The sequence below is a fragment of the Haliotis rubra genome, unplaced genomic scaffold, assembly GCF_003918875.1.
Source record: "Haliotis rubra isolate DU_JTF1 unplaced genomic scaffold, ASM391887v1 Scf436, whole genome shotgun sequence".
Taxonomy (NCBI): Eukaryota; Metazoa; Mollusca; class Gastropoda; order Lepetellida; family Haliotidae; genus Haliotis; species Haliotis rubra.
Window position 1 is genome coordinate 878,396 of NW_025767120.1, and position 72,089 is coordinate 950,484.

General features: G+C 41.2%; 5 protein-coding genes across 6 annotated transcripts in view; 4 read left to right on the forward strand and 1 right to left on the reverse strand.

Moving 5' to 3' along the window:
- The window catches only part of LOC124289223 (failed axon connections homolog), a 9,090-nt gene extending 8,391 nt beyond the window's left edge, over window positions 1–699 (reverse strand). Inside the window, exon 1 of the mRNA XM_046725826.1 lies at window positions 548–699. Coding sequence (XP_046581782.1) covers window positions 548–666 — 119 coding nt within the window. The 5' untranslated portion in view covers window positions 667–699. The remainder of the gene's footprint in view (window positions 1–547) is intronic.
- A 1,000-nt stretch (window positions 700–1,699) lies between these two features.
- On the forward strand, window positions 1,700–4,636 carry LOC124289217 (failed axon connections homolog). Its single transcript, XM_046725821.1, has 4 exons — window positions 1,700–1,930; window positions 2,423–2,622; window positions 2,939–3,055; window positions 4,120–4,636. The coding sequence occupies exons 1-4, from the start codon at window positions 1,899–1,901 to the stop codon at window positions 4,224–4,226; spliced, it is 456 nt and encodes a 151-aa protein (XP_046581777.1). The 5' UTR covers window positions 1,700–1,898; the 3' UTR covers window positions 4,227–4,636.
- Window positions 4,637–10,206: 5,570 nt separating this feature from the next.
- Window positions 10,207–15,059, forward strand: LOC124289214 (failed axon connections homolog). Its single transcript, XM_046725817.1, has 6 exons — window positions 10,207–10,391; window positions 11,718–11,856; window positions 12,461–12,657; window positions 13,157–13,356; window positions 13,708–13,824; window positions 14,527–15,059. The coding sequence occupies exons 1-6, from the start codon at window positions 10,273–10,275 to the stop codon at window positions 14,631–14,633; spliced, it is 879 nt and encodes a 292-aa protein (XP_046581773.1). The 5' UTR covers window positions 10,207–10,272; the 3' UTR covers window positions 14,634–15,059.
- A 3,040-nt stretch (window positions 15,060–18,099) lies between these two features.
- LOC124289216 (failed axon connections homolog) lies at window positions 18,100–58,535 on the forward strand. 2 transcript variants are annotated; one of them, XM_046725820.1, is made up of 6 exons: window positions 18,100–18,275; window positions 20,076–20,214; window positions 39,225–39,421; window positions 40,859–41,058; window positions 41,847–41,963; window positions 58,364–58,535. In XM_046725820.1, exons 1-6 carry the CDS (start codon window positions 18,169–18,171, stop codon window positions 58,468–58,470), a joined length of 867 nt encoding a protein of 288 aa, XP_046581776.1. In that variant the 5' UTR covers window positions 18,100–18,168; the 3' UTR covers window positions 58,471–58,535. The 2 variants fall into 2 exon arrangements, with proteins under 2 accessions (XP_046581776.1, XP_046581775.1); XM_046725819.1 differs by lacking the exons at window positions 18,100–18,275; window positions 20,076–20,214 and adding exons at window positions 34,853–35,001; window positions 38,580–38,718.
- On the forward strand, window positions 26,249–32,143 carry LOC124289215 (failed axon connections homolog). The gene is given in 7 exon segments (XM_046725818.1): window positions 26,249–26,463; window positions 27,149–27,287; window positions 27,676–27,872; window positions 29,128–29,242; window positions 29,244–29,328; window positions 30,268–30,384; window positions 31,368–32,143. Coding segments are annotated over 7 exon segments (879 nt in total). The 5' UTR covers window positions 26,249–26,344; the 3' UTR covers window positions 31,475–32,143.
- Window positions 58,536–72,089: the final 13,554 nt, after the last annotated feature.

The window sequence follows — 72,089 nt, forward strand, 5'->3', positions numbered from 1 at the left end:
GCAGTCAGCAGAACTGATGCATTCACCTGGGGTGGGGGGTGGGGGGGGGGTGTAAACAGTTTATGCTCGAGCGGAAATATCACACTCAAGCACATATGGCAAACAAATAAAATGTAGCACGACAGTTATAAAAACTGAAGATGTAATGATCCTGTAACGATGTACATTTGACCACACCTGACCTATGCTGACTCTTAGTCTTTGAATATTAACTTCCTTTGAAATTGTATAGGAGCCCCAGTAAGAAGGGAGATTCAGAACGTGAGGAAATCTAGACTTGCTTCACACAGTGCTTTCCACTGCAGAAAAGGCGAAGCGGAAAAGAAAATAATGCGAATCAGAAACTGTGAGACAGACTATGTTTGACCCTACACAAAGAGCACGCGTATTGTGTTCACATAGAGGGGCGAGCCTGTATTCCAACCCACACTTCAGTGGACATTTTGCACGACGCTCTGCAGAGCGACGTCGACAACTGGGTCACCCGTTTGTTTAGGGAAATATCGAGTGAGTATCTCTTGACTAGTTATTCACACGAGCTACTTACTTGAAACATAGTTTTCTCAGGCCGACGACCGATACGATTGATACGACAATACCTCCGACAGCATACAGTACTTTCTGTGATGTGTCCAGGTCGGTGAAACTATCCACGATACTCTCCATCGTTTTCTGGGTATGTCAGTGAACCCACCTGTGTTAAACTGGCCGACCTAAATAACATCCACCATTATTATCGGTATTTCAAGATCATGTTGAAAAGGGGCATAAGTGGTAAGGGCCTTGGACTGTCAGTTGGATCGGGTAGATAGACAGTCGTTTTCGCCCTTATTTTCGTTGTGTAGGGTCAAACATAGTCTGTCTCACAGTCCTTCTTTGTCTTTTTCTCTATAAAAAATATTGTAATAGATCAAGGAACAGCTGATTATTCTCACTTGTCGCTGACATAAACTTAAAGGTGCTCGACTGTATATTTTTTTCTATTCAGAAGACTCTCGTGTATGATTAACAATATGAGACTGCATTCCGGCTGCTTGTACTAGCCCAGATTTAAGCTGGTTTTATAGTGCTAGCTCAATGAGATACCATGCCGCAGTTAAGCATGAATACACCACTCAGACACATTATAAAGACTCCGAGCCGACCAGTCATTGTTGTACCCATTAATGCCGAGCGCCAGGCAGGGACCAACAAGTACCATATTTTAACGCATGTTGGTATGACGTGGCCGAAGATCGAACCCGCAAGCTCCCGCCCTCCAGGCGGATGCTCTAACCACTACACCACGGAAGCGGCCCATTGTACTATTTTAAAACAGTCACGAGTAGCATATCGGTTTAAAATCATGGAACACTAAATTACACAGTGTATGTCGTACAATGACTGGGTTACAATACTTTAAGTTTATGTCAGCGACAAGTGAGAATAATCAGCTGTTCCTTGATCTATTACAATATTTTATAGAGAGAAAAAGACAAAGAAGGCCTCGTCACGCTGAAGACCCGGGTTCCATTCCCCTCATGGGTGAATCCCACACTCACACTCACCCACTCTGAATCTGGTCCAAGAAAGCAAGTTGGTGACTGCATGAGCAGCGATTCATACCCCTAGCTGTTGCACAAAACACATATTCAGTTGGATCAAGCACTAATACCCTAATCCTTTATGAATCACTCTAATCCTAAGCCATGTAAGTGTCAGTTTTCTACATGAAAATATGATCGTCCACACAGAACGTCCATGGGTTTCAACCTTCATCAAAAGGCAAATTCACTTGGATTGAGTATAATGGACAGGCAGTGGCGGACTCTACACTGTGCATCGAGTTCCTCAACAAGAAGCTGGGAGTGGACCTCAACAGGAACCTGAGTCCTGCTGACAGAGGAGTAGCTCAGGCGATGCAGACCATGGTGGAGGATCATCTATACTGGTGAGAAACTGTCAGTTGGTGCCATTTAATCTCTCTGTCTGTCCATAGTAGCCATTACAGGAAACATTGATTGCTTGAATAATCCTTGTATATGATAGCGGTGTGTACATGTCGGAACTAGACAATGCAGTGATTAACATCATGCTCATTCTATCCTGTGCTTCGATCCCTTAGGCGGGTAACCTAGTGGTGAAAGCGTTTGTTCGAAGACCTGGGTGCGATTCCTTACATGGGTACAATGTGTGAAGCCCATTTTGGTGTCTCCCGTGATATTGCTAACGCCGCTAAAACAAATTCACTCACTCACTCACGTAACGGCGTCAAACGAAAATACGTTAATACACGATGTACGATGTTTTGTAACTTTCGACAGGTGTTATGTTTTAGGGGGACACATTACGTCTTTAAGATAAACTTCTGGCAATTTCCATCATAGTTTGCTTTGGCATGAATGAATAGTGATTGAGTAGTACTGTGGTACTGTGGTTTCAGGTTCCTTGTCCTCTTCCGATGGCAATATGACAACGACAAATCTTTGATGCTGAATGCTTTTAAAATAGGCAAGTTTACGTTTTGGATGTTTCAACGACAAGTAAAAAAGCAAATATGGAGTCAAGGCTTGGGCCGACACACAGAAGAGGAGGGAACAGAAATGTTTAAGAAGGATCTACAATCCCTGTCGGACTTCATAGGTATGCAGAAGTTTTAAGCTGTTGTGAACTGAATTATATACAGAGACGAGGGTAGGTTCCGATGGACCAAAATATAAACTTGACACTTGTTATATCAAAACCGACAATGGCAATACAGACGATGGGATCTCGATTGCATCATAACTGAAGTGGGAAAATATTGCATGACGTTCCATGACCTCCTCCACATGTGTTGAATAGGATGAAACTGCATCCTGAAATTTGGCACTTATATTTCAGGAGCGATGATACTTTCATGTGATTTGTTTTGTTTCAATATAATTATTCATCTGTCCACACATGCTGGTTGTTCCAGGGACCAAGAAGTTCCTGATGGGGGACCAGCCCTGTGAGACGGACTGTGCGGTGTTCGGTATGCTGTCAGAGTTCTACTGGCAGTTCATGGGCACTGGACACAAGGACATCCTCAAGGGCAAGTGACTTTTAAGTTATCATTTCCACTTCACGGTTTTGAACTCCAAAACCACACCCTCCTCTCTATCAAACCATGGCTGATGTATAGTTTCTCTATAATTACCAATAGTTGCGTCAGTTTTCTTTACATAGTCGTTCAGAATGACCAGAGAATTCCTGGCACAGAACCAGTTACAAGAACGATTTGTAATATCATTGGTTTGATTGGAGTTAACTGAAGAAATGAGTCGGAAGTCAAATGAGCCTTCATCCATGCATGAACTAAGTGCGAACCCTACAATTGTTCTCACACTATGACGACCAGAAGAGCGACCAAGGCATCGTACATGCAACACGTGAAATTGTGCCATCTTTGAGATGCAATCTGAGCTATTATTGGTCTAAGAAGTCTTTCTTGAAGCTGGCTGTGTACAAACTTAGCACAAATCGAAGTCTCCAATGGACAGGTGATGAGGCATACTTAAAGTGTAATTTGAACCTGTCCAGCTTTGATAGTGTATTAGATTTATATATGAATATTCACAAGTTGATGTTATGAACATCGTGTTGTCTATAGGTAAGATTCTGTCAATGCATACATTAAAGAACTCTGTACCAGCCTCAAAACATCGCAGGTACTGTTAACATAGTGTACATAATGTACACCTACCTTTTCCTCATCACAATTACAAAAATGTGTTGTATAGGTATGTAAACCGTATCAGTCGATAAACATCAACAGAATCAAGTTTGACAAATATTCCTCCATTATTGTAACCGGCTGTCAACATGTCGTTACATGTATAAAGGGAGTTGTGTGTTGCTTTCCGTTCGATTGGCATTTTCGATTTCAGACTGATTCAAATATACATAAAAACAAAGGCAACACAATTAATCCACAAAACTACATCATAACTTTAAGATTTTAACTTTCCATTCTCAATGTATTTCGACTATATTTCAGTTCTGTATGAATTTGTTTAATTTAGATAAATTGAAATGATCTAGCTGGTTACATATGAATTAAAGTTATCATTTGTTGGTAAATACGTGTTGCTTATGACCTCTCCCTTTTGTTCGTAGACAAATACCCCAACCTGGCCGTCTACTGTGAACGTATGAAGGAAATGTTCTGGCCCGACTGGGACCAGTGCATCACACATGGTGGAACGAGGAAGACAACCAAGTAGTAACTTTTCCAGAGTGCTGTACTGACAGTTTTGGTATAATATGAATCATTTGCTTGTTCTTCCAAAGTCTGTTGATATACTTTGGTTGTGAAAGGAGTTCAGATTCTCTTTCGTGCACCAGTGAGTGAGTGTCTGACCTTGATTGCGTGCGTGCGTGCGTGCGTGCGTGCGTGCGTGCGTGCGTGCGTGTTGAGGGCTAAGAGAAGTCGGTAGTTCTGAGACTGGTCGGGCTTCTAATTGTACTTCAATTATATAGTGTTGCCATTCTTTTGTCCCTCACAGTAAAAATTAAATATTACCTAAAGCAACGCTACACATACTGATTTACTACCTCCATCTTCTTGGCATGTCAGTAATGTATATTGTGTGTCTTTGAAATGAAAATAGCTTTGTTTAAAAAAAAATTGTATTATGCTGTTCTTTGTTCTTAGTTGTGTTGTTCCTGGTTGTCCAAAACCACAGTGAACTACATTGTTATCAAGTTATCATTTATGTTTTGTTTAACGCCGCAAACATCAACTCTCCAACTATATGAGAATAGTATAATCGAGTAAGGTCAAACATATTTATTTTTCAGAATTATTCGGAATTAAAAATGTCCAGTGGACTTTGATAATCAGAACCATTTTTGCGCCTGCCTAACTTACACGACATACGCACAACTGTGAAAGAGCAGAAATGGGCCATTGTCAGTATATCAATATGAATGACTAAAGTCAAGAATATTTCACTTGAAAGTGCCATGTTACGTACTGCAATCACGTGGTTCAGCACCTATACAGTCGGATTGAACATTCAGTGAGTGAGTGAGTGAATTTAGTTTGACGCAGCACTCAGCTGTATTCCAGCTATATGGCGGTGGTCTGTAAATAATCGAGTTTGGACCAGACAATCCAGTGATCAACAGCATGAGCATCGCAAATGGAAACCGATGACATGTGTCAACCAAGCCAGCGAGCCTAACCACCCGATCCCGTTGGTCGCCTCTTACGACAAGTCATGGGTTACTGAAAGCCAGGGCCCCGTTCCCCAAAGCGATCGTAACGCTACGACGGTCGTAAGTCTATGTTAAAGCATGGGTGTCATGATCTAAGCGCTACGAACGCTTTGTGGAACGAGGCTTAGGGCTCCGTTCCCCAAAGCGATCGTAACGCTACGACAGTCGTAAGTCTATGTTAAAGCATGGGGGTTGCAATCTAAGCGCTAAGATCGCTTTGTGGAACGGGGCCCAGATTATCTACAGAACGCCGCCAAAAAGCTGGAATATTGCTGAGTGCGGTGTAAAACTAAACACACTCACTCACTAATGAAGGCCAATTCTAACCCGGACCTTCACGGGTCGAACATGTAGTTCTAAAGGCTAATTACCATTTAACTTTGACATCTGTCTCGAACCCTTAATTTTATAAGTTACAGTACAACCAGAAATTATTGAGAATTTAAAGATTGTAATTTAAAAAAAAAAATCACTCATTACTCACCTATTTAATGTGAATATTAGCGGAACATAACTCCAGATTCAGAGCCTGTGAATGCTTTGAACGATGTTTTGGGTCATTGTCCTGCTGGAAAATCCAAATATTTCCTTAGAACACGTGAGGAGATGGAAGTAAATGTCCCTCGAGAATATCTGTGTACCGCTCACTGTTCATATTCCCTTCAAATACACAGAGGGGCGTTGCCCCTAACACACATATGCCACCCCACACGTTAAATTTCGGACTGTACTTTGGGCGTTGATACAACTAAGGTTCTTCAGTTTTTTGGTCCAGAATTTCAGTGTATTAGGACACAGCCACACAGAACTTTCATCTGAGAAAATCACACTGTCCCAGTTAAAATTTCTATGCTGTAAGCACCAGTTCAACATTCGCTCCTTTTGTTCAGGTTTCATGATCGGTGATGGAATTCCTCGACTTTTCTGCCAACCCATTGCATGCAGCTCAGTTCTGATTGTCTCCTTACAGACAGACACATTTCCTCTATCAATGATATCCAGCCTTAAGTTTTCTAAACTCCTTCGTTTGTTTTTAGAAACAAGAATACCAAGCCGCCTCATGTCACCAACGGTCAATTTTCTGGGCCTACTTGCGCCTCCCTGGTGCTCAATGCCATATCCATTTGCAATATTTTTCAAAACACGATATACAGTGGACAAAGGGATGCCTGTTATACTTGAAATCACTTTAGCTGATCTGATGTCCTTATTATAATACTCTAAAATCAACTTCCTCTTCTCTAAATCATCCATACTGAGGATCACTAAAAATGTCGTCTGCTAGCGAGTAAACAAAGGGGAATAACTCTTCACAAACTAATGTAAAAGAATTAACGGAGTTTTCTCTCTTGAATGAAACCAAGCACTTGATAGCTGGTCAAGGTTGTTTATATTAGAAATCCAATTAAACATATTCCTAAAATTCTCAATAATTTCTGGTCATACTATATAAGATGTAATCCCCATTGTTGATCCTTATCACTGATGTTTTGTACATTTATAGACAGTCATGCTGTCCTGTGCTGTGGTATCATTAATCTGTGTCTTAAACTGGTTAAATGCATGTACATGTAGACATAGTCTATTCTTGCAACCAAAAGATATGTAAACATAACCATTTCGTGCATCATATGTGTATTTAACATACATAAGTTGTACAAAATAATTATTTAGACATGTACCTCGGTGCCGCGATCGGAGTGTGTATAAATTTCAATTCACTCGAGTGACTATATTGGTCCCGGAACAAAGAGCGGGGACTCACCCCTAGCCTAGGTGGGGTAATTCACATTATTCACAGCTCTTACGAAATACATGTTATTACCATATGAGGCTTATATGAGGACATCGTAAACAAACAAACAAATGTGAAGTAGCAAAGTAGTAGTATTAATCCTGAGAGACAGAGACTGAAAACTTTTCTTCCTTAATCATTTCCAATTAGCCTACGGAGGGTAAGGCTTGGTGCTCTAGGGAACCACGGCCACCACAACTATCAGTGTGTGCTGACCTGGCGAATAGTTCTTCTGGTTTATTTATATATTTACAGAAAACTATCGGCTCAATGTTATCAGATCACACCGAGAGTGAGTGAGTTGGGTTTTACGCAGCTTTTAGCAATATTGCAGCAATATCACGGTGGGGGACACCAGAAATGGGCTTCACACATTTTACTCATCCAGGGAATCGAACCCGGATCTTCGGCATGACGATCGAACGCTTTAATCACTATCTACCCCACCGCCCCTCACACCGAGAACAGTACACTGTCATCATGTACATAGGAATCTGCTCGTATTGATATTCAAGGTCAATGTAAGCGTGTTTAGCACACCCACAAACCGCCTGTTGTTATAGTAACCAGAACACCTGGTAACCCAGTGCGATCACCCAGAACTTTTAAATGGAACTAACATATTTGAATAATGACTGTTACAATCTGAAAATATGTCTCTTTCTGTGCACAACCTGGATTTCGGTTTGGGTGCTTGTTCTAACTTTTGACCTTTGACCTTTCGTTCTCAGTCACTGAAAATTATTTATATCGAAAAGGCGATCGAGGTCAGGGCTGTACCAAAAGATTTTATCATTTTAAATAACACAGTACTTTTGTTTACTGTTACATATAGGTACGACTTCATACATACATAGACTAAGACATGCAGCCCTTTCCGTTCGATACAAAAACTGTACTGTGATATACCCGGCGAGTTTTCTCTGGGTATCAAAACAATCGTTCACCGGTGGTTTCCGCAGCTAAGATACATAGTGTTCACTGACATGAACGCTATGGAGCACCTCCATAGGCCGCAATGGTGGAAATCCTTTGTCACACTTTCGCGCACTCGTTACGATTTTTGCGCACGAAAACCTTTTATAAATGACTTCTTTGTACTTATACCTACACGTGCGCCCTATTTTCGTTATCAAAATATCTAAAAATCAATATTTACAAGCCATCAAACATTTCAGATGATCGCTCACATACGAGTGGCGCCATTTTGAATCACGTGACCTGTGACGCGAAAGGGATTCCCTCCCTAAAATAGTAACACACGTGTTCCATACCTCGTTGTTTGTTTACAACAAATTTTCATACATATTTAGGCAATTAAAACGAGTGTATGGAGACTTTCGTTTCCAATCTAGACTGATTGACCATCCCTGCTCTTTCAACAGCTGTTTTCAAAGGATTTGCTGATGAGTTTTCAATGCTTCATATAATATCAGATTATTGCTGTCACCTTAACAGTTCCATGGGTGTCTCTGTACTACTCCTGAATATTTGCCTACAAAACAGAGTTTACTAATAAGACTAATTAGAAATTAGGAATTAAATTATTAATGAGTTCACGAATTAATTATCTATAATTTCATTTGTACCACAAAACCTGAAATATTTCTCTGTTTACATTTGTGGTTAGTAAAATGCACGTTGTCTGTGCACATTCGTCTGTTCCGGAGCAGAACTTCAAAACCGTTCACTATTTCTTCACCAAACTATGCACATAGATAGATCTGGTGGTGTACTGGTGCCTTTGTGGTAGTTTTGGATGTTTGCATAAAATATTTTTGTGTGTGTTTCCATGGCAACAATTTCGACTTCGACTGAAATTGGTAAGTAGTGTTCTTTTTCCGCAGCAGAACTGTAAAACCGTTCACTATTTCTTCGCCAAACTTGGCACATAGATTGGCCTTGTGGTGTATTGGTGCCTTTTGGTAGTTTTGGAATTCTGAATACTATATTTTTCCGTGGCAACAAGTTTGACTTCGACTGAATTTGGTGGTTGTGCTCTTTTCCAAAGCAGAACTTAAAAACCTTTCAATACTCTCCTTCCACTTTGCCATTTGTTCATGTCAGTGAACGCTATGTATCTTAGCTATGGTTTCCGCAGCTGACTTGATAACTAGATGTTACTACATACTTTAACAACAGCTGCCTGAGGACGGCGACCGATGCAACAGCTACTACAACACCTCCGACTGCATATGCAATTTTCTGTGACCCGTCTACGAAAGTGTCTAAAAATCCCTCCATGGTTCGTGAATCGTCGACAAGTATGTACCTGACCTGGATACCGGTTGTACGTGGGTGAACACACCGACCTGAATAACTCCAAACATTCACTCTCTGGTAAGCCACTGTCAACGTACGTCGCTTCGAGAAGGTGCATTTATGTTCATCAAAGTATTTCTTTTACACAGTGAACAGTGTTCAAGTTTTATCAAGTTTCAAGAAAAGAAATAACGGATACATTGGAAACATGAATTTGTTTATATCTTCAAATCGTGTTCTAATGGTAGTATACAAATTTCAAATAACATCAACTATTTTCAATTATATACATCATCATATCCGTACAGTCAGTGAGTGAGTGAGTGAGTTTTGTTTTACGCCGCATTTAGCAATGTTCCAGCACAGCGGGGGACACCAGATATGGGCTTCACACACTGCACCCATGTGGGGAATCGAACCCGGGTCTTCAGCGTGACGAGCAAACGCTTTAACCACTAAGCTACCCCACCACCCCGTGCAGTCAGCAGAACTGATGCATTCACCTGTGTGGGGAAGGTAGAGAGTTTATGCTCGAGCAGAAATATCACACTCAAGCACATATGGCAAACAAATAAAATGTAGCACGACAGTTATAAAAACTGAAGATGTAATGATCCTGTAACGACGTACATTTGACCATACCTGACCTATGCTGAGTCTTAATCTTTGAATATTTACTTCCTTTGAAATTGTATAGGAGCCCCAGTAAGAAGGGAGAGTCAGAACCTGAGGAAATCTAGACTTGCTTTCCGCTGCAGAAAGGGCGAAGCGGAAAAGAAAATAATGCGAATCAGAAACTGTAAGACAGACTATGTTTGACCCTACACAAGGGCGAAAACGACTGTTTATCTACCCGATCCAACTGACAGTCCAAGGCCCTTACCACTTATGCCCCTTTTCAACATGATCTTGAAATACCGATAATCATGGTGGATGTTATTTAGGTCGGCCAGTTTAACACAGCGTAGGTTCAGTGGCATACCCAGAAAACGATGGAGAGTATCGTGGATAGTTTCACCGACCTGGACACATCACAGAAAGTACTGTATGCTGTCGGAGGTATTGTCGTATCAATCGTATCGGTCATCGGCCTGAGGAAACTATGTTTCAAGTAAGTATCTCGTGTGAACAGCTAGTCAAGAGATATACTCACTCGATATTTCGCTAAACAAACGGGTGACCCAGTTGTCGACGTCGCTCTGCAGAGCGTCGTATGGGTTGGAATACAGGCTCGCCCCTCTATGTGAGCACAATACGCGTGCTCGAACGTTTAACCGACATGTCTGGCTTTCCTCAGACTTAAAGCCGCCATTTGACTGTAACACTGTTGAAACTGGCATTAAACCAAATTCACTCACTCACCCTAACAAAACGAGATGCTGGAGAGACCATAAGTATGATAACTCGATATCTCGCGGTTGTCTCGATATAACATCTTGGTCCCGGCAAAATCCTTTATAATTTATCATTATTCAAGCTCTTTTAACTCGATACGTATGTCTCAATAGTTCGGATATCTCGATATAATGTCATGGTCCCAACAAGCAAAATTACCCTTTTAACTCGATATTTGCAAAGAAACTCGATATTCACCTACCTTTCGTGGGCAATTATCCATCTGAAGTGAGATTGTTTCCACACGTTTACACACGGTGCGGCATGAATCAAAGGGATGCGGTAGTGAAAACTAATTAGGGCTAATTGAGTCGACAGTTGTTATTTAATGAGGATTAATTAAGAAGGATTTAATAAGGAAGTACTCACTGTTACAACTAAAACTTTTGATAACGGATTTTAGTTTCGAATCAAAACATACTGAGAAACGTTTTGTTTTCTTTCATAGTGATATGTGATGATATGCCCTGGTCTGACGTCTCGAAGTTCGGATAACTCGATATTTTTCTTGGTCCCATGAATATCGAGACAACGGTGCTCGACTGTATATTTTTTTTCTATTCAGAAGACTCCTCTTGTATGTTTAACAATATGAGACTGCATTCCGGCTGCTTGTAGTAGCCCAGATTTAAGCTGGTTTTATAGTGCTCGCTCACTGACATGCCATGCCGTAGTTAAGCATGAATACACCACTCAAACACATTATACTGACTCCGAGCCGACCAGTCATTGTTGTACCCATTAATGCCGAGCGCCAGGCAGGGACCAACAAGTACCATATTTTAACGCATGTTGGTATGACGTGGCCGGAGATCGAACCCGCAAGCTCCCGCCCTCCAGGCGGATGCTCTAACCACTACACCACGGAAGCGGCCCATTGTACTATTTTAAAACAGTCACGAGTAGCATATCGGTTTAAAATCATGGAACACTAAATTACACAGTGTATGTCGTACAATGACTGGGTTACAATACTTTAAGTTTATGTCAGCGACAAGTGAGAATAATCAGCTGTTCCTTGATCTATTACAATATTTTATAGAGAGAAAAAGACAAAGAAGGACTATCCTCGAGATACGGTGATCCATCATCAGGTCGGTAGAAGTCCCTACGCCCCAAGCATGACGCCATTTGCGGTGAAGCTGGAGACCTATCTCCGGATGGCCAAGATACCCTACCAGGTAGGTGAGAGATGAGTGAATGAGCGTTGTTTCATGCCGCAGTTCGCAATATTCTCATTGTGTCACGACATATCGGAATCTAGTAGCGTCCGCTCGTCACGCCGAATACCCATGAATGTCAGGGTTAGAATATGGATTTTCAGTAACCCATGCTCGTCGTAAGATGCGACTAACGGGATCGGGTGGTCAGGCTCGCTGACTTGGTTGACACATGTCATCGGTTACCTATTGCGCAGATCGCTGCTCATGCTGTTGATCACTGGAATGTCTGGTCCAGACTCGATTATTTACAGACCGCCGCCATATAGCTGGACTACAGCTGAGTGCGGCGTAAAACTAAACTCACTCACTCACTCACTCGTCACGCTCAAGACCCGGGTTCTATTCCCCTCATGGGTGAATCCCACACTCACACTCACCCACTCTGAATCTGGTCGAAGAAAGCAAGATGTTGACTGCATGAGTAGCGATTCATACCCTAGCTGTTTCACAAAACACATATTCAGTTGGATCAAGCACTAATACCCTAATCCTTTATGAATCACTCTAATCCTAAGCCATGTAAGTGTCTGTTTTCTACATGAAAATATGATCGTCCACACAGAACGTCCATGGGTTTCAACCTTCATCAAAAGGCAAATTCACTTGGATTGAGTATAATGGACAGGCAGTGGCGGACTCTACACTGTGCATCGAGTTCCTCAACAAGAAGCTGGGAGTGGACCTCAACAGGAACCTGAGTCCTGCTGACAGAGGAGTAGCTCAGGCGATGCAGGTTATGGCGGAGGAACATCTGTACTGGTGAGAAACAGTCAGTTGGTGCCATTTAATCTGTCTGTCCATGGTAGCCATTACGGCAAACATTGATTGCTTGAATAATCCTTGTATATGATAGCGGTGTGTACATGTCGGAACTAGACAATGCAGTGATTAACATCATGCTCATTCTATCCTGTGCTTCGATCCCTTAGGCGGGTAACCTAGTGGTGAAAGCGTTTGTTCGAAGACCTGGGTGCGATTCCTTACATGGGGCAATGTGTGAAGCTCATTTTGGTGTCTCCCGTGATATTGCTAACGCTAACGCCGCGTAAAACCAAATTCACTCACTCACTCACTCACGTAACGGCGTCAAACGAAATACGTTAATACACGATGTACGATGTGTTGTAACTTTCGACAGGTGTTATGTTTTAGGGGGACACATTACGTCTTTAAGATAAACTTCTGGCAATTTCCATCATAGTTTGCTTGCATGAATATTGAATAGTGAATGAGTAGTACTGTGGTACTGTGGTTTCAGGTTCCTTGTCCTCTTCCGAATGCAATATGACAACGACAAATCTTTGATGCTGAATGCTTTTAAAATAGGCAAGTTTACGTTTTGGATGTTTCAACGACAAGTAAAAAAGCAAATATGGAGTCAAGGCTTGGGCCGACACACAGAAGAGGAGGGAACAGAAATGTTTAAGAAGGATCTACAATCCCTGTCGGACTTCATAGGTATGCAGAAGTTTTAAGCTGTTGTGAACTGAATTATATACTGAGACGTTAAATATGTTTGAGCAGCGAGGGTAGGTTCTGATGGACCAAAATATAAACTTGACACTTGTTATATCGAAATCGACAATGGCAGTACAGACGATGGGAACTGGATTGCATCATACCTGAAGTGGGAAAATATTGCATGACGTTCCATGACCTCCTCCACATGTGTTGAATATGATGAAACTGTATCCTGAAATTTGGCACTTGTGGTGTGGTTTGTTATATTTCAGGAGCGATGATACTTTGTTTCATGTGATTTGTTTTGTTTAAATATATTCATCTGTCCACATATGCTGGTTGTTCCAGGGACCAAGAAGTTCCTGATGGGGGACCAGCCCTGTGAGACGGACTGTGCGGTGTTCGGTCAGCTGTCAGAGTTCTACTGGCAGTTCATGGGCACTGGACACAAGGACATCCTCAAGGGCAAGTGACTTTTAAGTTATCATTTCCACTTAACTTAACACAAATCGAAGTCTCCAATGGACAGGTGATGAGGCATACTTAAAGTGTAATTTGAACCTGTCCAGCTTTGATAGTGTATTAGATTTATATATGAATATTCACACGTTGATGTTATGAACATCGTGTTGTATATAGGTAAGATTCTGTCAATGCATACATTAAAGAACTCTGTACCAGCCTCAAAACATCGCAGGTACTGTTAACATAGTGTACATAATGTACACCTACCTTTTCCTCATCACAATTACAAAAATGTGTTGTATAGGTATGTAAACCGTATCAGTCGATAAACATCAACAGAATCAAGTTTGACAAATATTCCTCCATTATTGTAACCGGCTGTCAACATGTCGTTACATGTATAAAGGGAGTTGTGTGTTGCTTTCCGTTCGATTGGCATTTTCGATTTCAGACTGATTCAAATATACATAAAAACAAAGGCAACACAATTAATCCACAAAACTACATCATTACTTTAAGATTTTAACTTTCCATTCTCAATGTATTTCGACTATGTGATGTGAAATTATGTGAACTGTTTCAGTTCTGTATGAATTTGTTTAATTTAGATAAATTGAAATGATCTAGCTGGTTACATATGAATTAAAATTATCATTTGTTGGTAAATACGTGTTGCTTATGACCTCTCCCTTTTGTTCGTAGACAAATACCCCAACCTGGCCGCCTACTGTGAACGTATGAAGGAAACGTTCTGGCCCGACTGGGACCAGTGCATCACACACGGTGGAACAAGGGAGGCAACCAAGTAGTAACTTTCCCTGAGAGCTGTACTGACAGTTTTGGTATAATATGAATCATTTGCTTGTTCTTCCAAAGTCTGTTGATATACTTTGGTTGTGAAAGGAGTTCAGATTCTCTTTCGTGCACCAGTGAGTGAGTGTCTGATCTTGATTGCGTCGTGCGCGCGTGCCTGCGTGCCTGCGTGCGTGCGTGCGTGTGTGCGTGTTGAGGGCTAAGAGAAGTCGGTAGTTCTGAGACTGGTCGGGCTTCTAAACGTACTTCAGTTATATAATGTGGCCATTCTTTTGTCCCTCACAATAAAAATTAAATGTTACCTAAAGCAACGCTACACATACTGATTCACTACCTCCATCTTCTTGGCATGTCAGTAATGTATATTGTGTGTCTTTGAAATGAAAATAGCTTTGTTTAAAATAAAATTGTATTATGCTGTTCTTTGTTCTTAGTTGTGTTATTCCTGGTTGTCCAAAACCACAGTGAACTACATTGTTATCAAGTTATCATTTATGTTTTGTTTAACGCCACAAACATTAACTCTCGAACTATATAAGTATAGTATAATCGAGTAAGGTCAAACATACACGTGATTGATACGATGAGCAATGTCATTAGCCAAATCACAGCGTCCATCCGATCCATAAAAGGTCAAGGTCGGGTCTTTTTCACATGACTGTTCTCTGTACCGAAGTCGCCTTGACCATTGAAGTCAAGCTTGGACGTGATCATTTCCCTGTAGTTATAATCGCGGATGACACGACCCAGATAGGCTCAAGCAGTTGGTCAAGCAGTGGCAGCACTAATTGCAAGTTAATATGCTTGTCAACTGAGGCTGGCATACAATGGAAGATAAGACTGTGTCGAACCCACACCCTCAGACCTGCCTGACACCTTGGATGGGACTCAACCCAACAAAAGTACTAGAATCTTTACTATACTGAGAAAGTGTAATCCCAAGCTCCTATGTTACATTTGACCACTTTCTAAATGGCATTGAGTATTCATGACAGTAATATAAAATGAATACAATGATCGTGCAACGACATTTAACCATATCTGACCTATACTAACGCTTAGTCCCTGAATATATACTATCCAAACAAAGAAACGCATAGGCGTTTTGTATTTTTAAAAATCTATTAATTACCTATTGTGTTCAAACAATTGTCAAAATATGTAACAAAAGTGTTGATAACATGATTAGGCTCACTTGCAATAAATCAGCAATCTTGCCTTAAGTTCTGCCAAAATATATAATGCTTGTCATAAAAGTGAGTGAGCATTGTTTAACGCCGCTTTGATAAGTATTTCTGTAATTTCGGACAACAGCATGAAATCATACAGGTTTCAGATTTAAGTGAGTGATTGTGTAAATGGTTTTATGCCGCTTTTAGCAATATTCCAGCAATATCACGGCGGGGGATGGGCTTCACACATTTTACCCATGTGGGAATCGACTCCGGGCCTTCGGCGTAACGAGTGAACGCTTTAATCACTAGGCTACCCCAACGCCCTAAGATTTAAGTACTTTGATGAAGTTCAGTAGCATAGGTAGAGCTCTGACAAACCTAGGAACATCATCAGTACGAATCGTCGGTCGTAAATCACGATCATAGGATTGTGGTACGCTCGGGGGACGCAACTCTGCGCATCGAAATCCAAGGTGTCTGGTTACAGCTTGCCCTTTAATCGAAAACAATGACCGGCGTTAAAACAATAGATATACGAAGAAATGGCAGCAATGGGAAGTTATCGACATGTCAATATAATTGACTGAAGTCAAGAATATTTCACTTGAAAATGCCACAAGGTGACATCACATTACATGAAGGACCAGCACAGTCGATTTGTATGTTTATTTCTAAAGTCTAATTTCTATTAAACTTTGACATCTAAAGAACTAAAATTTAGTTTAAGATAACTTATATAACTAATCTTTTATACATATCCAGAAATGCATTTCAGATATCAATACTTCGTTTAAGCTATCATTAATTCAATGAGAGTTATGTTTTATTAAATTCAAGACATCTTCGATTCTCACCGTTACTGATATTTACAATCAAATAAAACATATCATTAGTGATCTTGACAATATCTTTATATCAATTCTGTAATAAAAGTATCATGAAAGAACGGCAAAAAAATTATTCCAGTCCCCGAAAGGCGGGAAATGATTCACAGATATCTTCAAAAAGGAAATGTAGGTAATGCGTTCGATCGGCACACCAAGGGCCCCTGTTCGATTCTGTGGAACATAGTGCAATGGTAGAAGCCCATTTCTGATATCGCTGTCATATAGCTTAAAGAAGCATGGACTCACCTATTAACTACATACATACAGTAGTAATACATGTATGTCAAAACTAATGAATTCATTATGAAGTTGGGGCGGTGGGGTAGCCCAATGGTTAAAGCGTTCGCTCGTCACGCCGAAGGCCCGGGTTCGATTCCCCACATGGGCGCAATGTGTAAAGCCCAATTCTGGTGTCCCCCGTCGTGATATTGCTGTAAAAGCGGCGTAAAAAACCCCTCACTCACTCACTTATTGGGATGTTAACTGTCCGGATGATTAATTACTGATATCTTCAGTTGTCTTAATGATATATGTATTCCATTTAAACATACCAGCAATGTTGATAAAATATAATTAAATATATCATTATCATTATCAATTGTTTCAGTCCTCAAAAGGCGGGAAATGATGTACAGATATCTTCAAATACATTCAATTAAACGTCCGTAAATTCTACGGGTTCCAAAATGGCGGCAATCGGTAACAGGTTAGCTTGGCCCTGTGTTCACATCTCTCAAGGTTTAAAAGGAGAGTTATCGTCCTTTGGAATAAAAGCACCCATTCAAGATAGGAGTAATTAGGTGAACTTATCTGTATTTAATTCCAAGATACCAGACTTTTAATTACTGATACATTAAAAAAAATCTATTTGTTTATATCTACAAATTTCAAATATCACCAATTCTTTTCATTAATATTGCTCATCATAATCGTGCAGGGCGCCAGAACACGGTCAACACAATTGACGCATTCACCTGGGGCGAGAAGTCCGTGCTCGAACGAAAATATCACACTCAAGCAATATGGCAACAAAATAGGAGAATATTTAAAACCGTATTATATTAAATACTCATCCTTTAACGACATTTGACCATATCTGAATTCTACTAAATTACTCTCTGTATGTGTATCCCTTTGATGGAAAGAAATAGTCTTTCAAATTGAAAAGGAGCCAGAGGAAATTTAGACGTGCTTCATATAGCGCTTTCGCACTGCAGAAAGGGCGAGGCGGGAAGGCAAATAATGCGAATCAGAGACCGTGAAATAGACTACGTTTGCCTACACACAACAAGAAGAATGGCAACAGTGAATGACAACCAACCCGATCCAACTGACAGTCCAAGACCCTTAACAGTTATGCCCCTTTTCAACATGATCTTGAATTACGATGGTGGGTGTTATTCAGGTCGGAGTGTTCAATACAGCGAAGCGCACATTGACATACACAGGGGGAAACTTTGGAGAGTATCATGGATGCTTTCACCGACCTGGACAAATCCCAGAAAGTACTGTTTGTTGTGGGAGGTACTGTTGTAGCCATCGTAACGGTCGTCGGCCTGAGGAAACTATGTTTCAGGTAAGTTAAGGCGTGTGAATAGCTAGTCAAGAGATACTCGGTTGATATTTCCCTGAACACAGTTCCACCCATTCGTGACCAACTCTTCTTGGAGTTTACGTACGGAAAGGGGCGAGTGGTGACGAATGAGTTCTGCCTCGATTCGCCCTGCCGAGCGTCGTTCAGAGTTTCGTCTGCTGAATCCGATGAATGTGGTTCGAATACCGGTTCGCCTTTTCTAAGTTTGGGTGCATCATACCCATGCTTGATGGTTTCATATGTCTGTGACCTGCATTTCTTGCTTTCCGGCCACATAAGGCTGGCACTGCGTCATCGATCTGCAACACTGATGAACTTGGGGACCTCTTTTTATCGAAAAATTTAACATGGGAATTTCCATTCAAAAATTTCTCAGCGTGACCAATACCCCACTACTGCTGTCAATAATGTCAGTGTCGGAATGTTTATCAAACAAAGTAATTACAAACTCAGCAAAACGCAGTCTCGGAACTGAATCTATTTTGCCTGCCCCGACGCAAACAGCAGTAGAAAGGACGTATTTGCAATCCGGATCAGCTCCAATCGAATTTCACATTAGCAGACAAAACATGTACAGTCTAGATTACATAGATCGCAGACGCTCATCCTTGTACGTCACATGTCACGTGACCAAGGCCGACGGAACCAGTCTAGCGCCCACGGACGAATGCTCTCCGGTGAATCTTTTTCTGCATTCTCTATTCTCTCAAGTGGACATGTGGCTACAGGGACGCCTCGTCAATTCCACGAACAATTATTATCCGTACAAGGCTATCATTAAGACGTTGCTGACTACAAATGAAGTCGACGCCAAGTCCAAGCTGACATCGCAACTATTCGTCAAGGACATGGCATAACAGATGGAATGTACGAAAGATTCAAGATAATACTGGAGAGTAAGAGCTTCGACATGGAAGGTCCCCTTATGCACGATCTCGTTCAACTTAGACGCTACATCATGAACCAAGTCGACGTGCAAGTGAAACTATACAGATCCTCTCCAACCTTTCTCTTGATGGCCACCATAAAAGATGAAAAATACACGGTACACATAGACGACATCGTCCTTCGCATCATGAGAGTCGAGGTTAACCCCAGTGTCATATACGGACACAACACCGCTCTTTCTACGACAACGGCTAAATATATTTACCCTCACACGGAAGTGAAAATGATGTCCATACCCAGAGGTCAAGTGGCTTTCACATACGATAATATTTTTCAAGGCGTCCGACCAAACAAGGTAGTCGTAGGTTTTGTACCATCCCTCGCCGTGGCTGGAGAGTATAATCGGAATCCCTTCGACTTCGCCAACTACGATCTAACTCAGATAGCTCTCAACTGTAAATAATCGAGTCTGGACCAGACAATCCAGCATGAGCATCGATCTGCGAAATTGGGAACTGATGACATGCGTCAACCAAGTCAGCGAGGCTGACCACCCGATCCCATTAGTCGCCTCTTACGACAAGCGGGCGGTAACTGAAGATCAATTCTAACCCGGATCTTCACGGGGAGGAGCAACATTGAACAAAATTAGTTGGCCCGTAAATCAGAACTTTGGAAGTTTTTAGCCTCGTTTGATGTGGATCAGTTTAGGTGTTGAATTATACTGAAGACAGTTATTAGCAGCACACCGGCCATAAAACATAATATTTTATACAGTGTATGTCATACAACGACTAAATCACTATACTTAAAGTCTACGTCAGAGACATTCAAGGATTTTCAAATCAAAACACAACCATCAGCTGTACAATGATCTTTTATGATATTTCATAGAGACACGAAGGCAAAGAAGGACTATCCTCGAGATACGGTGATCCATCATCAGATTGGTAGAGGTCCCTATGCCCCAAGTATGACGCCATTCGCGGTGAAGGTGGAGACCTATCTCCGGATGGCCAAGATACCCTACCAGGTAGGTGAGAGAGTGAGTACATGAGTGTTGTTTCATGACCCGGTTCGCAATCTTCTCGTTGTGTCACGACGAGTGGTTACTTTAGGAACGATTCATATTACTTTTGAACAAAACACAGATTCAGCTTCATCGTACGCTGTAGCCCAAACCCTTTCTATCACAGAACGTCCATCAAAGGGCAAATTCACTTGGATTGAGTATAATGGGCAGCCGGTAGCGGACTCATCCCTGTGTATGAAATTCCTCAACAAGAAGCTGGGTGTAGATCTCAACAGGAACCTGAGTCCTGCTGACAGAGGAGTAGCTCAGGCAATGCAGACCATGGTGGAGGATCATCTATACTGGTGAGAAACAGTCAGTGGGTGCCATTTAACTTCTGTCTGCCTGTCCATCGTAACCATAGAGCAAACACACATTGATAGCTTGAATTGATAGTTTTTTTTTGTTTACCTCCGACCTCAGCAATATTCCAGCTATATGACGGTGATATGTAAATAATCGTGCCAGAATCAGACAATCTAGTGACTGCCATTGTGTGCAACTGCGTAACCGCCTCATACTAAAAGACGTTAATACATAGCATGTAACTTCTATTCTGCTTTAGTGGACGAACCAGTTCACCTCACATCACCGTCTCTAAGATAAGCTGCTGGCAATCTCCATTGTAATTTACTATCATATATTTGCAGGAATAGTGAATCAATAGTGCTGTGGTTTCAGGTTAGTTGCCATCTTCCGGTGGCAATTTGACAACGATAAATCTTTTGGTCAGTTGGTGCCATTTTACTTTTATCTGCCTGTCCATCGTAACCATAGAGGCAACACACATTGATATCTTGAACAATCCTTTCTCCGGTGTATCCAGATAGTTCAAACCAAACGGCATTAATACAAAGCATGCTTTTGACTGGGGTTATGCTTTAGTGGGGAATAAACAAGAACGCGTTCACCTCAGTTCATATCTTTACGATAAGATGCTGGCCATTTCCATGTCATATTTTGCTTGCATCTACTTGCATGAATGGTTGACTGAATAGTACTGTCGTTTCAGGTTCCTCCTCCTCCTTCGATGGGGGTATGACAACGACAAGTCTTGGATAATAGATATTTTCAAAGTAGGCAAATTTAGTTTTTGGATGATTCGACGACATTTTAGAAAGCAAGCATTGAGTCAAGGCTTAGGCCGACACACAGAAAAGGAGGGAACAGGAATGTTTAAGAAGGATCTACAATCCCTGTCGGACTTCATAGGTATGCAGAAGTCATTGTAAACTGCATAATATACATAAGTGCTAACTATATTTCAGGAGCGATGATACTTTGTTTCATGTAATTTGTTTTGTTTCAATATACTCATCTGTCCACGTATGCTGGATGTTCCAGGGACCAAGAAGTTCCTGATGGGGGACAAGCCCTGTGAGACGGACTGTGCGGTGTTCGGTCAGCTTTCACAGATTTACTGGCATTTCACGGGCACTGGGCACGAGAACATCCTCAAGGGCAAGTACTTTTAGCTGCCTCATCATTTGAAAACGTTCCGTTTCTCTATCTCCCCTGAATAAATCTGGCCTCTTTGGGGTGTGTGATGTGTTTTCATGTAATGGATAAATCAGGAGAATACTTTGTTTATGGAAGTTAATTCTACTTTAGAAATACAGATTGGGACCGTTTCCTGACGGAAACAATAACATGGTTAATTCATAGTTTCAATAGATGCCAATAGTAGCGTCAGTTGTACTTGTTTAAATCTTGAATACATATGAAGGTAAGATTTTGTCAATGCATACATTAAAGAACTTAATTACCATATACCAAAATGAAAACATTGCAGAATACTGTTAACATAGGGTACGTAATGTACATCTACCTTTTTCTCACCACAACTGTATTTTCAAGAGTATTATCTTTTAGCCATACCAGTCTCCAATAACGAAGTATAGCTGTCATGCTATGCATGCCTAAAAGTGAACATGAACAGAATCGAGTTTGACAAATTGAGTTGTGACATTATTTTCAGTTTCAGTTCTAAACTATATTTACTAAATTCAACTCAAATTCACATGATTTAGTAGACACATGAATTAATGTTATCATTTGCTGTGAGATACTTGTTGCTTATGACGTTACTCTTTTTCCGTAGACAAATACCCAAACCTGGCCGCCTACTGTGAACGTATGAAGGAAGCATTCTGGCCTGACTGGGACCAGTGCATCACACATGGTGGAACAAGGGAGGCAGCCAAGTAGTAACTTTCCCTGAGAGCTGTAATGGCCGTTTTGGCATAATATATGTTTCGTAATAAAATAACCTCTGCACAAACTGGGTAATTATCGCTCATTACTATCCCTAAACTGAATTTGTCCCTATACTTGCAATGTCTATTGTTATATACTAACAGGAAAAAGTAACTGTGCATAACAAAAACATTGCATCAAAATAAATAAATAAATAATTAAATAAACATGTAACACAGACCTTTGCATGAAATTTGATGTCACGTATCCCGCGTGACACTTGTGCCTTTTGCATGATGTACTTACTCACTTTTTGCATGTGATTTTACACTTGAAATTCACACACCTGATATTGATAATTGAAGAACGGTTGATTATTCTCTTGCCTCTGAATGTTGTGGAAACACGTTAACTTCAACTTAAACTGAGCGTACGTCATGTCACAGTTTTAAAAAAATCAACGTCTCTGTGCCGGGGGTATGCAGGAGACTGGAATGGCCCAAATGGCCAGACATTATGGTGTCCACCGAAACACGACCGCATCATCTCTGTCAACATAATGGGCACATGATGGATTTGCCTCGGACCGGCCGCCCAGACGTGACGTCACGTTGGCTGACCCATCTAAGGATTCGATTCCAGACTGCCAGCTTGGCTGCTCGGACCATTCCTGGCTTACGTCCAGTCAGTTCCAGGACTGTACGGAACCGAGTGAGGAAGCACAACATCCGGCCCCGGCGGCCTGCAATACGTTCAACGTCACCGACGGCAGGTCTTGCTTGGTGCAGACAGCACCCACGGTACAGGAGACAAGATTGGGATGGGGTTTGTTCACTGACGGGTCGAGATTTAATCTGTACAGCTCAGATAGAAGGACAAGGGTCTACAGACGGCGAGGTGAACGGTATGCTGACGTGTGCGTTGTTCAACGTTGACAGTTTAGTGGCGGAGCGCTATGGTATAGTGAAGCATCACATCTCATGGTCGGACATAACTTGTCATTGTCAACAGAAATCTGACGGGTCTTCGATACAGGAATAAGATCATTGGGCCTATGTGCGGCCGTTTATTCAAGGACAGAGACATAACTTCACGCTTCACCAAGATAATGCCCGTCCATATGTCGCTCGTGTTGTGACAGATTTCCTGAGGCAGCAGACCGTTCCGGTACTCCCCTGGTCAGCTGTTTCTCCGGACCTGTCCCCCATCGAGTATTGGGATGATTGGGGCGACGTTAAGCCTAGACTCAGCCATTGAATTGGGTCAAGAGTTGGTTCAGACATGGAACAACAAGTTTTCTTCAATCGCTGTGTGTCGTCTGAGTCGTCGTTGTCAAGTCTGCATCAGCGCCAATGGTGGACACACACCATACTGTATTTGTGAACTGACTTTTGACACCACATCTCTTCAAGGGCGTGCTACGACGCCTAGTGTCAAGTTAATCAGATTCCGATATTATCCTGTCAACTGTTTTTACACTTATTAAGGAAAACATCACACATCATGTTATTAATATCTATTTGCATTAAAATTGGCATAACATCAAAGGTTATCAAACGAGTTCGCAAGCTAATACCGATGTTCTTTGGGAGTGAGGCAGAAGCAATCACAGATATGATCGGTGTGAAAGCAACAAGGAGTTCAACGTTTGCTTGGTAAAGGTTTTGTCGTTGTTATATTCGTAGCGGAATATAGCAGGAAACATGAAACACTCTTCCAGCTGTTCGTTATCTTTAATATCAATTCATGTTGATCCCGTGGATACGTTTATCCAAATGTGCGTGGCCTGGTCAAAGATTAACGGTGTCACACAAACCAAGCATTAAAGAAAAGCTACACCGTCGTGTGCCTGACAAACAACATGGCCCCTCCAGAAACCTAGGATCGTGGGTTCGAATCCCAGGTCCTAGTTGTTGAGTACACAACCTGTTCTTATAGGTTTCAGCATAGTGGCAAATACCTAGAACCCTCATTTACGATCCTCCTAATATATGTTGATAGTATGTTATTGTTTTTTCTTAAATAATATTCATACAGATATTTTACAATGACTAAAAAGATTGCACAAACCCCACAAGCCTGGGTATGAGAAACCCAGAAATATAATCAGTACGACTCGTCGAACGAAACTCATGATCACAGGATCCGTTTGTAGGTCACGGTGACAAACAACGTTTTTCGGCAATGGCGATAACACTGCTACTGCTACTGCTTTTGTCGCTTTCTTTTCACGACCTGGAATTCGACCTTGGGTACTCGTTCTACCTTTTGAACTGTGAACCTGCAACTGAATAAACCGGCTGTACATGTGTAATCACACCAACCTGAATAACACCAAATATTCACTCTCTGATAAGCCACTGTGAGCTTGTGTGTTATTCAGCTCTGTTAACGCGGCACAAAAAGATATGAATCTGAACTTGCCCGTCGAGTGATTGGTATAATGAGCAACGATCCATGCCGCAGGGACACGTTGACACGTTCTCAAGCAAATACCTGACCTCGACCAACCTTCTCAATTTTGTGGGCTCACGACCAATATAATTTGCTGGAAACCACGATACCTGCGCTGTTCCCGAGCTGTCGAACCTAGAAACAAGCTCGGCAATTGTGGAATTTGGATCTTCGATGACAAGGATTCAACTCTGCACAGCGAATTGTTGCCCATTAAATGTCATGACCACTTGTGCCCTTTTGTTAATACCATAACCTAGTATCACATATGCAAATCAGATTCACTCTGAAAATGTCTATTCATATGAGTGTAAATGGGACGAGGGAAGAAATGTGGGTAATGCGTTGGATCGTCACACCAAGAACGCTGTTCGATTTTGAACATGGTGCAATGGTAGAAGTCCCTTTCTGATATCGCTGTTGTAAAGGTGAAAGAAGCATTGACTCTCTTCCTCACTATATACATACTTCTTTAATGCAGAAATAGGGCCTGTAAGTCTCGCGAGGCGATATGCGAGACGGTGCCAAGCTTACTTCCGGTACCAGATTTCCGGTGACAAACGTATATTCAAGAACCAGTTCTGGTCCTAAATTCCACGACCGCCCAATATGACTTTAATAGTGTCACAGCGGTTGACAGTCGTAATAGTTTTAGCTGATTATGTTGACATATCGTAATAGCTAATTTGGGGATGGTTAGGTCGGAAATTTGTTATTCCTGCAAGGATCATCGGTTCATAGTATACTGTCAACTGACAGTCATGAGACCATTCGAAAAGGCATGAAACGTTGTTTGTCACCAGAAGTACTAAGGTCTCGAGAAGTGCCGTGACTTACTCACGGGCCCTAAATCACTTTTCGCCTTTTGGAATAAAATCACCTATTCCTGATATCAGTAAAATTACTTTTTTGTGTGTTGTATGTATTTAGACGCAAGGTGTCAGAATTTGAATTACTGATATATTAAAAACATTAATTTGTCTGTGTCTTCATATCGTGTTCTAATATAATTAAATACATTTCAGATATCAGCAACTCTTTTCATTGATATTCTTCAACAGATCCCTGCAGATCCGTTCGAATGCAGTCAACACACTGGGACAAGACGTCAGACCTACATTAACGCTTTATCTTTGAATATATATCATTTTGATAATTCAACTAAAAAGGAGCCACAGTTAGATTGGAGATTCTGAACATATGACCCTTTCAAATTGAAGGAAAGGAAAATAAGGTCCACTGAGAAGACTATATCTTACACCAGACAACTAAAAAATGGGCGAGAGCTACTGACAACCAACCCGATCCAGCCGACAGCCCAAGGCCCTCAACATTTATTCCCCTTTTCAACATGACCTTGAATTGCTGATAATCGCAGTGGGTGTGATTGAGGACGGATTGTGCAACACAGCGAAGTGCACAGTGACACACAGAGGAGACTATGGAGAGTATCATGAATACTTTCAACGACATGGACACATCACAGAAAGTTCTGTATGTAGTGGGAGGTGCTGTCGTAGCCATCGTAACGGTCGTTGGCCTGAGGAAACAATGTTTCAAGTGAGTTATCACGTGTGAATATCTTATAAAGAGAGACTCAGTCAGTATTTGGCTAGATCCAGTTGTCTGAGGCGCCTCGATTCGTTCTGTATAGCCTCGTGCAAGGCGCCATCCACTGAAATCGATGAACGTGGGCTCGAATATAGGTGAGCCCTTGCTATGCCTGTGAGCACATTCCCCGTGCTCGAAGGTATCGCCGAAATGTTACATGTCTGAAATCTCCATGTCTCCTTTTTCCCAAACATAAAACTGACACACCTTTATTTACATGCAATGCTGTTGAAATTGGCGTTAAGCCTAAATCACTGCAATCAAACTACAAGCTGGAGAAGTCATGAAAATGGGATGATTTTTGTTTCATGAAATGTTCCTGTCTATTTAGGTATTAACTTAGATGTAATTTAGATGTAAATATGAATGTTTTCACCTTTGCCAAGCACTAGTTTAGATGGAATCTAAACGGAAACTGTTTTGCTGGAATGCATGATCAATTCAAGTGATGTATTGTACTGAAAACATTTAGTAGCTGCACACCGACCATAAGACCATGGAACACTAAATTGTACAGTGTGTGTGTCAAAAAATGACTATAAATATACTTAAAGTTTATGTCAGCGATATTTGAGAACTTTGAAACCAAAACACAACAATTAGCTGTAGATTGATCTTTTATGATATTTTATAGAGAGACAAAGGCAAAGAAGGACTATCCTCGAGATACGGTGATCCATCATCAGATTGGTAGAGGTCCCTATGCCCCAAGCATGACGCCATTTGCTTTGAAGTTGGAGACCTATCTCCGGATGGCTAAGATACCCTACCAGGTAGGTGAGAGAGTGGGTGAATGAGTGTGGTTCATGTCGCAGTTAGCAATATTCTCGTTGTGCCATGACGTATTGGAATGTGGTCAAGGAAAGCAGGCTGTTGACTACCTGAGCAACGATTATCATTTCATCAATAAAACAGTTATTCTAATCCTAAGCCACCCAATTCCCTGTTTTCTTCAATGGAGTGAGTGAGTATGGTTTTACGCCGTTTGTAGCAATATTCCAGCAATATCACGGCGGGGGACACCAGAAATGGGCTTCACACATTGTACCCATGTTGGGAATCGAACCCGGGTCTTTGGCGTAACCACAAGGCTACCCCACCGAACCTTTTTCAAGGGAAATCCTATGTTATAATACAATGTGTCTGTGATTTTCAACACAGAACGTCCATGGCCGTCAACTTTCATCAAAAGGCAAATTCACTTGGATTGAGTATAATGGACAGGCAGTAGCGGACTCATCACTCTGCATCGAATTCCTCAACAAGAAGCTGGGGGTGGACCTCAACAGGAACCTGAGTCCTGCTGACAGAGGAGTAGCTCAGGCAATACAGGCCATGATGGAGGATCATATATACTGGTGAGGAGCAGTCAGTTTAACTTCTATCTGCCTGTCCACCAGGACTGTGCAATATTACCGGTAAACCGGTATAAACCGGTATAAACCGGTATATACTGGTACAGTGCCTCCCGATTCGGATATCGCGATATGGTTCAGATTGTGCAATATATTGGGTCATCCAGGGTTAGCTCCCTTTGAATTATCTGCCTTTGACTTCTACATTTTACATGTGGAAGTATCTTTATAAGTGGCTCCAAATGTGCCAAATGTTCTACCAAGGACTAAGTCTTCTAAATTTTGTAGGACGGTATAATGACATTCTCGTCAAGGATCTTAGGCTGTTGGAGGTCACATGAGATTTTAGCTCAAGCAGTTCATCTAAATCATGTTTCATTTTGCAATAGTTCATGTTAACACATCTTTATATTGGAGCTGAATCTGAATGAATCACTGACAAACAGTAACAATAATTACATACTGCGTTGAAGTGCATTCTGTTGAAGCAAACAACAAATCATGTTATGCTATTACCTTTATCATTGTGTTCGCAAAACTTTGTTGTAACAGTTCAATTCAACAGTCCACATTAAGGCTCCATATCATATTATTTATCCGTGGTAAACCGGTGGCATACAACCATACACACTGGGGACGGGGAGCCTAAAAGTAGCAACTAAGAAGATGATGTCGCACACAGAGAGCTATTATGAATTTATGATGTACGCACTTGGGCAGAAACCTTCCAGTCACAATATGTATTGCTATATCTCTTAAATTATTGCAATAAATCACAATATGAGAATCCGGGAAATATCTAGCCTTACTGTCCATCGTAACCATAACGCCAAACACATTGATATTTTGAATCTCAGGTCTCTTCAAGATTGTTTAGTTTGTTGATTAACGCAATAATCCAGATATGTGATGGCGAACTGTAAATAATCGTACCAGGACCAGTCAATCCAGTGATTGTCATAAATGAGCATCTACGTGGCTTGGATACGATGATCATGACATGCATCCACCTATTCAGCGAGCCTGACAACCTTAGATTTCATTAGAACCACTGAAGTCATGAAGGACGAAGCAGCATCAATCTGGAGAGTGGAAGATCGGTGGCTCAATCCTCTGACCGTGTCATAGGAAAAGACGTTAATACATAGCATTAATTGTAACTTCTATTCTGCTTTAAGGGACAACGAACGAGTTCAATTCTCATCACCGTCTAAGATAAGTTGCTGGCAATTTCCACTGTACTAGCATATATTTTCAGGTTCGTTGCCCTCTTCCGATGGCAATATGACAGCGACAGATCTTTGGTAATGAATGCCTTCAAATTATCGAAGTTTCTGTTTTGGATGTTTCAACGACTTCTTAAAAAAGCAAGCATGGGATCAAGGCTTGGGCCGACACACAGAAGAGGAGGGAACTGAAATGTTAAAGAAGGATCTACAATCCATGTCAGACTTCATAGGTATGCAGAAGTCTTAAGGTATCTGTATACATACATCTTAAATATTTTTTAGGTGAGGTGAGCTGAAATTGGGTTTAACGTCGTGCTTGAGAATATTTCGCTCATATGACGACGTGCATGCCGTGTATGTGTATGTGCGGCTGCTTGTACTAGCCCAGACTTAAGCTGGTTTTATAGTGCTAGCCCACTGAGATATCATGCCGTAGTGAAGCATGAATACCCCACTCAGACACATTATACTGACTCCGAGCCGACCAGTCCTTGCTGTACCCATTAACGCCGAGCACCAGGCAGGGACCAACAAGTACCATATTTTAACGTATTTTGGTATAACGCGGTCGGGGATCGAACCCGCGACCTTCCGCTCTCCAAGCCGACGCTCTAACCACTTCGCCACGGAGGCGGTCAAATATTTTTTTTGGAGCAATGGTAACTTTTGGTGGACAAATTAATAAACCTGACACTTAGTACATCGAATCCCACATTCAATATGCAATGTTGTGGAAATAGATGTGTATCATACAGTTTTATCCAGATGAAAATATAGACAATGAAAAGTGGTGGCTGCATCATAACTATAAAGGAAAACATTGCAGGCTGTTCCATGACACACACCCAACCCACTCCAACCCCACCACCCATCCCACAAATTCTCCCAAACCACTATGATGCAACCTTCACATCGATCACACTCACGGCAACATCACTGACAGTGATGTTACCCCTTCCTGTGCAACATCTGTACGCTTCCAAAGGTACGCTTTCACTTGAGACAATCCTGTTCCACTTCGTCTTGCTTAACCTCGTATATCTGCGAACCCATTGTAAACCATTGAACAGGATGGAATTGCATCGTGAAATTGATTATTGTCTTGTACCTGTCATGTGATTTGATGTGTTTCAATGTACTCATCTGTCCACACATGCTGGTTGTTCCAGGGACCAAGAAGTTCCTGATGGGGGACGAGCCCTGTGAGACGGACTGCACAGTGTTCGGTATGCTGTCACAGGTTTACTGGCAGTTCACGGGCACTGGATACGAGAACATCCTCAAGGGCAAGTACCTTTAGTTATCTCATCCATCTACCTTGAGTGCAAATTACCTACTTTGGGGTGTGGTGATGTATGTTCATGCAATGAAGAAATTAGAAGAATATTTTGATTTCGGAAGTTAATCTTAAAGAATACTGATTTGAACTATTATCTGATGTAAACCATGATATGGTTAATGCATATTTTCTCTGCTATTACAAATAGTTTAGTCAGTTTCACTTGTTTAAAATGTTTGGTCAGAATGACCAGTGAATCCTACCATTGTGCATGCAACATGAATAACAAATGAGCAACCAAGCCATTAAACATGTTGAAATATGCCGTTTTTGCGATATAATCTGAGCTCTCATTAGTCTGAGCATTTGCTTATTTATTTCTTGCTTGGACCAGGTCATGTCCAATATTAGGAACCAAATCAAAGTCTCTGTTGATAGGTGAACATTGTGTTATATATATGTAAGATTCTTTCAATGCATACATTAAAGTAATACCCTGTACCGAGCTCAAAACATCGCAGAAAACTGTTAACATAGGGTACATAATGTACTCCTACGTTTTTCACATAACAACTGCATTTACAAATTTTTGGTCGAAAAGGCCTTTAAACCATACTTTAACCCAGTCTCCTACATTGAAGCATATCTGTCATCTTATGCATGCATAAAAGTGAACATCAACAAAATCGACATAACAAAGATTTATCCTAACTTGTTACAGCTGTCATCATATCATTACCTGGATGAGAGATGATGTGTATGTCTTTCCATTGGATTGAAGTTTTCGATTTCAGGCTGATTCGACTTCACTGATAATAAAAACAATCGCAACAAAATGTATTTACCAACCTACCTTTCATTACATTGAGCGTTTAACATCCCAGTCTCCCAGAATTTAGCTTAAATTCAAATGATCTAGTTTACATATGAATTAATGTTATCATTTGTTGTTAATACGTGTTGCTTATGATCTCTCCCTTTTTTTCGTAGACAAATACCCCAACCTGGCCGCCTACTGTGAACGTATGAAGGAAACATTCTGGCCTGACTGGGACCAGTGCATCACACACGGTGGAACAAGGGAGGCAACAAAGTAATTTATCCAGAAAACTGTGATGGCCGTTTAATGTGTGCTTCGTAATAAAATAAAGCTCTTTGGAAACTGGGTAATAATCATTCATTACTATCCTCGAACGGAATTAGTAGCTCAGCATACTCGCAATGTTTGTTGATATGCTTAGGTTGTTAAATGAATTCATATTCTCTTTTGTGCACCAGTGAGAGTTTGGGTTGCTGTTGCTATTTTTTCTCTTCTTTTTTTTAGTGTGTGTGTATGTTTTGGTCGCTAAAGGAGAGGTTGACTGAAGGGGGGTCGAACAGCTTTGTTTGAAATATAAAATGTAGTGTTATGTTCTTAGTTCTTAGTGGTTCTGTTGCTGCTTGTTGGAATCTACAATGAGTATGTATTTTATGTTTGTTTCTTTGTGTTTTATTATATTTCATGTTTGTTTGTGTTTTGTTTTGTTTCGTTTGCTTGTTAATTTGCCATGGTCGGTGAGAGAGTGACTGAAAGGGTGGGGGGTGGGTGGGGGCGTAGAAGAAGGGGCATGAATATAATTTGGACATTCTTGTGCCCCTCACTATAAAAACTCGATATTGCCATAAGCGGCCATAAACATACTGATTCATTACTTTCATTTTCATGTACATGTTGTGTGTTTGAAATGCGAATAGCTTCTTTTACAATAAATTTTACCATAATGTTATCAGTTCTTCGTTGTGCTACCCTGCTTGTTGAAAACCAGTTATGGAGTTTTTATGTGCTTGCTGTTAAACGACATACGCATTAACCATGAACACTCAAACTAGTGAATCACATACTAGTGATTGATGTTATGAGCAACGTCCTGAACCGCCACTTCACACCACGGAGGCGGTCTTGATCATTAAGGACAAGGTATTTATGATAGACTTGTTTATATATGATAATCTCATGTAAAACCCAGCGGTTAAAGCATTTGTTCGTCAGGTAGAAAACCTGGATGGGATTCCCACATGGGTACAATGCATGAAGCCATTTTCTGGTGTCCCCTACTGTGTTGGAATGTTGATGAAAACAGTGTAAAAGCATAAACACTCACTGCCTCACCGAGATATGTAAATATTCATGTTTAAATAGCTCTTGTATTCACAACATCATCAACATTGTTATCACGAATCTCTTTCTCTTTATTGCATGGTGCTCAAAGACTCAAAGTCAAAATAGTTGGCTAAAAATACAAACTGTTTCTATGTAAATCATTTAACTGGAATGCATGATCAATTATGGTGTTGAATTATGCTTTAGTAGTAGCACACCGACCACGGAACACCAAATTATACCCTGCATGTCGTATAATGACTATAGAAATATGCTTAATGTATATATTTAAGAACTTTGTAACCAAAACACAACTATCAGCTGTACATTGATCTATTACGATATTTACAGAGAGACAAGGGTGAAAATCTATCCTCGAGATATGGTGATCCATCATCCAAGGTTTAATTTTTCAATTAAGCTTTGGATAAGTCCCTAATCCCGTTCCACCATTGTGTATACTACTACTGAGGTGCAAGCAAAATTTGATGAAACTCGGTCAAATAGTTTCTGAAATATTGACTTTTAAGTGAGCATGGGGTCGGTCGGGAAAAAGGCTCGGGTCGCCTAGGGGGTGGTTGCTCCTCCGAGCGCTGTGGGCGGACGAGTCGCAGTGCGTGCGCGTGTGCGTGTGGCCATTTACTAATGTATTTTTAAGAAACGTCTGTTGGTTCCTGTATAATATATGTGTATGCATAAAGCCTCGCTGTCTGGACACCCCTCCTCCCAAACAACAAAAAACCTACTTTTGTATGTTATCTGTATTTAAACGTAAAGTATCAGAAATTGAATAACTGATATATTTAAAACATATTTAAAACATTCAAACATCAGGAATTCCTTTCAATCTGGGCGCGCCAGACTACAGTCAACAAAACTGAAGACAGAAGAGCGAATATATCCCGAATATGGCAACCAAACAGGAGAATAGTAATATAAACTCAGGTGCGTGTGTCTCTCTCGGCTCGGTGTACGGGTGGCTGGCTGGCTACATTAAGCAGAAAATAGGCATGCAAGACTAATAAAACTCATGACGAGAAACTATCATCACACTCTGGCGGCCCGTCTTTCAAGTAGTACAAGTTCGGTTCGCCGTCTTTGATGTTGTCCAGGTCGATGTTGTACGTTTTCAGGGACCATATCGGATCGGTGCAGCGTTTTCTGCTGTCTCCCTCGTATTCGCCCGGCTGGTATAAGTACCAAACGCTGACACGGTCCGGTAATGTTTCATATTGATGGCTTCGACAGGTCTTTTGCCGACGAGTCTGGCGACTTCGTTGTTGATGACATCCACCACTCGTGGCAAGCGTACAACCCATTCTGTACTTCTGTTTCCGAGATCGATTAAATCCTGATAGTATTGGTGCGAGATGAATTTGGTATCGTTTCAGGTATCGTTTTCATTCCTTATAACAAACGTTTACAAACACATATTTGGGGTCCGTTTGCGCGCAGTACACAACAACCACGACATGATGAACGGGATTCAAACATAGGAATTGTCTCAATGACGATTTCTGTCAGAATATATCCAAACAAAAAGCTGAAAACGTCTGTGCGTATCTCTTTTTGAGGAGTGTATGTCCGTAACTTCTTCTGTTTTCCAAACGGCGGCAAACGGTAACGGAATATGTGTTGGCTTTGTTTTTACTTCTGATGTCAGACCGGACTCGATATATCTCAAAATGAGTTATGAGTTTTGGAATAAAATCACCCATTCAAGATATCGGTAAAATTACTTTTGTAATGGGGGAATTGGTATTGACATTTACTAATGTATTTTTAAGAAACATCTGTTGGTTCCTGTATAATATATGTGTATGCATAAAGCCTCGCTGTCTGGACACACACACCCACACCCACCCACCCCCCTCCTCCCAAACAACAAAAACCTACTTTTGCATGTTATCTGTATTTAAACGTAAAGTATCAGAAATTGAATAACTGATATATTTAAAACATATTTAAAACATTCAAACATCAGGAATTCCTTTCAATCTGGGCGCGCCAGACTACAGTCAACAAAACTGAAGACAGAAGAGCGAATATATCCCGAATATGGCAACCAAACAGGAGAATAGTAATATAAACTCAGGTAATAATCCTGTAACGACATTTAACCATATCTGACCTACATTACGCTGTATTTCAGAATATATACCACTTTGACAGAAACAAATAATTCTATTTTAATTGAAAAGGAGCCACAGTGAGATTGGAGATTCAGAACTATATATCTGACCAGAAGCTTAAACAAGCCTCTGACAACCAGCCGACAGTCCAAAGTCCTCAACACTCGTAGTGAATGTTATTGAGGACAGATTGTGCAACACAGCGAAATGCACAGTGACACACAGAGCAAACTATGGAGAGTATCATGGATACCTTCACCCACATGGACACATCACAGAAAGTACTGTATGTAATGGGAGGTGCTGTCGTAGCCATCGTAACGGTCGTTGGCCTGAGAAAACTATGTTTCAAGTGAGTTATCACGTGTGAATATCTAATAAAGAGAGACTCAGTATGTGGCTAGATTCAGTTGTCTGAGGCGCCTCGATTCGTTCTGCAGTGCGTCGTACCGTACAGAGTGTCGTACCGTACAGAGTGTCGTACACTGAAACCGATGAACGTGGGCTCGAATACAGGTGCGCCCTTGCCAGGTTTGTGAGCACTATAGCCGTGCTCGAAGTGTCACAGAAATGTTGCATGTCTGAGATCAACATTTCTGTGTTTCCTCCCACTAAGAGCTGAAACGCCTTTATTTACGTGCAATGTTGTTGAAATCGGCGTTAAGCCTAAATCACTCCTGCAATCAAATTACAAACTAGAGAAGTCATGAAATAGGATGGTGCAAGAATGGGACTGTTTTATTTCATGAAATGTCCTTGTCTTTTTAAGAGATTTCTTTGCTATGGTTAATGGTATCAGACTGCATTCCGTATATCAATCAGTAATTTCAGTCCTTAAAGGTCACATGCAACGTAAAACACAACTTTGCAGATTCTGATAACTTTCGGTTTGGACTTAGCGAAACAAATCATCAAAAAGGCAAATTCAACTTATAAAGTTGAAAAATAACCCGATGAAAAAAAACGCGCGAAATCGGAGTTCGAACGATTCACCAATTCCCCCGAAAATTTCTGGGGAAAACGGGTTTCAAAGGCTGGGCTGCGCTCATAGCACGTGCGCAGTGAAATAGATTCGCGCAACTTGGAAGCGGGCTGTCCGGTGAATACTCGGTGAAGGCTTTGGTGTGAGCTATTTTCCCAAATGTTTTGTTAATATCTCACAGGCGCGAGCGTTTTATATGTTATGACAGTAAATAAACTGTTTATATAATTGCATTTGTCTATTTCACCACACGTTCTTCTTACCGAGTCACTTTCTCAGTTCGATACTTAAAAGTAATGTCATTATTTAGCGTTGACAGAATTTCTAACTGTGATATAGATATGTCGTTGTCACATACAAAACTCAATGACACCTGTGTGTCCGCCTGCCTGTGTGCTAATGACAATATTCAATACACAACTGCGATTCACTGACCGGTTATCTCCCATTTGACAGACACCCATTTGACAGACACCCAATTGACAGACACTGAAGTAGAAGGTTAATTAGGGTAACACCTACGGGTATAATGGAACAGTCCACTGTTTAGTGAGTAGAGCAGGGTGAGCCTGAAACAGGTTCGTTACTGAGAAGTTTGATTGTAGGTACATAGAACTTTGTTGTGTTTAAATGATAAATGATTTCTCCTCTCAAAATTGTTTTTACTATCAATTACTATCGAATATGAAAACAGGTTTGTCACTGAGAGGTTTGATTGTGTTTAGTGATAGAAAAGCCCCCTCCCAATAATAGCATATGTACAACAGAAGTTAACTGAGAAAACGTTTTGTGAGAGAGATATAGATATGTACATATTATAAACATTCTGATTTGCAGTAAATGAGACACCTGCATTGCCATGTAAGATACGATTAATACAAATCAGTGTTCTAATTTTAACAACACTTTCTAAAGATTGTAACAGTTTATGTCTTTGAGTAGTATACGATGGCCATTCAAGGACGTAATGATAAACATTCTCACATCCATGGCCACATTGACATGATGCGTCATATTTTAAATATTTATTCTAAATAAATCGTAATTAAGTTCACTCGTCATAGATCTTAATACTGTGTGCAAAACATATAACTTCTTTATTCCATATGAATAATATTTAGGTTCACATTTACTTTATTTGATTTATATGATACATCAGTGTCGCAATTTCTAATAGCTAAGCTAATGTTTTCAATATAATGATGCCGACTCCCGTTAGACTAGAAGGTTAAACCGAAATGTTTGTGAAAAACTGTTTTCATATTGCAGCAATAAAAATTCAAATTACTGTCTTTTCGTCCATCTTTCAAAATAAATAATATAGCTTCAGTTTTAATACAAGACAAATCTTATGGATAACAACTTCTTGATTTATGTTATCCATAAGATTTGTCTTGTATTACTACACCAACTTCTAAATGCCTTTGAAGAATTTAGCTTCAGTTTGTTCCTGTGCTTTTATTTGGACTATTCCATAATAATGTGTAGGTAACAGGTAGTAGATAATCTGTTCACCGAACCATAAATGTTGTTGTTTTAAGGTGTCTGCGAACTGGCTGTCTGCGTAATGGGAGGACACCTGACCGAGTTCGGTCTCTGTCACATTATGTAATTACACAGACAGACAGGTGTGATACTTGAACACATGACATGTTATGATGTCTGTTGATTGCAAAATGTTATACACAAATAATGAGCAAGTATTTACAAAACCCAACATCTCTATATATACACACACAATGACCCCTGAGGGCATCTGCAAATGTACCAGCCGTTAAACTTGGCTGGGTGCGGTATCCCGGCTGCTTCGTTTCTTGGGAAGTAAACCCAAGTACACAATATTGCACTTTTGATTTGCGATTGTACGCTTATAATTTTGTATATGTTTTTTCATAACCAGCAATGTATATTATATGTCATGAATAAGTGATAATTGTGTTTTAATTATGTTTGACTTTTTGGTTGCATGTGACCTTTAAGCTACTAACGTTCGTTGGCGGAAATATTCCATAATCTGCACACGCAGATGTAAATGTGAATGTTTTCACCTTTGCCAAGCATTAGTTTAGGTGGAATCAAAACAGAAACTGTTTAACTGTAAATTATGTTAGTGGAATGCCTGATCTATTCATGTGATGCATTATAATGAAAACATTTAGCAGCAGCACACCGACCTCAAAATCACACCCTTGGAGATCCGGGTTAGAATTGGTCATCAGTGACCCATGCTTGTCGTAAGAGGCGACTAATAGGATCAAGCTCGCTGACTTGGTTGACACATACCAACTGCGTAGATGACCTTCATGCTGTTTGGTCCAGACTCGATTATTTACAGTTCGCCGTCATATAACTTCAATATTGCGGCGTTAAGCAACAAACAAACAAACCAACCAGCCAACCATAAAAACATGGAACACTAAATTATACAGTGTATGTCCTACAATATAAATATGCTAAATGTTTATGTCAGCGACATTTGAGAACTTTGAAACCAAAACATAACCATCAGCTGTACATTGATCTATTTGGCCAATAAGTAGGTCACGACACTTCGCGTGACCTTAGCCTTTCCGGTAACTAACAACGTTTCATATTTGTCATGGTATAAACAGCTATGACAGTCAAGCATAGCTGTACACTTGGTCCGGTCTCGTAAAGTTATATTTGGAACTAGAACTGGTCCTTCAATATACGCTTGTCACCATTCTCCTACCCAGAGGACCATGCGGCCAGAATAGTATGTTATGCTCACACTCTGGCGCAGTGATGACCTACCTGGTTGCACAAAACTCTTGGTAGGAGAGTGTATTATGTGGTTTGTACCAGGAAATTTGGTACGGGAAGTAAGCTTGACATCCTCTCTCATATCGCAAGTTGTCAAAGGGGAGCCGGGAAACAGCTTAATACCGGTAGTAGCGCCTCGCCTACCCTATTTTGATATTTTACAGAGAGACAAAGGCAAAGAGGGACTATCCTCGAGATACAGTGATCCATCATCAGATCGGTAGAGGTCCCTATGCCCCAAGCATGACGCCATTTGCTTTGAAGTTGGAGACCTATCTCCGGATGGCTAAGATACCTTACCAGGTAGGTGAAAGTGTGAGTAAATGAGTGACAACACTGTTGTTTCATGTCGCAGTTCACAATGTTCTCGATGTGTCACGACATATCTGAATCTGGTCTAGGTTGTTGACCCCCTGAGCAATGATTCATATCCCTATGACACAAAACAGTCATTCTAATCCCAAGCCACCTAAACTCCTGAAGGAAAAGGAAAACCAAGTTCTATGGATAATCAACTTCTTTATTGCAATGGGTGCGACGTTTCGGTGTAGGTACTAACACCTTTATCAAGCAGTAGCTTTCGGTGTAGGTACTAACACCTCTATCAAGCAAGTGAGGCCTCACTTGCTTGATAACGGTGTTAGTACCTACACCGAAACGTCGTACCCATTGCAATAAAGACGTTGACTATCCATAGATCTTGGTTTTCCTTCACCTATCCAACTTCTAAAATGCCTCTCAAAGAAGTCACCTAAATTCCTGTTTTGTATAATAATAATACTACAATGTGTCTGTGATCGTCCACACAGAACGTCCATGGGATGGAAGCTTCATCAAAGGGCAAATTCACTTGGATTGAGTATAATGGGCAGTCGGTAGCGGACTCATCGCTGTGCATCAAATTCCTCAACAAGAAGCTGGGGGTGGACCTCAACAGGAACCTGAGTGCTACTGACAGAGGAGTAGCTCAGGCGATGCATGCCATGGTGGAGGATCATCTATACTGGTGAGGGGCAGTCAATTGGTGCCAACTTCTATCTGTCTGTCCATCGTAACCATAACGCCAAACACATTGATATTTTGTATACTCCTATCTCAGCTGTCTTCAAGCACAGGCAAACTGTAGCTCAAATAGGGTTGCGCAACAAAGAGAAAATGACCAGTCTTCGTATATGCGAGCGAAGCGAGCAAAGGTTGGCAGTGTGCTTCCCTCGCTTTGGTTCGAAAACTATTTTTCATATCAAAATAAAATATCGCCACCATCAAAGGTAGACACTCATTTCCTAACAGGGTTGTGCTCTCAGATTTCACACCTTATAATTAATAATTACTCGTGTATAATATATTTAATTCAACACTTTTAAGTCCACTCGTGGCATATCAAATCTTACTTCGCCTCCATTACCCCCGCCAGCTTCCGGTTTAACGGAGTGAAGGAACGGGGGACTTAAATCTAAATAAACTCGTTGAATCACATATCCACCATATGGTTGGTTGGTTTTATAGTTTTAGGGCGGCGTGGGCCAATCAGAGGCGTATTTGCGCCCACATACTTGCGGAGTTACCTCCCTTGCTTCATTCGCCCACTACGCCAGAAGTGTTTTTTGTAGAATAAATGTTACGAAAATTCTAACAATAACGAAGGCGGGTAAGAAATTTAATCTCCAAAAGTCTAATGGTAAAATAATAAATATTATATTTCTGCGTCTTCTTGTTCCTTCACCCCGGCTGGAGTAATGGAGACGAAGAACGATATGACATGCCACGAGTGGCGCTTAAAATGTTGAATTAAACATATTGTACGTGAGTAATTATTAAAAATGAGGTTGGAAATCTGAGAGCACAACCCTGATAGGAAATGGGTGTCTACCTTTGATGGTGAAGATATTTTTATTTTGATATTAAAAATATTTTTAGAACCAAAGCGAGGGAAGTGCGTTGCCAACCTTTGCTCGCTTCGCTCGCATATAGAAATACTGGTTATTTGTCTCTCTGTTGCGCAGCCCTATTTGCGCTACAGTTTGCCTGTGCTTCAAGATCGATGAGTTTGTTGAACAATAATCCAGATATATGACGGCGATCTGCAAAATAATCGTATCAGGACCAGTCAGTCCACCGATTGTCATTATGAGCATCTACGATGATACGATGATCATGACATGCATCCACCTATTTAGCGGGCCTGACAACCCTAGATTTCATTAGAACCACTGAAGTCATGAATACGAAGCAGCATCTATCTGGAGAGTGGAAGATCGGTGGTTCAATCCTCTGACCGTGTCATTCGAAAAGACATAGCATGGTTTGTAACTTCTATTCTGCTTTAGGGGACGAAAGAGTTCACCTCACATCACCGTCTCTAAGATAAGCTGCTAGCAATCCCCGTTGTATTTTACTCGCATATATGTGTAGGAATAGTGAACGAATAGTGCTGTGGTTTCAGGTTCGTTGGCCTCTTCCGATGGCAATTTGACAACGACAAATCTTTGGTAATGAATGCCTTTAAATTATCGAAGTTTACATTTCTGATGTTTCAACGAGTCCTTAAAAAGCAAGCATGGAATCAAGGCTTGGGTCGACACACAGAAGAGGAGGTTGCTGAAATGTTTAAGAAGGATCTACAATCCCTGTCAGACTTCATAGGTATGCAGAAGTCCTAAGGATTATTTACATAGATGTTAGGAGCAATTTGTCTGGACAAAATAATAAACCTGACACTTAGTACAACGAATCCTCACATTCAATATGTAATATTATGAAAATAGATGTGTATCATACAGTTTTCATCCGGATGAAAATACAAAGAATGCAAAGTGGTAGATTGTGTCATAACTGTAGTGGCAAACATTGCAGGATGTTCCATGACACACATATAAATTATCCAAAGAAGAATTAGGCGTTTAGACTGCAATATTCGAATGAACTAATGCAACGTTGCATTAAACCGACTGTCGCGCCTTCTGCCGGCCGAACATTATTTCAAACGAACCCCATAGAGTTATGTCCCTTGGAGCGCTCTTTATGAATATCCTACGCACAACCTGAGATTAAAACCAGTTCGGCAAACACCAACAACACCGCATGCGACAGTTTTCGATGTACGGAGTAATTCTTTGCATTCCATATATGGCAAGTGTTCTCTGTGTTGTTCGCCTCGAAGTTTCAATTATTTTCCTCAGGCAAGTGGTAAGGGATAATAAGTCTTTTGTTGCCTCAATAGGAAGCTAAAGTGAGTGCATATGCCCCAATATGTAATATAGGCCAAAATATTGTAGAGACTTTTTCACAGTGTGCCTTTAAGACAATCACGTATCTGCGGGCCCTTATAAGCATAGAACAGGAAGAAACTGCATCCCGAAATTAATGAAATCGTGTACCTGTCACGTGATTTGTTTTGTTTCAATGTACTCATGTGTCCACACATGCTCCAGGGACCAAGAGGTTCCTGATGGGGGACGAGCCCTGCGAGACGGACTGCGTGGTGTTCGGTCAGCTGTCACAGGTTTACTGGCACTTCATAGGCACTGGACACCACAACATCCTCAAGGGCAAGTATCTTTAGTTACCTCATCCATCTACGTTGAATGTATATGACCTACTTTGGGTGTGGTGATGAATGTTCGTGTAATGGAGAAATCAGAAGAATAATTTAATTTCAGAAGTTAATTGTACTTTAGGAAATTGAACTATTATTTGATGTATACAATGACATGGTTAATGCATAGTTTCTCGGAAATTGCCAAAAGTATAGTCAGTTTCACTTGTTTGAAATGTTTGGTCAGAATGAACAGTAAATTCCTGGTACAGAATCAGTTACAGTTACAAAATCAAAAGCGAAAGGTCATCGCTTTAAATGGAGTTAAATAAAAAAGTGTCTAATGAGCCTTGCTCCATGCAACAACTACATGCGAATCCTACCATTAAACATGTTGCACGTGAAATATTGCCGTTCTTACGATATCTTCTGTGCTCTCATTGGTCTCAGCATTTGCTAATTTCTTTCTTGCTTGAACCAGGCCGTGTGCCATATCAACAACCAAATCAAAGTCTCTTCTGATAGGTGTACATTGTGTTATATAGATAATATCCTGTCAATGCATACATTAAAGTACAGACCCGTGAAGATCCGGGGTAGAATAGCTCTTCAGCAACCCATGTGCTTGCCATACAAGGCGACTATGCTTGTCGTAAGAGGCGACTAACGGGATCGGGTGGTCAGGCTCGCTGACTTGGTTGACACATGTCATCGGTTCCCAATTGCGCAGATCGATGCTCATGCTGTTGATCACTGGATTGTCTGGTCCAGACCCGATTATTTACAGACCGCCGCCATATAGCTGGGATATTGCTGAGTTAAAACTAAACTCACTCACTCACTCACTCATTCATTAATGTACATTCCATGTACTGACTTGAAAACATCGCAGAAAACTGTTAACATAAGATACATAATGTGCTCCTTCCTTGTTCTCATTACAACTGCCAACGTTGCCAAAGAGGTCTTGAAAACTATTCGCAACAAAATGTATGTACCAACCTACATCTCATTACATAAAGATTTGAACATCTCCTTCTATTTCGACTATGAGATATTACTATATAAATTTATCACTTTCCGTCTTCAACTTAATTTACTAAATTTAGCTAAAATTCAAACGAGTTAGCTGTCATATGAATTAATGACATCAATTGTTGTTAAATACTTGTCGTTTATGAACGTTTGCTTTTCCGTAGACAAATACCCTAACCTGGCCGCCTACTGTGAACGTATGAAGGAAACGTTCTGGCCTGACTGGGACCAGTGTACCACACATGGTGGAACAAGGGAGGCAACCAAGTAGTAATTTATCCAGAAAGCTGTGATGGCCGCTTTGGCATAATGTGTGTCACGTAATAGAATAACGCTCTGTGCAAACTGGGTAATTATCGTTCATTACTATCCCCGATCTGAATTTGTAACTGTATTTGCTTCACTCCTTCACCTTCTCTCTGTGGAATATTGACATAGGGGCCTCTATAAAACAACCAAATTGTCATCAATATCTTTCATCATTGAAGTCATGTGATAACGAGGTCGGGTGACGTGAAATTGGGTTTAACGTTGTGCTTGAGAATATTTCGCTCATATGATGACGTGCATGCCGCAGTGAAGCATGAATACCCCACTCAGACACATTATACTGACTCCGAGCAGACCAGTCCTTGTTGTACCCATTAATGCCGAGCGCCAGGCAGGGACCAACAAGTACCATATGTTAACGTCTTTTGGTATGACGCGGTCGGGGATCGAACCCGCGACCTTCCGCTCTCCGGGCGGAAGCTCTAACCACTACACCGCGGATGGGTTCCTCATGTGATAACGAATATTGTCCATCTAAAACAATGTATCAAAAATCAGCTTTGCTTATCAATCACCCTGCTTTTCACAAATGAGCTCAAGATCTCTTCAGAGAAGCACGACTATGATAAAGTGATATTGGTTGAGTGGTAGTTATCGCAGCAGAACACACAACCAAGCTGAAAAGGAGGGGCTGGTGTTACTGGTACGTATCAGCAAGTGATTTGGCTCTAACACCGCTTGGAACCTTACTTTTCAGTCAGATTGGCCGTGAACACAGTTTGGTGTAGGAGGTAAATCTGAAGTAATGCACGTTTGCCACTGGCGCAATACGAAAGGCATGTTGCTGACAAACAACATGGCCCCTCCAGAAACCTAGGGTCATGGGTTAAAACTTCGAATCTCAGTTCGCCCTCATTATGTGTCTTGTAGGTTTCGGCAAAGTGGCATGATCTGTATCACTTCAGACTTTCCTCATATTGATTATATGTTGTGTTTGTAATATGCTATTATTCATCATGTACATATTATTTACAATGACTATAAAGATTGCACAAACATTATGGGGAATATTTTCCACATTTACCAATCTCTCGTTTGTCTTGTCTTAAACCGTGACATTATGAGTCAGTATTGTTATTTCTGTCATTTTGGAGGAAAGCCTGAAATGGTGCAGGCCTTAGATTTAACCACTTTATGAAGCCCACAAGCATAGGTAGGGCTCGGACAAGCCTAGAAACATAATCAGTACGAATCGTCGAATGATACCCGTGATCACAGGTTTGTGGCAAGCTCACGGAATGCAACTCTTCGTACCGAAATCATTCGTCACCACTCGCCCCTTTCCGTGTCCCAGAATAACGCGAGCTGGTCACGAATGCTACCGAAATACGCCTTCAAAGGTGTCTGGGCACAATGTGTTTCATAATCGAATTGAAAAAAAAACGATAACTGCCGTTAAATGAAATAGATATAAAAAAACATTTCCCCGGTTGTCAAATCAGGATCACTCATCAACATACATGAAATATTTTCTATAAAGCCATCACAATTTGTTTACATTTTAAGTAAAGACATCTGTTTTGATACTGGTGTTTTTTATCAGAATCATTTGAATAACAAAAGACCACTGGACTCGGAAAAGAATCAGGCTAGCTTTTCTCGAAACATTCGTAGCCCCACGAACTTCTTAAGTCCATTCTTAACACATTGGATACGATCAAAGTTAAGAATCCGTAGGGCTACGAACGTTTCGACAATAAGGGCCCAGAACCATGATTAACTTGTGCACTATTGAAAACGGGCGACAGTGGGACATTATCAATAGATCAATATATACGACTAAACCCAAGAATATATCACTTGAGAATATCATATGGTGCTTATGTCACGTCCGATTCAAGGCCAGACGGGTAATTTCCCATTTTTGGCAGTCTGTTGTGCACTGGGCCATGCAGGTGTTGTATCTCACTGCCAAAATTGGGACAACTGGTGTGACCAATTAAGGTGGTAACTGATTTACTACTGGGACAATTAGGATCAATTAGTCACTGAGGATGTTCGTAGAGTAGAGTAGAGGTTAGAGTAGGATGCTTATGTAGAAAAGTAAAGAGGTTAAAGTAGGATGATAACTAATTTCCTGAGTAGATGAAAGAGGGAAGTTCATCTCACATCCTAGTACAAAAAGATGTTTTATTTAGATAGAGTATAGTACATATAGATTTGAAACATTTGATAACATGTAATCTCCATTGTTAATCCTCACCACTGTGATGTATTGTAAGGATTGGAAAGCTGCAATGACTCGGTGCGTCTAGTTTCAGCCAAAGAGTATGCTCCCAAGGGAGTTGAGCTTGATAATACGATGTGCTATTGAGATTGATATCCAATGATCGAGGGAATAAATACCAGCGCCTTGAGCATATACAAGTTGCGTGGATATGTGTGCCATATGAATACCCTATCCTATCATATGTATTGTACATTTACAGACAGTCATACTGAACCGAGCTGTGCTGTGGTATCATTAATTACCATTTGGTTAATGACTTAATCTGTGTCATCGCTAAATTAGCGTTAGTCCAGAAACGATGACAGGTGTCTCACCCTTAGTTCAAGGGCACCTACAGCCACCGCAACTATCAATGTGTGCTAAACTGGCACATATCTTTTCTTGTACATGCATATGCCTGTACAAAACTATCCACTAAATGTAACCAGTTCCCATTGCGAACCTTTCACCGACATGATGCACTTAGGACTATGTACGTAATCATATTCAACGACACAAGAGTGTTTAACACACTCGCAAAACGCCTGTTGTTGATACTAGTTGGCCTGGTAACCCTATACTATAAACCATTACCTTCAAATGAAATTGACATATTTTATTAATGCGTGTTGAAATCTGAAAATAGGTTGCTTTCTGTTCACAACCTGGAAATTGGTCTTGGTACTCGTTTTAACATTTGAACTGTATATTATATCCAGATAGTTCTTTTATTTGTTTGTGGGGTGTTTTTTTGTTTGTTTGTTTTGTTTGTTTTGTTTGTGTTCGTTTTGTTTTGTTTGGGGGTGTTGTTTTTTTTTTGGGGGGGGGGTTAGGAGGTTATCAAAATAATCGTTCACCGGTTATTTGTGCAGCTGACAAGTCTTCAAAAGTCCCTCCATAGTTCGTGAATCGGCGACAATGTGAACCTGCTACTGACTTTACCGGCTGTACGTGTGTCAACACACCGATCTAAAAAAACAGCAAATATGCACTCTCTGATAGGTTACTGTGAGCTTGCCTGTTGTTTAAGCTCTCTCTCAACCAACCTGTTCCATTTGTAGGCGTTTGCTGGAGACCACGATCACCACGCTGTCCTCCCGGGATAGGGGGCTGTCAAACCTGGAAATAATCTCGGCAATTGTGGGATTTGAATAATCGATAACAAGGATTCAACTCTGCACAACGAATTGTTGTCCATTAGATGACATGACCATTTGTGACCTCTATCAATGCCTAATCATATGTACGGCTGACTGACTGAGTGAGTTTGGTTTTACGCCGCTTTTAGCAATATTCCAGCAACTATTAACATCACCGACGGCAGGTCTTGCTTGGTGCAGACAGCACCCACGGTACAGGAGACAAGATTGGGATGGGTTTTGTTCACTGACGAGTCGAGATTTCATCTGTACAGCTCAGATAGAAGGACAAGGGTCTACAGACGGCGAGGTGAACGGTATGCTGACGTGTGCGTTGTTCAACGTTGACAGTTTAGTGGCGGAGCGCTATGGTATGGGGAAGCATCACATCTCATGGTCGGACATAACTTGGCATTGTGAACAGCAATCTGACAGGTCTTCGATACAGGAATAAGATCATTGGGCCTCATGTGCAGCCGTTTATTCAAGGACAGAGACATAACTTCACGCTTCACCAAGATAATGCCCGTCCATATGTCGCTCGTGTTCTGACAGATTTCCCGAGGCAGCAGACCCTTCCGGTACTCCCCTGGTCAGCTGTTACTCCGGACCTGTCTCCTATCGAGTATTGGGATGAAATGGGACGACGTTTAGCCTAGACTCAGCCATTGAATTGGGACAAGAGTTGGTTCAGACATGGAACAACAAGTTTTCTTCAATCGCTGTGTGTCGTCTGAGTCGTCGTTGTCAAATCTGCATCAGCGCCAATGGTGGACTCACACCATACTGTATTTGTGAACTGACTTTTGACACCACATCTCTTCAAGGGCGTGTCACGACGCCTAGTGTCAAGTTAATCAGATTCCGATATTATCCTGTCAACAGTTTTTACGCTGATTAAGGAAAACATCACACATCATGTTATTAATATCTATTTGCATTAAAATTGGCATAACATCAAAAGGTTATCAAACGAGTTCGCAAGCTAATATCGATGTTCTTTGGGAGTGAGGCAGAAGCAATCACAGATATGATCGGTGTGAAAGCAACAAGGAGTTCAACGTTTACTTGGTAAAGGTTTTTTCGTTGTTATATTCTTAGCGGAATATAGCAGGAAACATGAAACTCTCTTCCAGCTGTTCATTATCTTTAATATCAATTCATGTTGATCCCGTGGATACGTTTATCCACATGCGCGTGGCCTGGTCAAAGATTAACGGTGTCACACAAACCAAGCATTAAAGAAAAGCTACACCGTCTACGTCCAGACTTTCTAATTAGCGTGAAAAAGGGACACAGTCAGGCATTAAGTGTGAGTGAGTGAGTTTAGATTTACGTCACACTCAGCAATATTCAAGCTATATCGCGGCGATCTGTAAATAATCGAGCCTGGGCCAGACAATCCAGTGATTAACATTATGAGCATCGATCTACGCAGTTGGAAAGCAATGACACGTGTCAACCAAGTCAGCGAGCCTGACCACCCGATCACGTTAGACACCTACGAAAGCATGGGTTACCGAAGATCAATTCTAACCCGGATTTTCACGGGTGCAAGTCATTAAGTGAAATGATTGTTTTATTGGAAATGATTTTAAAATATTATGAATGATAATGAATGTGACTTTCTTAATATATTAGGCCGCGTAATTTCAACATATCCTCCGTCAACGATTTGGGTTGACAGAGACAACATTTACGCTTCTGCGATAACTCAGACTTTTAAGCAGAGGTGTTCTTGAAACCTCAGATTGACCAATACTAATGGGAAACGTGCTTATGACTTCCAAATTTATAATCGAATGTAGTTTCATTGTAATGATCCTTCCTAAGAGTCTCAAGGCTCACCAGTACAGATGAGCCTTGTTATGACCTGCATAGCCATAGCTGCACCCGTGTCACTGGGATTCAGGTGCTTGTGGAGGTCCACCTCCAGCTTCTCTCTCGTTCAGGAAGTCAATATATAATGTCAAATCCGGTACAGCCTTCCCATTGTACTCAATCCAGGGTCTTGCCCTTTGACATTTTCATCAGAAATTAAACTGTATTACCACGTGACTTACATGAGAAAACCCGTGAAGATCTGGGTAGAACTGATCTTCAGTAACCCATGCTTGTCGTAAGAGGCGACTAACGGGATCGGGTGGTCAGGCTTGCTGACTTGGTTAACATGTCATCGTATCCCAATTGCGTATATCGATGTTCAAACTGTTGATCACTGAATTGTGACACGATTATTTACAGACCGCCGCCATATAGCTGGAATATTGCGGCGTAAATCACAACTCACTCACTTACTTACACGAGAACATCTTAAACAAAAGAACAAATGCTGAGTACCAGTGCTGAGGGACACAGATTGATACTTTTCATTCCTTATCATTCCCCAATCCGATTAGTCAATGATATTACTACTGGTTGGTAGCATTGCTGCAATACCAACCAGTAGTAATATCATTGACTACAACGTCCGAGACTTTGATCTGTTTGAAGGTGATTGTTGCACGCTGGTGGTCAGTTTATCAAAGATCGTCCTGTTATTCGGTTGCTGTATCAAGTACGAACATCCACCACATCGGGTCAAATTGTATGTCTGAAAGGCTCTCGGTATAGTTAGTGCTCGGTAGCTAGATGAACACTCCACGTCAATATTACAAGTTTTGCTGGCATTGCTAATCGGATTGGTGAATGATAAGGAATGAAAAGTATCAATCTGTGTCCCTCAGCACTGGTACTCAGCATTTGTTCTTTGTTTAAGCCGTTCTCGTGTAAGTAAGTGAGTGAGGGAGTTGTGATTTACGCCGCAATATTCCAGCCATATGGCGGCGGTCTGTAACAATCGTGTCACAATTCAGTGATCACTGTTGTAACAGCGGTTATATGCTCGCATGGTGATTGTGCAGTGAGATTGTGCAGTTATGGGTGATTAGTTTTATAGCACTGTCTACCTGGCTTCGCCTTCTCCCTGTGGAATATTACACAGCCAAGCTGAAAAGGGCGGGGTTGGGGTGAGGTGTTATTGGTACTTATCAGCAGGGAAGTGGCTTTAACGCCGTTTGGAACCTTATGTTTTAGTTATACCATGGCGTGAGAGCTTGATGTGGGAGGTAAATCCGAAATAATGCACGTATACCATACGGCATGTGCCTGACAAACAACATGGCCCCTCCAGAAAGGTAGGATCGTGGGTTCGAATCCCAGGTCCTAGTTGTAGAGTACAAAACCTGTTCTTATAGGTTTCAGCAAAGTGGCAAATACCTAGAACCCTCATCACTTCCGACCTTCCTAATATATGTTTATAGTATGTTATTGTTTTCTCTTAAATAATATTCATACAGATATTTTACAATGACTTAAAACGATTGCACAAACCCCACAAGCCTTGGGTATGAGAAACCCAGAAACATAATCAGTACGACTCGTCGAACGAACCCAATGATCATAGGGCCCGTTGGTAGGTCACGGACTTTGCGAAACTTTAGTGCTTCCGGTGACAAACAACGTTTTTCGGGAATGGCGATAACACTGCTACAACGGGCATGCCCTGGCTAATCATACTCGACACACGCTGTCTGACTCAGAAAACTATGATATGCAACAGGCTACAAACACACCTGGACTATGTTGTATGAATAGCACGCGTGTACCTGTCAACAGCTGTACAGCCAAGCGTGATAGTACACTTGGTCCTGTCTAGTGAAGTCATATTTTGCGGTCGCGCAGTTAGGAACCAGAACTGGTTCTTGAGTACAAGCATGTCACCGGAAATCTATTACCGGAAGTAGCGCCTCGCGACATTTACGGGCCCCATGGGCGTTTGGCTCAGGGGAAGCAACTTTTCGTATCGAAATGCGCCTTTAAAGGTGTCTGGGCATAAGATGTCCCTAATGGAATCAAAAATGATAACGACCCGCGTTAAATGATATAGATATAAGAAAAATGTGTTCCCGGTTGTCAAATTGCGTTCATTTATCAACATGGTTCATACAATACAGACACAGGACATATTTTCTAGGAAACCATTCAGAATTAAAAACTTTGTTTACATTTAAAGAAGAGGAACCTATTATGAAACTGATCAGAATCATCGAATCATAAGAGACCACTGGAAGAGAATCAGAACTATCACTGCACCTGCGTTCAGTAATTTGCGCACAACTGTGAAAAGGCGGCAATGCGTCATTATCAACAGATCAGTATATATATATATAATATCTTAAAGTCAAATATTTCACCTGAAAATGTCATCACCACGTGCGATTCAGGAACAGCACAATGGGTCTGGGTCACTTAGTTCTAAGACTAACTACTATTTAACTTTGACATCTGTATGTCTTGAATCCCTTCATTTTTATAAATAATAATATGTAATCCCCATAGTTAATCCTTAGCACTGATGTATTGTACATTTGTAGACATTCATCTTGAACGAGTTGTCCTGTGATATCATTAATTACCATTTGATTAATGACTTAATCTGTGTCATCGCTAGATTACCGTTTGTCCAGAGACGATGACGGGTGTCTCACCCTTAGTTCAAGGGCACCTACAGCCACCGCAACTATCAGTGTGTGCTAAACTGGCACATATCTTTTCTTGCACATGTATCTCCCTGTACAAAGCTATCGACTCAATGTTATCTGTTCCCATTGAGAGCAGTGCACATAATCATACTCAACGGCACAAGTGTAACACCATACGATAACCCAATACCTTCAAATGAAATTGACAACTGATTAACGCGTGTTAAAATCTAAAAATGTGTCGCTTTCGTTCACGACCTGAAATCATTCATGGGTACTCGTTCCAACTTTTGAACTGTGAACCTGCAACTGATTAAACGGGCTGTACATGTGTAAACACACCAACCTGAATAACACCAAATATTCACTCTCTGATAAGCCACTGTAAGATTGTGTGTTATTCAGCTCTGTTAACGCGGCACAAAAGATATGAATCTGAACCTGCCCATCGAGTGATTGGTATAATGAGCAACGATCCATGCCGCAGGGACACGTTGACACGTTCTCAAGCAAATACCTGACCTCGACCAACCTACTCCATTTTGTGGGCTCACGACCAATATAATTTGCTGGAAACCACGATACCTGCGCTGTTCCCGAGCTGTCGAACCTAGAAACAAGCTCGGCAATTGTGGAATTTGATCTTCGATAACAAGGACTCAACTCTGCACAGCGAATTGTTGCCCATTAGATGACCACTTGTGCCCTTTTGTTAATACCATAACCTAGTATAACATATGCAAATCAGATTCACTCTGAAAATGTATTTTCATATGAGTGTAAATGGGACGAGGGAAGAAATGTGGGTAATGCGTTGGATCGTCACACCAAGAACGCTGTTCGATTTTGAACATGGTGCAATGGAAGTCCATTTCTGATATCGCTGTTGTAAAGATAAAAGAAGCATTGACTCTCTCTTCTCACTATGTACATACTTCTTTAATGAATAAATATTGCCTGTAAGTCTCGGAGGCGATATGCGAGACGGTGCCAAGCTTACTTCCGGTACCAGATTTCCGGTGACAAACATATATTCAAGAACCAGTTCTGGTCCTAAATTCCACGACCGCCCAATATGACTTTAATAGCCCGGACCAAGTGTCACAGCTGTTGACAGTCGTAATAGATTTAGCTGATTATGTTGACATATCGTAATAGCTAATTTGGGGAAGGTTAGGTCGGATATTTTTTATCCCTGCAAGGTTCATCGGTTCATTGTAAACTGTCAACTCACAGTCATGAGACCATTCGAAAAGGCATGAAACGTTGTTTGTCACCGGAAGTACTAAGCTCTCGAGAAGTGCCGTGGTTTACTTACGGGCCCTAAATCATTTTTCGCCTTTTGGAATAAAATCACCTTTTCCTAAAATCAGTAAAATTACTTTTTGTGTGTTGTATGTATTTAGACGCAAGGTGTCAGAAATTGAATTACTGATATATTAAAAACATTAATTTGTATGTGTCTTCAAATCGTGTTCTAATATAATTAAATAAATTTCAGATATCAGCAACTCTTTCATTGATATTCTTCATCAGATCCCTGCAGATCCGTTCGAATGCAGTCAGCACACTGGGACAAGGCGTCAGACCTACATTAACGCTTTATCTCTGAATATATATTATTTCTTTTTGATAATTTTACTAGAAAGGAGCCACAGTTAGACTGGAGATTCTGAATCACATAACCCTTTCCAACTGAAGGAAAGGAAACAAGGAAAATGAGGTCCACTGAGACGACTATATCTTACACCAGACAACTAAAAATGGGCGAGAGCTACTGACAACCAACCCGATCCAGCCGACAGTCCAAGGCCCTCAACATTTATTCCCCTTTTGAACATGACCTAGAATTGCTGATAATCGCAGTGGGTGTGATTGAGGACGGATTGTGCAACACAGCGAAGTGCACAGTGACACACAGAGGAGACTATGGAGAGTATCATGGATACTTTCAACGACATGGACACATCACAGAAAGTTCTGTATGTAGTGGAGGTGCTGTCGTAGCCATCGTAACGGTCGTTGGCCTGAGGAAACTATGTTTCAAGTGAGTTATCACGTGTAAACATCTTATAAAGAGAGACTCAGTCAGTATTTGGCTAGATCCAGTTGTCTTAGGCGCCTCGATTCGTTCTGTATAGCCTCGTGCAGAACGCCATCCACTGAAATCGATGAACGTGGGCTCGAATATAGGTGCGCCCCTTGCTATGCCTGTGAGCACATTCCCCGTGCTCGAAGGTTTCACCGAAATGTTACATGTCTGAAATCTCCATGTCTCCTTTTCCCCAAGCTTAAAACTGACAAACCTTTATTTACATGCAATGCTGTTGAAATTGGCGTTAAGCCTAAATCACTGCAGTCAAACTACAAGCTGGAGAAGTCATGAAAATGGGATGATTTTTGTTTCATGAAATGTTCCTGTCTATTTAGGAGACTTCTTTTTATGATTAACGACATCAGACTGCATTCCGTATATCAATCAGTAATTTTAGGTCCTTCAGCTACGTAGGCCTCAGTGGTGGAAATAGTCCAGAAATCTCCAAACAAAGATGTAAATGTGAATGTTGTCACCTTGGCCAAGCACTAGTTTAGGTGGATTGTAAACGGAAACTGTTTTGCTGGAATGCATGATCAATTCAAGTGATGTCTTGTACTGAAAACATTTAGTAGCTGCTCCCCGACCTTAACACCATGGAAGTCTAAATTGTACAGTGTGTGTCAAAAATGACTATAAATATACTTAAAGTTTATGTCAGCGACATTTGAGAACTTTGAAACCAAAACACAACCATTAGCTGTAGATTGATCTTTATGATACTTTATAGAAAGACAAAGGCAAAGGACTATCCTCGAGATACGGTGATCCATCATCAGATTGGTAGAGGTCCCTATGCCCCAAGCATGACGCCATTTGCTATGAAGCTGGAGACCTATCTCCGGATGGCTAAGATACCCTACCAGGTAGGTGAGAGAGTGGGTGAATGAGTGTGGTTTCATGCCGCAGTTAGCAATATTCTCGTTGTGTCACGACATATTGGAATTTGGTCGTGGAAAGCAGGTTGTTGACTACCTGAGCAACGATTCATATCATTTTATCAATAAAACAGTCATTCTAATCCTAAGCCATCCAGTTCCCTGTTTTCTTCAATGGAGTGAGTGAGTATGGTTTTACGCCTCTTTTAGCAATATTCCAGTAATATCAAGGCGGCGACACCAGAAAACGGCTTCACACTTTGTACCCATGTTGGGAATCGAACCCGGGTCTTCGGCGTGACGAGCCAACACTTTAACCTCTAGGCTACCCCACCGAACCTTTTCAAGGGAAATCCTATGTTATAATACAATGTGTCTGTGATCTTCAACACAGAACGTCCATGGATTTCAACTTTCATCATCATTAGTTGCCTGAAATTTGCATTGGTTTGTCGAGGTCTTTTTCAGTTTTAGTAACAGTCCAAGCAAGACGGTACTAACATTTCATTAAGCATAGTGTTTCTTGTGGAATTGCTGATCTTTTACACAGAACGTCCATGGGATGCAGTGGTCATCAAAGGGCAAACTCACTTGAATTGAGTATAATGGACAGTCGGTAGCGGACTCATCACTGTGCATCGAATTCCTCAACAAGAAGCTGGGGTGGACCTCGACAGGAACCTGAGTCCTGCTGACAGAGGAGTAGCTAATGCAATAAAGGCAGTGATGGAGGATCATCTATACTGGTGAGGAGCAGTCAGTTTAACTTCTATCTGCCTGTACACCAGGACTGTGCAAAATATCAATATAAACCGATATATACCGGTACAGCGCCTCCCGATTCGAATATCGCGATATGGTTCAGATTGTGCAATAAATTGGGTCATCCAGGGTTAGCTCCCTTTGAATCATCTGCCTTTAACTTCTACATTTTACATGTTGAAGTATATTTATAAGTGGCTCCAAAAGTGCCAAATGTTCAACCAAGGACTAAGTCTTCTAAATTTTGTAGGACGGTATAATGACATTCTCGTCAAGGATCCTAGGCTATTGGAGGTCATATGAGATTTTAGCTCAAGCAGTTCATGTAAATCATGTTTTTGTTTCATTTTGCAATAGTTCATGTTAACACATCTTTATATTGGAGCTGAATCTGAATGAATCACTGACAAACAGTAACAATAATTACATACTGCATTGAAGTGCATTCTGTTGAAACAAACAACACTGACCATAAAAATCAACTTATGCTATTACCTTTATCATTGTATTCGCAAAACTTTGTTGTAATAGTTCAATTAAACAGTCCACATTAAGGCTTCATATCATTTTATTTATCCGTGGTAAACCGGTGGCATACAACCATACACACTGGGGACGGGAACTAAGAAGATGATGTCGCACATAGAGAGCTATTATGAATTTATGATGTACGCACTTGGGCAGAATTCTTCCAGTCACAATATGTATTGCTATATCTGTTAAATTTTTGCAATAAATCACAATATGAGAATCCGGGAAATATCTAGCCTTACTGTCCATCGTAACCATAACGCCAAACACATTGATATTTTGAATCTGATTGTTTAGTTTGTTGATTAACGCAATAATCCAGATATGTGATGGCGAACTGTAAATAATCGTACCAGGACCAGTCAATCCAGTGATTGCCAATGTGAGCATCTACGTGGCTTGGATACGATGATCATGACATGCATCCACCTATTCAGCGGGCCTGACAACCCTAGATTTCATTAGAACCGCTGAAGTCATGAAGGACGAAGCAGCATCAATCTGAGAGTGGGAAGATCGGTTGTTCAATCCTCAGACCGTGCCATAGGAAAAAGACGTTAATACATAGCATGATTTGTAACTTCTATTCTGCTTTAGGGACAACGAACGAGTTCAATTCCCATCACCGTCTAAGATAGGTTGCTGGCAATTTCCACTGTACTAGCATATATTTTCAGGTTCGTTTGCCTCTTCCGATGGCTATATGACAGCGACAGATCTTTGGTAATGATTGCCTTCAAATTATCGAAGTTTAAGTTTTGGATCTTTCAACGACTTCTTAAAAAGCAAGCATGGGATCAAGGCTTGGGCCGACACACAGAAGAGGAGGGAACTGAAATGTTTAAGAAGGATCTACAATCCATGTCAGACTTCATAGGTATGCAAAACTCTTAAAGGTATCTGTATACATACATCTTAAATATTTTTAGGTGAGGTGAGCTGAAATTGGGTTTAACGTCGTGCTTGAGAATATTTCGCTCATATGATGACGTGCATGCGTGTGTATGTGTATGTGCGGCTGCTTGTACTAGCCCAGACTTAAACTGGTTTTATAGTGCTAGCCCACTGGAGATACCATGCCGCAGTGAAGCATGAATACCCCACTCAGACACATTATACTGCCTCCGAGCCGACCAGTCCTTGTTGTACCCATTAATTCTGAGCGCCAGGCAGGATCCAACAAGTACCATATTTTAACGTCATTTGGTATGACGCGGTCGGGGATCGAACCCGCGACCTTCCGCTCTCCAAGCGGACGCTGTAACCTCTACGCCAAATATTTTTAGGAGCAACGTTAACTTTTGGTGGACAAATTAATAAACCTGACACTTAGTACATCGAATCACATATTCAATATGCAATGTTATGGAAATAGATGTGTATCATACAGTTTTCATCCAGATGAAAATATAGACAATGAAAAGTGGCTGCATCATAACTATAGAGGAAAACATTGCAGGCTGTTCCATGACACACACCCAACCCACTCCAACCCCAACCCCCATCCCCAAATTCTCCCAAACCACTATGATGGAGCCTTCAAATCGATCACACTCTCACGGCAACATCACTGACAGTGATGTTACCCCTTCCTGTGCAACATCTGTACGCTTCCACTGGTACGCTTTCGCTTGAGACAATCATGTTCCACTTCGTCTTGCTTAACCTCGTATATCTGCGAACCCATTGTAAACCATTGAACAGGATGGAATTGCATAGTGAAATTGATTATTGTCTTGTACCTGTCATGTGATATGATCTGTTTCAATGTACTCATCTGTCCACACATGCTGTTTTTCCAGGGACCAAGAAGTTCCTGATGGGGACGAGCCCTGTGAGACGGACTGCACAGTGTTCGCTCATCTGTCACAGGTTTACTGGCAGTTCACGGGCACTGGATACGAGAACATCCTCAAGGGCAAGTACCTTTAATTACCTCATCCATCTATCTTGAGTGCACATTACCTACTTTGGGGTGTGGTGATGTCTGTTCATGCAATGAAGAAATCAGAAGAATATTTTGATTTTGGAAGTTAATCTGGAGGAAAACTTATTTTGAACTATTATCTGATGTAAACCATGATATGGTTAATGCATATTTTCTCTGCTATTACAAATAGTTTAGTCAGTTTCACTTGTTTAAAATGTTTGGTCAGAATGACCAGTGAATCCTACCATTGTGCATGCAACATGAAGAGCAAATGAGCAACCAAGCCATTAAACATGTTGCACGTGAAATATTGCCGTTTTTGCGATATAATCTGAGCTCTCATTAGTCTGAGCATTTGCTTATTTCTTTCTTGCTTGGACCAGGTCGTGTCCAATATTAGCAACCAAATCAAAGTCTCTGTTGATAGGTGAACATTGTGTTATATATATGTAAGATTCTTTCAATGCATACATTAAAGTAATACCCTGTACCGAGCTCAAAACATCGCAGAAAAACTTTTATTATAGGGTTCATAATGTACTCCTACTTTTTTCACATAACAACTGCATTTACAAACTTTATGTCGAAAAGGTCTTTAAACCATACTTTAACCCAGTCTCCTACATTGAAGCATATCTGTCATCTTATGCATGCATAAAAAGAACATCAACAAAATCGACATAACAAAGATTTATCCTAACTTGTTACAGCTGTCATCATATCATTACCTGATGAGAGATGATGTGTATGTCTTTCCATTGGATTGAAGTTTTCGATTTCAGGCTGATTCGACTTCACTGATAATACAAACAATCGCAACAAAATTTGTTTACCAACCTACCTTTCATTACATTGAGATTTTAACATCCCAGTCTCCCAGAATTTAGCTTTAAATTCAAAATGATCTAGTTTACATATGAATTAAAGTTATCATTTGTTGTTAATACGTGTTGCTTATGACCTCTCCCTTTTTGTCCGTAGACAAATACCCCAACCTGGCCGCCTACTGTGAACGTATGAAGGAAACATTCTGGCCTGACTGGGACCAGTGCATCACACACGGTGGAACAAGGGAGGCAACAAAGTAATTTATCCAGAAAACTGTGATGGCCCTTTAATGTGTGCTTCGTAATAAAATAAAGCTCTGTGGAAACTGGGTAATAATCATTCATTATTATCCTCGAACGGAATAAACCGTCAAAACCCAAACGCTGTGCTTCGTGTGTCGGCCCGAGAAGGCCAGGTACGACAGCGCCGCCTCGTTTTTAACCATCTCCTTGTTGGTACCTGCAGTCGTCCAGGATGAGCTGCCGTTGTCGATGTGACGTCCGCTGCTGTGTAGTCTGTCGTCATCCATAGATCGCATGTCCAGCCTCAGTGCATAATGCTTATCCAGGTACTTACCGAACATCATGTAGGTGAAACCCAGGTCTTTGGCGACGTCGCTTGACTTCCGCAAGTGTCACTTGACGGACGGTAGTTTTTATCTCGTCCCATTGGCGGATAAACTCGCATGCCTTGGCTAAACAGCTGGTTGAGCACACCTTCGACGGTCACTTCCACTTTCGTAATCTCGATTCCAAGTGAGTTCGCTGTTTCTTCTCGAAGGGCTCATATTCTGCCACGGGAATGATGAAGATGCCTTTCATCGATCAAGCCTGCATGTTCAGGTTGATGTTTCACAGCATGTTGCTCTTTGTCCTTGACGATAGTCCGGTGTAGCAGCACGCGAACGTACAGGATGATGACAGCTTTCCTGAGTACTGGTTTCGAATCTGCCGGGCCAGTTTCGCGCTCGTGACCATGTCGAACTCCAGCGAATGTTAGATGTTGTCGACGACGAGCTTGCTTCGGTGCCGTCTGGCATGTAGATAACTTTGCCGTGAGTCGTTGAACGTGAGTTTGCATTCCAGCTGGTCGGCCAGCTGCCTGGTAAAACGGCATGTGCCCCCTCAAGCAGCTCGAAGTTGAGCGGTAAAAAACGACTATTTCTCCTGTCGTTATATTGTCGAGCTGGTCTTGGCGTGAAAGTTAACCCCACACGGATTTTGTTTTGATACATCATTATTCCGAAAAATCCTTGATACACCATGTCATCGCGTTCGTTCCCGGTTCTCCTCAGCGAGGTCCACATAACAATAAACCTTGTTGTTGTCGACGATGCTCAGCACCTCGTTCCCACTTATTTTGGTGGTGGTTTTCTTGACGATGGCATGACCCGGGTTGTTCAGGATCGTGCGTTTGTCGGTCGTGAACTCCAACATGATCTGAAAAGCCAGTCGAGTCGTGTCGGGGACGAAGGCGTTGTTCGCGCCCAGGTTGGGGAATCAAACCAACAGCGTTTGGTTTTGATCGATCATGCTCGGATTGTTGGTGATCGCCACCGACTGATGGTAGGGCTTTGACACCGAAAGTGGCTCTCTCGATCTTCGGAAAGGATCTTGCTTTCGTCTGTATTGCGACATTGTTTATATTGAAACTATGTATTTTATAAGTTAATGATCCGAGAGAAATGCCCCAGTGCACCAAAGAAGCATCGGACGAAATCGAAAAATATTGGTCACGTACTCGAATGAACCCTTGCCCGGTTTTGTATTTCCTCTTAGGGAACTTCTGGTCTCTAGACGAAGCCTTGAAAACGTGTGCTGAGAACTCATATACAACATGGGTAAACTGAACGAAATCGACGAGCACACCTCCGATGTCACACGGATAGGAATTGGACGGTGCTGGATTTGATTTGGATTGGATTTGAGCGTTGTGGTGTTGAAACAGCTCCTCTGGCGGTATAAAAGTGGGAGGTGTTAAGGTCGCAGGATTTTGTCTATGTAGCGATTAAGCTGTAAGATTGCCTTGAACCACCATTATCTCTGATCTACCCATGTAGGACATGGCTATCCACAACATGAAGCCTTCCCCCACCAAATCTGTCCACCTGCCAAACGCAGTTCGGGCGCGAAAACGTTCATGCGACGTCGACAGACACGTTGTTCCCCACCCCATCTTTGCAGATGGACACGCCGATTCATCGCTGAGCCAAACATGTCGCCTGTTCCCCGGCTCAATGCCTGTACCCTGTTGCACCGTTGGACACCATTGGACACTTCTCTCAGACGATTTCTGACGGTTTGGTTGGAAATTCTTCGAAGACCAGGCCTGCTGTCCTGCTGTGTACGCTGCTGTAGCAAATCCGTGACGTAGGTGGAACACCCGGATGAAACGGTCCTGGGCCGGAGTGGTCAATCTTGGTCTTACACTTCGGGGACGATCTTGGCTCGAATTGAAGCGGGTACATCGATGACATAATCGGGATATGGTGCTGTGGTGGACGTTGACGTGTCTTGCAACAGCAGACTGGGAACCCCCTGCTTCCAAACGTCCAATGGTGTTAGTTAGGTCAGTAATATTCAATCTTGGCATATTTTATCTTCGTTTACATCGTTAATGTCGTAATGATATGATGAATTTGGTATCGTTTCAGGTATCGTTTTCATTTCTTATAACAAACGTTTACAAACACATATTAGGGGGTCCGTTTGCGCGCAATCTACAACAACCACGACATGATGAACGGGATTCAAACATAGGAATTGTCTCAATGGCGATTGCTGTCAGAATATATCGAAACAAAAAGCTGAAAACGTCTGTGCGTATCTCTTTTGAGGAGTGTATGTCTGTAACTTCTTCTGTTTTCCAAACGGCGGCAAACTGTAACGGAATATGTGTTGGCTCTGTCTTTACTGCTGATGTTAGACCGGACTCGATATATCTCAAAATGAGTTATGAGTTTTGGAATAAAATCACCCATTCAAGATATCGGTAAAATTACTTTTGTAATGGGGAATTGGTATTGACATTTACTAATGTATTTTTAAGAAACATCTGTTGGTTCCTGTATAATATATGTGTATGCATAAAGCCTCGCTGTCTGAAAAAACAAACCCAAAAACAACAACAAAAACTACTTTTGCATGTTATCTGTATTTAAACGTACATTATCAGAAATTGAATAACTGATACATTTTAAAACATATTTAAAACATTCAAACATCAGGAATTCCTTTCAATCTGGGCGCGCCAGAATACAGTCAACAAAACTGAAGAGAGAACAGCGAATATATCCCGAATATTGCAACCAAAACAGGAGAATAGTAATATAAACTCAGGTAATAATCCTGTAACGACATTTGACCATATCTGACCTACACTAACGCTGTATCTCAGGAATATATACCACTTTGACAAAACAAATAATTCTATTTTAAAGGAGTCACAGTGAGATTGGAGATTCAGAAGACATAACGCGTTTGCATTGAAAGAAAGGAAGGTAAAATGAGAGACTGTAAGACATATATATCTGACCCCAGAAGCTTAAACAAGCCTCTGACAACCAACCCGATCCAGCCGACAGTCCAAAGTCTTCAACATTCGTAGTGAATGTTATTGAGGACAGATTGTGCAACACAGCGAAGTGCACAGTGACACACAGAGGAAACTATGGAGAGTATCATGGACACTTTCACCCACATGGACACGTCACAGAAAGTACTGTATGTAATGGGAGGTGCTGTCGTAGCCATCGAAACGGTAGTCGGCCTGAGAAAACTATGTTTCAAGTGAGTTATCACGTGTGAATATCTAATAAAGAGAGACTCAGTATGTGGCTAGATTCAGTTGTCTGAGGCGCCTCGATTCGTTTTGCAGTGCGTCGTACCGTACAGAGTGTCGTACACTGAAACCGATGAATGTGGGCTCGAATACAGGTGCGCCCTTGCCAGGTTTGTGAGCACTATAGTCGTGCTCGAAGTGTCACAGAAATGTTACATGTCTGAGATCAACATTTCTGTGTTTCCTCCCACTTAGAGCTGAAACGCCTTTATTTACGTGCAATGTTGTTGAAATCGGCGGTAAGCCTAAATCACTCATGCAATCAAACTACAAACTGGAGAAGCTCATGAAATAGGATGGTGCAAGAATGGGATTGTTTTATTTCATGAAATGTCCTTGTCTTTTAAGAGATTTCTTTTCTATGGTTTATGGTATCAGACTGCATTCCGTATATCAATCAGTAATTTCAGTCCTTAAGCTACTAACGTTCGGTGGTGGAAATATTCCATAATCTGCACACGCAGATGTTAATGTGAATGTTTTCACCTTTATAAGCATTAGTTTAGGGTGGAATCATAACAGAAACTGTTTAACTGTAAATTATGTCAGTGGAATGCCTGATCAATTTAGGTGATGCATTATACTGAAAAATCACACCTTGAAGATCCGGGTTAGAATTGGTCATCAGTGACCCATGCTTGTCGTAAGAGGCGACTAATGGGATCAAGCTCGCTCACATGTTGGACACATGTCATCGTATCCCAACTGCGTAGATGACCTTCATGCTTTGGGTCACTGGATTGTTTGGTCCAGACTCGATTATTTACAGTTCGCCGTCATATAACTTCAATATTGCGGCGTTAAGCAACAAACAAACAAACCAACCAGCCAACCATAAAAACATGGAACACTAAATTATACAGTGTATGTCCTACAATATAAATATGCTAAATGTTTGGTGTCAGCGACATTTGAGAACTTTGAAACCAAAACATAACCATCAGCTGTACATTGATCTATTTGGCCAATAAAGTAGGTCACGACACTTCGCTTGAGACCTTAGCCTTTCCGGTAACTAACAACGTTTCATATTTGTCATGGTATAAACAGCTATGACAGTCAAGCATGGCTGTACACTTGGTCCGGTCTCGTAAAGGTATATTTGGAACTAGAACTGGTCCTTCAATATACGCTTGTCACCATTCTCCTACCCAGAGGACCTTGCGGCCAGAATAGTATGTTATGCCTACACTCTGGCGCAGTGATGACCTACCTGGTTGCACAAAACTCTTGGTAGGAGAGTGTATTATGTGGTTTGTACCTGGAAATTTGGTACGGGAAGTAAGCTTCGCATCGTCTCTCATATCGCAAGTTGTCAAAGGAGCTGGAAACAGCTTAATACCGGTAGTAGCGCCTCGCGAGACTTTACATACCCTATTTTGACATTTTACAGAGAGACAAAGGCAAAGAAGGACTATCCTCGAGATACAGTGATCCATCACCAGATCGGTAGAGGTCCCTATGCCCCAAGCATGACACCATTTGCTGTGAAGCTGGAGACCTATCTCCGGATGGCTAACATACCCCTACCAGGTGGGTGAAAGTGTGAGTAAATGAGTGACAACACTGTTGTTTCATGTCGCACTTCGTAAATGTTCTCTATGTGTCACGACATATCTGAATCTGGTCTAGGTTGTTGACCCCTGAGCAACGTTTCAGATCCCTATGACACAAAACAGTCATCCCAAGCCACCTAAATTCCTGAAGGAAAGGAAAACCAAGTTATATGGATAATCAACTTCTTTATTGCAATGGGTGTGACGTTTCGGTGTAGGTACTAGCACCTTTATCAAGCAGTAGTGTTTCGGTGTCGGTACTAACATCTTCTATCAAGCAAGTGAGGCCTCACTTGCTTGATAACGGTGTAAGTACCTACACCGAAACGATTTACCCATTGCAATAAAGACGTTGACTATCCATAGATCTTGGTTTTCCTTCACCTATCCAACTTCTAAAATGCCTCTCAAAGAAGTCACCTAAATTCCTGTTTTGTTCCATTGAAATAATAATAATAGTACAATGTGTCTGTGATCGTCCACACAGAACGTCCATGGGTTGGCAGCGTGCTTCCCTGGCTTTGGTTCGAAAAATATTTTTAATATCAAAATAAAATATCGCCACCATCAAAGGTAGACACCCATTTCCTCACAGAGTTGTGCTCTCAGATTTCACGCCTTATATTTAATAATTACTCGTGTATAATATATTTAATTCAACACTATAAAGTCCACTCGTGGCATATCAAATCTTTCTTCGCCTCCATTACCCCCGCCAGCTTCCGGTTTAACGGAGTGAAGGAACAGGGACTTAAATCTAAATAAACTCGTTGAATCACATGTCCGCCATATGGTTGGTTGGTTTTATAGTTTTAGGGCGGCGTGGGCCAATCAGAGGCGTATTTGCGCCCATATACTTGCAGAGTTACCTCCCTTGCTTCATTCGCCCACTACGCCAGAAGTGTTTTTGTAGAATACTTGTTACGAAAATTCTAAAAATAACGAAGGCAGGTAAGAAATGTAATCTCCAAAAGTTTAATGGTAAAAAAATAAATATTATCTTTCTGCGTCTTCTTGTTCCTTCACCACGGCTGGGGTAATGGAGACGAAGAACGATATGACATGCCACGAGTGGCGCTTAACGTCGCCGTCTCTAACATAAGCTGCTAGCAATCTCCATAGTATTTTACTCGCATATATGTGTAGGAATAGTGAACGAATAGTGCTGTGGTTTCAGGTTCGTTGGCCTCTTCCGATGGCAATTTGACAACGACAAATCTTTCGTAATGAATGCCATGAAAATATCGAAGTTTACATTTCGGATGTTTCAACGAGTTCTTAAAAGCAAGCATGGAATCACGGCTTTGGCCGACACACAGAAGAGGAGGTTGCTGAAATGTTTAAGAAGGATCTACAATCCATGTCAGACTGCATATAGGTATGCAGAAGTCCTAAGGAATTATGTACATAGATGTTAGGAGCAATTTGTCTGGACAAGAATAATAAACCTGACACTTAGTACATCGAACCCCACATTCAACATGTAATATTATGAAAGTAGATGTGTATCATACAGTTTTTCATCCGGATGAAAATACATAGAATGAAAAGTGGTTGATTGTGTCATAACGGTAGTGGCAAACATTGCAGGATGTTCCATGACACACATATAAATTCATCCAAAGACGAATTCCGCGTTTACACTGCAATTTTCGAATGAACTAATGCAACGTTGCATTAAATCGACTGTCGCGCCCTCTGCCGGCCGAACATTATTTCAAACGAACCCCATAGAGTTATGTCCCTTGGAGCGCTCTTTATGAATATCTTACACACAACTTGAGATTGAAACCAGTTCAGCAAACACCAACAACACCGCGTGCGACAGTTTTGATGTACGGAGTAATTCTTTGCATTTCATATATGGCAAGTGTTCTCTGTGTTGTTCGCCTTGAAGTTTCAATTATTTACCCTGGGCAAGTGGTAAGGGATAATAAGTCTTTTGTTGCACCAATAGGAAGCAAAAGTGAGTGCATATGCCCCAATATGTAATAAAGGCAAAAATATTGTAGACACTGTTTGGCATTGTGCCTTTAAGACAATCACGTTCCAATGGTTGAGCATCGTGTATCTGCGGGCCCATATAAGCATAGAACAGGAAGAAATTGCATCCCGAAATTAATGAAATCTTGTACCTGTCACGCGGATTTGTTTTGTTTCAATGTACTCATGTGTCCACATTACGCTCCAGGGACCAAGAGGTTCCTGATGGGGGACGAGCCCTGGGAGACGGACTGCGTGGTGTTTGGTCAACTGTCACAGGTTTACTGGCACTTCATAGGCGCTGGACACGACAACATCCTCAAGGGCAAGTACCTTTAGTTACCCCATCCATCTACGTTGAATGCATATGACCTACTTTCGGTGTGGTGGATGAATGTTCGTGTAATGGAGAAATCAGAAGAATAATTTAATTTCAGAAGTGAATTGTACTTCAGGAAATTGAACTATTGTTAATGTATAGTTTCTCGAAATTGCAAAAGTATAGTCAGTTTCACTTACTTAAAATGTTTGGTCAGAATGAACAGTAGATTCCTGGTACAGAATCAGTTACAGTTACAAAATCAAAAGCGAAAGGTCATCGCTTTAAATGGAATTAAATGAAAACGTGTCTTATGAACCTTGCTCCATGCATCAACTACATGCGAATCCTGCCATTAAACATGTTGCACGTGAAATATTGCCGTTCTTGCGATATCTTCTGAGCTCTCATTGGTCTCAGCATTTGCTAATTTCTTTCTTGCTTGAACCAGGCCGTGTGCCATATCAACAACCAAATCAAAGTCTCTTCTGATAGGTGTGCATTGTGTTATATAGATAATATCCTGTCAATGCATACACAGAAGTACAGACCCGTGAAGATCCGGGGTAGAATAGGTCTTCAGCAACCCATGTGCTTGCCATACAAGGCGACTATGCTTGTCGTAAGAGGCGACTAACGGGATCGGGTGGTCAGTTTCGCTGACTTGGTTGACACATGTCATCGGTTCCCAATTGCGCAGATCGATGCTCATGCTGTTGATCACTGGATTGTCTGGTCCAGACTCGATTATTGACAGACCGCCGCCATATAGCTGGATATTGCTGAGTTAAAACTAAACTCACTCACTCACTCATTAATGTACATACCATGTAAACATCGCAGAAAACTGTTAACATAAGATACATAATGTACTCCCTTCCTTTTCTCATCACAACTGCATTTACAAAAGTGTTGCCAAAAGGTCTTGAAAAATATTCGCAACAAAATGTATGTACCAACCTACATCTCATTACATTAAGATTTTAACATCTCCTTCTATTTCGACTATGATATATTATTATATAAATTTATCACTTTCCGTTTTCAAATTGATTTACTAAATTTAGCTAAAATTCAAATGATTTAGCTGTAATATGAATTAATGATATCAATTGTTGTTAAATACTACAAACGTAGGTTAATGAACGCGGTGGGGTAGCCTAGTGGTTAAAGCGTTCGCTCGTCACGCCGAAGACCCGGGTTCAAATCCCACATGGGTAACAACCGCTCACCCTCATTATGTGTTCTTGTAAGTTTCGGCAAAGTGGCATGATCTGTATCGGTTCAGACTTTCCTCATATTGATTATATGTTATGTTTTTAATATGCTATTATTCATCATGTACAGATAATTTACAATAACTATAAAGATTGCACAAACATTATGGGGAATTGTTTTCCACATTTACCAATCTCTCGTTGGTCTTGACTTAAACCGTGACATCATGAGTCAGTATTGTTATTTCTGTCATTTTGGAGGAAAGCCTGAAATGGTGCAGACCTTAGTTTTAACCACTTTATGAAGCCCACAAGCATAGGTAGGGCTCCGACAACCCTAGAAACATAATCAGTACGAATCGTCGAATGATACCCATGATCACAGGTTTGTGGCACGCTCACGGGATGCAACTCTTCGTACCGAAATCATTCGTCACCACGTGGTGACGTGGTGCACTCGCCCCTTAACACGAGCTGGTCACGAATGGTACCAAAATACGCATTCAAAGGTGTCTGGGCACAATGTGTTTCATAATCGAATTAAAAAAAAAACGATGACTGCCGTTAAATGAAATAGATATAAAATACATTTCCCCATTTGTCAAATCAGGTTCACTTATAAAAATACATGAAATATTTTCTATAAAGCCCTCAAAATTTGTTTACATTTTTAGTAAAGACACCTGTTTTGATACTGGTTTTTTTTATCAGAATCATTTGAATAACAAAAGACCACTGGACTCGGAAAAGAATCAGGCTAGCTATTCTCGAAACATTCGTAGCCCTACGAACTTCTTAAGTCCATCCTTAACACATTGGATACGATCAAAGTTAAGAATCCGTAGGGCTACGAACGTTTCGAGAATAAGGGCCCAGAACCTTGATTAACTTGTGCACTATTGAAAACGGGCGACAATGGGACATTATCAATAGATCAATATATACGACTAAACCCAAGAATATGTCACTGGAGATGCCATATGGTACTGATGTCGCGTCCGATTCAGGACCAGCACAGACGGGTAATTTCCAATTTTTGGCAGTCTGTTGTGCTCTGGACCATGCAGGTGTTGTATCTCACTGCCAAAATTGGGACAACTGGTGTGACCAATTAATATCAATTAGGTCTCGTCAGTAAGGTGGTAACTGATTTGCTACTGGGACAATTAGGATCAATTAGTCACTGAGGATGTTTGTAGAGTAGAGTAGAAGTTAGAGTAGGATGCTTATGTAGAAAAGTAAAGCGGTTAGAGTAGGATGATAACTAATTTCCTGGGTAGATGAAAGAGGGAAGTTCATCTCACATACTAGAAAAAAAAAAAGATGTTTTATTTAGATAGAGTATAGTATATATAGATTTGAAACATTTGATAACATGTATTGCCCATTGTTAATCATCATCACTGATGTATTGTAAGGATGGGAAAGCTGCGTCTAGTTTCTGTAAGAGTTGTATGATCCCAAGGGAGTTGAGCTTGATAATACGATGTGCCGTTGAGATTGACGTCCAATGATCGAAGGAATAAATACCAGCGCCTTGAGCATATACAAGTTGCAGGGATATGTGTGCTATATAAATACCCTATCCTATCATATGTATTGTACATTTACAGACAGCATACTGAACCGAGCTGTGCTGTGATATCATTACTTACCATTTGATTAATGACCTAATCTGTGTCATCGCTAAATTAGCGTTAGTCCAGAAACGATGACAGGTGTCTCACCCTTAGTTCAAGGGCACCTACAGCCACCGCAACTATATCTTTTCTTGAACATGCATATGCCTGTACAAAGCTATCCACTCAATGTTATCCGTTCCCATTGACAACCGTGCACCGACACATGCACGTAATCATATTCAACGACACAAGAGTGTTTAACACACTCGCAAAACGCCTGTTGTTGATACTAGTTGGCATGGTAACCCCATACCATAAACCAACACCTTCAAATGAAATTGACATATTTTATTAATGCGTGTTGAAATCTGAAAATAGGTTGCTTTCTGTTCACAACCTGGAATTTACTCTTGGTACTCGTTTTAAAATTTGAACTGTATATTATCTCCAGCTATTTGTTTTGTTGTTGTTGGGTTTGTTTTGTTTGTTTGTTTGTTTTGCTGGGGGGTGTTGTTTTTTTGGGGGGTGGGGGGTTATCAAAATAATCGTTCACAGGTTATTTGTGCAACTGACAAGTCTTCAAAAGTCCCTCCATAGTTCGTGAATCGGCGACAATGTGAACCTGCTACTGACTATACAGGCTGTACGTGTGTCAACACACCGATCTAAAAAAAGCAGCAAATATGCAATCTCTGATAGGTCACTGTGAGCTTGCCTGTTGTTTAAGCTCTCACTCAACCAAGTAACCGACCTCGACCAACCTGTTCCATTTTGTAGGCGTTTGCTGGAGACCACGATCACCACGCTGTCCTCTCGGGAAAGGGGGCTGTCAAACCTGGAAATAATCTCGGCAATTGTGGAATTTGAATCATCGATAACAAGGATTCAACTCTGCACAACGACATTTGTTGCCCATTAGATGACATGGCCATTTGTGCCCTCTGTCATAACCTAGAATCACTCATACAAATAAGATTATCTCTGACAATGCATAGTCATATGTACGGAAGCGTAGTACGGCCACGATGAAAAACATTTTGGTCTCACTATCTCCCAAGTAGCACTTAATATCTCCTACGTAGGTGGTGGGGATCATACAACTCTTGCAGCCACTAGGCGCACCGAGTTATTGTGGCCTTCTCATCCTAACGAGGTACCCATTCACAGCTGGGTGGACTGGGACACATAGTCACAGTACTTTGTCCAAGTTCACTGCACGTTGCTGTACCCGCAACTTGGTGTTTGCACGTATTCATGTGGACACCATCTGGTCATATACCAACGGATTCGTGGGCTCTTTTAAGTGCACAGAAATGTTGGGGTTGTGACAATACTGAAAGAGTCTGCACACAATGTGGACTCCGAGGTTTTTACACCCGGTCACAGGTGGGCTCGAACCCGACACCTCAAGCTCGCTGGATCACTAGCCTGGCACCTTAGCCAGCTCACCCACCGCGCCCCATGAATTATTAAGTCTAGCATCCACGTCTCGGACTTGACAATAATTTCTTCAATTTTTTATGTTACATTTTAGGTTTACTTAATGGCAAGTAATGATTAGGAGGTATTTACATTTCGAATCGGGGTACTGAGTGACGCTTAATGTCGTAATTACTGTCGTTGACATGAGTATGGGGTTGTTATAGCCAATCGTAGCAATTGAATTATTGCAGAAATGTTTCCTTTTGAGGTTCGGATTATGAAGTTTGGGTATTAAGTTGATAAATGTTTGGTTATGTAGGACGTTAGATGGTAGCAATGTGAATCAGTGACCTTGTTCTGTTGATAATTGCAGTTATGGAGATTTGGGTATAGTTTATATATGGGTATGTATATAGCGCTATAGTCCATCCAAATGCATGCTCAAAGCGCTTCTTTGTTTTTCCCTCAATCATTGGAAGTCAGTCTCAGCGACTCATCATATTATCAGTCTCAACTCCCTGGGGAGGATACAACTCTTGATGCCACTAGGTGCACCGAGTTAATGTGACTTTCCAGTCCGTTCGAGGGAACCATTCACAGCTGGGTGGACTGGGACACATATATAGTCACAGTACTTTGTCCATGGTTTAATGCATGTTTAATATGTTTGCACGTATTAATGTGGCCACCATCTGGTCATCTACCAACGGATTAATGAGTTCTTGTAAGTGCACAGGGTTGTATACTGTACACTAAGGATTGTGACAACACTGCAAGAGTCTGCACGCACATGTACAGTTGACTCCAAGGTTCTTACGCCCGGTCACAGGTGGGCTCGATCCCGGCACCTCAAAGCTCGCTGAATCACTAGCCTGACGCCTTGGTTTAAGCTCACTGTGCCCGCTCCCTAAATGTTGTCTTAGGACTTAAAAAGGGGTTAACGGTCGCCCATGAGTAGTTTTCAGTTATAGTCTGTTCACGGTAAAGATGAGTTGTGATCCAAGCTCTGCTTTGAATCATAAATGATGAGTGAACACTTTTCATGTCAATATTTATAACTGAATATAACCTATGAGTGAATATTCAAGATTCAAAATATTTATTTGTAGAAAGGTCATATGACCCAAAATACAAATGATATAACATAAACTTCTACAGAGTTACTTTCTTTTGTTTTATACATTCAAATACATGTTTAAGAAATTTAGTAAGATGTGAGGGAATCACTCCGAAAAGAATAATGACAAGCACATTCTTTAACACGTTGACTAAAATTATAAACAAAATGATCTGGATCTCCAACCTCTTAGCTTATCCAAAACGAAAAAGTAAATATGTTACATGATTGGCCCATCTTGGCCTCATTCTCTCAAAAACGTACAACAACATATTACAACACTGGAAAGCATATCTTTGGCGTTGCATTCTTAACAATCGTTGCCAATTCTTAATACATTTAACATGATAGGGGAAACATAAAGTTGATATCGTCCACACTCTCAGTATGATACAGCATTCGACGATTTGTGAATAATATTCTCCATATGAGTGAATATAACCTATGAGTGAGCTATGTCACAAGTTTTACGTATATATAATACACTGGCAAATATGCAGTCCATACATTTGATTTTCATTGAAATGGGGAAATTTGTTGCCACTTGAATTCCATGGTATCTTTTACGTATTTTAGAACAGACCTTAACTAACCCCTATATTGTCTGCCTGTTAACCATGGTTGACTGCATCAGGAACTTCAACAAAAGCAGGGCACAGTGAGGTGTCCCCGTCACCTCAGACAGCTCGCCCACCACGCCGTCTTGTTATATTTGAGCCATCACACAGGCATCTATTCATACAAAGGTGAGTGAGTGAGTGAGTTGAGTTTTACGCCGCACTCAGCAATATTCCAGCCATATT

Excerpts from the sequence above, each read along its gene's own strand:
- LOC124289217 (XM_046725821.1), top strand. The coding sequence starts at position 1,899 with ATGCAGACCATGGTGGAGGATCATCTATACTG. Across the intron at positions 2,623-2,938 it reads ATCCCTGTCGGACTTCATAG|GGACCAAGAAGTTCCTGATG; the intron begins GTATGCAGAAGT and ends TGGTTGTTCCAG. Across the intron at positions 3,056-4,119 it reads ACACAAGGACATCCTCAAGG|ACAAATACCCCAACCTGGCC; the intron begins GCAAGTGACTTT and ends TTTTGTTCGTAG.
- LOC124289214 (XM_046725817.1), top strand. The coding sequence starts at position 10,273 with ATGGAGAGTATCGTGGATAGTTTCACCGACCTGGACACATCACAGAAA. Across the intron at positions 10,392-11,717 it reads CTGAGGAAACTATGTTTCAA|AGAGAAAAAGACAAAGAAGG; the intron begins GTAAGTATCTCG and ends AATATTTTATAG. Across the intron at positions 13,825-14,526 it reads ACACAAGGACATCCTCAAGG|ACAAATACCCCAACCTGGCC; the intron begins GCAAGTGACTTT and ends TTTTGTTCGTAG.
- LOC124289216 (XM_046725819.1), top strand. The coding sequence starts at position 34,883 with ATGGAGAGTATCATGGATACCTTCACCCACATGGACACATCACAGAAA. Across the intron at positions 35,002-38,579 it reads CTGAGAAAACTATGTTTCAA|AGAGACAAAGGCAAAGAGGG; the intron begins GTGAGTTATCAC and ends GATATTTTACAG. Across the intron at positions 41,964-58,363 it reads ACACCACAACATCCTCAAGG|ACAAATACCCCAACCTGGCC; the intron begins GCAAGTATCTTT and ends TTTTGTCCGTAG.